This window comes from Macaca thibetana, chromosome 4, assembly GCF_024542745.1.
Source record: "Macaca thibetana thibetana isolate TM-01 chromosome 4, ASM2454274v1, whole genome shotgun sequence".
In the NCBI taxonomy this organism is placed as follows: Eukaryota; Metazoa; Chordata; class Mammalia; order Primates; family Cercopithecidae; genus Macaca; species Macaca thibetana.
Genome location: NC_065581.1, coordinates 68672139 through 68744227, shown reverse-complemented (window position 1 = coordinate 68744227; position 72089 = coordinate 68672139). Strand labels below are relative to the sequence as shown.

At 38.2% G+C, this 72089-nt stretch overlaps 1 protein-coding gene across 3 annotated transcripts; it reads right to left on the bottom strand.

The window, feature by feature from the left end:
- Positions 1-24706: 24706 nt before the first annotated feature.
- OGFRL1 (opioid growth factor receptor like 1) lies at positions 24707-44563 on the bottom strand. Of its 3 annotated transcripts, XM_050788891.1 has the most exons (8): positions 44204-44295; positions 40019-40105; positions 39787-39868; positions 38109-38156; positions 36955-37033; positions 36791-36857; positions 36535-36680; positions 24707-32253 (listed from the first exon to the last, which is right to left on the bottom strand). In XM_050788891.1, the coding sequence occupies exons 4-8, from the start codon at positions 38122-38124 to the stop codon at positions 31590-31592; spliced, it is 972 nt and encodes a 323-aa protein (XP_050644848.1). In that variant the 5' UTR covers positions 38125-38156; positions 39787-39868; positions 40019-40105; positions 44204-44295; the 3' UTR covers positions 24707-31589. The 3 variants fall into 3 exon arrangements, with proteins under 3 accessions (XP_050644848.1, XP_050644845.1, XP_050644847.1); XM_050788888.1 differs by lacking the exon at positions 38109-38156 and having other exon boundaries at positions 44204-44563; XM_050788890.1 differs by lacking the exon at positions 38109-38156 and having other exon boundaries at positions 39787-39865; positions 44204-44563.
- Between the last annotated feature and the right edge of the window lie 27526 nt (positions 44564-72089).

The window sequence follows — 72089 nt, the reverse complement described above, 5'->3', positions numbered from 1 at the left end:
TTGAAGAGGTCCTTCACTTTCCTTGTTAGCTGTATTCCTAGGTATTTTATTCTTTTTGTAGCAATTGTGAATGAGAGTTCTTTCATGATTTGGCTGTCTGACAAGCTCTGTAATATTCTTTTACACATCCCTGTTTTGGTATTTGCTGTCTTCTTTCTGTTCTTTGCTGTTCTTAAAGAAGCAGCTCCAACTTACATCCTACTCTTGGGCAGAATTACTTTGCTCTCATAGTACATATCTTTATTGCAAACCATCCCATTATGCATTGTGTGTCTATATGTGTGCCTATCTGTCCCTCCCATACACTGTGAAGACTCAGTGTTACCTTTGTTAAATGTGAATCACCAGAACAACAGAATCTTTTCATTCACCTGCTAAAAAGACCAGCAGGTATCCAGGACCCACTGAGCACTGTGGCTAGGCAGCATCTCTCAGAATGTCTGCATACTTCAGTTGCCCCTTTTGAGTTGCATAGTAATCAAAAGTCTATTGCATTTGTTCTCACATCTTTATAACAGTTTTACTAGTTATCATAAACAAGTAATCTCATTAAATATTAAACAAACATAAAATGAGCACAGCAAAAATGAAAGTTTTATTTCTGTGAAATGTATTCTGAAAGCTTTGGGAAAACTTGATAAAGGAAATCACAAAACAAACAAAAATATCCTGACAAATTAATTATGGGAAATACCATTATACATAATTGAAGGGAAATTTTTAAACATCCAGATGGATTCTTCACTCAGATATATGGCAAGTATCATTAAATCTTTGCTCCATTTTAAAGAAGTCACAGTTGAAAAGTGTGATGCATGGATGGGTCAGTTTTTATCAAGAAGAACAAGCTAGAGCTCCAAAGAACAGTGTCAGACTAATAATTTTTAAAAAAGGTCCTGGCTTTACATCACAAGATTGGCAAATTAATTAAAGGTATAATAAAAATGTTTAAGAAATATTCTTTTTAACCTTCTTTAATCCATGTTTAAACATGAACTAGCAAATCCTTGATAAAAGGCCTTCTACTGAACTTTGCCCTGATTCCTAACCTTTGCTGCTAAGAGTGAGTAAAAACAATAGAAACTAAAGGAAAGGAGGAAACTCCTCTCTGATGGGGAAACTGAAATGTGACTGACGTGCTACCTGTGGTTATGAGTTACCTTGTGGAGGACTCTGGGGTAAATGAGATATGAGAGATGGAGACAGAAAGCCTGCTGATTTGGGCCCCTTAGAGTTGCTCCCAAGACCAGGCACACACCTTTTGTTCTAGAGTTGACCACACAAACAGCATCTTTTCCTTTGTATTTAAGTTCTTTAAAGCTGGGTGTGTTTCATGTGTAAACAAAAAAGTCTGGGTAATAATAATTTTAAAACCTCTACCTTATATATTAAGGAATTACTAAGGAATCTTTTAATTGACTCAACAATATTACTGGATGTAATATTACTGGACATCTCTTCTGTGCCAGGCTCTGAGAATGGAACAGTGAACAAATTAGACAGTCCAGGTTCTCCTGGAACTTACAGGCTAGTGCTCCAAGGGCTGTAATGGATTGCAAATATAAATTTTGTATTTACATCACACTAATGTTTATATCATAATATTATTGCATTCATTATGTGTTAATAGTTCACAGATCCAACATGGACCTTGAAGAACATGTGAATATTTTCAAGGGTGTAGCCATAAACCTTTAGTTGAATGTCAGTGAAAATAATTACATATTCCAAATCATATTCCTGTGCCATTGTCAAATTCAGATTTTGGTGTTAAAGGAACTGTAAGACTTAACAAGCAAAGCAATTTCTTATGTTCTCATGATATAAATACACAGAGAGTAGCCCCATGTGGGTTGGTTATTGCTGGGTGACAGCACTTATAGAAATTCAGAACTGGAAGATGCCTACAGATAAGGAATGTGAAGCACAGAGGAATTAACTGGTGTATTCATGGTCAGCCAGACTGCAAATGTGGCAGATCCCAGCCAGGTGTTCAGATACTTGGTAGGTCACCATGGCTTGAAAATATGTCACAAACAGTTTGTTACTACTAATAAAAGAGTAACATTTGAAAATTATTACTTTTTTTCAGAAATTAGGTCACATTTTAATTATTCCTGTAACATGCTTATTTGCATTCTTGAGCAGAAGAATGAATCAGCCTATTCCCTGCTTGTGAGCCAGAAATTGCACATTCCCTGGGAAGTTCCTGAGAGAAGATTGTGCAAACAGAGATTACGAGTCATGTTTCTTGTCACTGGACACATAAAGGCTAAGAATCATGTGAGCTGGTAGAAAATCCAGGGCTAGAACCCAGTATCTTGAGTTTTTTAAAGAGTCTTGTTTTTAATCAGCTTATAATAAAGGGTAGGATGGACTCTCAGTCTTTAAATATGGATGAGAAAATTTAACATGTGATTATTAGTGGCCCAAGAGAAATAAACCCACATCAAATGAAGCCTATATCAAATGAAGCTCAGTTTGTGATATCTCTAGAATACTTTCTTTCTCTGTTCCTCAAAGATCTGGTGAGAATTGTGTAACTTCTGCTTGTTGTAGAGGAGGTTAATACTTTGCCCAAACTTGGGCTTCATCACATGGTATTAGAACATGCCACCTAAAGCCCTATTCAAATACCTCAAATAAAACAAAATATCGTTGATTTGGGCCCAATGCTGTAAACTTCAGTTTCCAAAAGCTTTCAGTGTCAATTACCTCCCACAGCAAAGCAGTCCACAAGCCTCTTGATGATGCTCAGAGTCTTATATCATCAATTGCAGGCCTGTTTATACTTCACAATAAAATCTAATTTCTTGTAGTTACTGTTAGAGTTAGGCTGCTTAATGAATCGAATTCCTAAAGAAAATGACGAACTCAGAAGTAAACCTGAACTTATTAAAACAAGCTTGCAATCCAAATTTCCAGCAGCAATGGGACTTCCTAATTCAGTTCATTCAGTACATGCTACTCAGCAGTTTTAAGGATATAGTTTGCAGAATATAGTGAGATCTCTTCCCATTAGAGGTAAAAAGTGAATGGAATGCAATTCATACAATATTAATAACTTGCTCTACTTTACAGCTTAGTAATAAAGTTATTTATGCTCCCAGAGGCGTTTCATGACGTTCACATTAGAAAGATGGCAGTAGACAGGTGGGCCGGGCCTGTGACATTTAGAAATAGCAGAACTGTAACACCTTCCTGCAAGGCTACATAGGACGATGGCTAAGGAGAATTACCCTGGGACAAAATATTTATACGCAGCACACTGAAGAAGAGACATAGACTCTAAATAAACCTCTGTCCTACTTTTTGGAACAAGTTAATAGCAAAAATTGTAATTTAGACGAACATAGTCTGGACATAGATCAACTAGCTACTGCACCACAAATTTATCTTTCCCAGATCAACTATATCTTTTCAAGATTTAAATTACACATTTCGCCTAGCTCCTCATACATTAACATAAGTTATACTCAACCTCCACCATACACATAGATGAAATTTTTGTCTTTAATTATGTACTGTTTTATATTCTTTTATCCATACTATTTTCTATTGTTTCCTATATTCAGTTCCAAGCACCTAGAAAACAATGATCACATCTTATCCAGTGTTCCTCTATCTCCCATAACACCTGCCACAGTAGTAAATAAAAGACCAATGCTGAAGAAGTATTTGTAAATAAAGAAATAAGATGCCAAAGTTTTGTCTGATAATCATTTTCCATGATCAGATGTAGGATATGCAAACAGAAGGAAGTGGTGTCATAAATAATTCATAGTAGCAGATAATTGGAAGGTCATTTCTATTTTACTTTGAAATGCATTAAGGCTGGCCACAACTTTATAGAACAGCCCACTTATAGTCTCATCAGCAAATGATGAGTTATGTGCTGTGGTAAGCTAAAAGATGAAGAGGCATGGAACACAGTTTCCATATTTTGTCTACACAACATTTATCACTCACTTCCTTCTAGCATCCTATTAGCCTTCTAGGTAATTAGCTCCCCTATTATGTTCAATCCTGTTGGGAAAGTGAATCCAGGCATCACTGGATTCACTAATTTCAACTAATTTATCTGTTATTCCCTGTCATAGCTAAGGGCTGGTGCATCACTTGTACTTGGCCAATCAGACCCACTTTTCCAGGGCTTGAACTTCAGGCCATGTTATGCCAAGGCAGAAAGGAAAAAGAATATTCCAGGGCTGGTAACATATATGGGCATCCATCAGATCTTGCTCCTAAGACTTAGTGGAAATTTTTAGGTCCCTAAATTCCAAACAAGTTCTGGTAATCTGAGTTTCTAATGAATTCACTTGTAATAGAATATAATAGACTTATTTTCTATTGTTTGCAACCAAAACACCCTAACTGCCCTATTGGGCCAATGCTTCCCTGAGAAATGTGGAAGTGGAAAACCAGGACACAGACACAGCATAGCACAAGGGTAGAGTCTGAGAGGATATGATGAGTAGAATCAGGGTCAGAGAAGGCACAGAAAGTGCGGGAAGGTTGTCATTGTGCAGTAGTCAAAAGTAGGGAGGTTCAGAGGAGGCTGATGCGTAGGGTAAGGTCAAGAATCATACGAAGAAGCAGATATGCCTGAAGCATAAGACCCTGCAACCTCTAGGTGGCCTGGCTCCTGGTGGCAGTTCAATTCCCAACCCTTTTTCTCAGAAGAGCCCACTGTATATTTCCCTGGATTTTCATTCATTTAATAATCTCCTTTGTACTCTTCCAGGGCTTTCCAAAAGGAACATTTAGTGATTAAGTTGTGAGCTCTAGGGTCCAACTGCCTATGTGAAAATCTCACTCTGCCACTTATTTAAATTTTCCTATCTGTAAATTGAGGCTACTAATAGGTACCTCATACCTCATAGGGTTTTAATGAGGTTTCAGTAAGATAATCCAAGCACACTGCACTCAGCCCAATGCCATTCTGATATATCAGAAACAAATCTCATGCATCTCTTCAAATTATCTCTACTTCACACCTCCTAGACAGCCCACATTTCTGGGAATGCAGGGCCCTCACCCTTGGCAAACCAAGGTAGCTGGGCAAAACACCCTGAGCAGCCACCGAAGCTGCCTTGTGATGCAAGCTAGAAGTGACATGGAGTTGAACCCCTGTTGGAGCAAACGCTGATCAATGGAAAAGGGATGAGAGGGAATCAGGCAGGTATATTCCCCTCCTTCCTGCATCCCTGGACTGCTGCAAGGTACAATTTCTCCCTAAGACTTGTCTGGAGAAGTTCCTGGTAGACCGGCTGAATGACTGGCTATTCTGGACACAGCTCCCAGGAAGCAGGAGCCAAGGTGGTAATGTTTCCCATCCCAGTGATTTCCCATCCGTCTTTGCGTAGTTTCCCTTCTTCCTCATTCTGGCTCCCCTAGTTTTGCACCTGTCATATAAAACTCAGATTTTAAAATCCCTGTTCAATTCAATCTCTACTTTCCAGGTAACCCAGTCCAATATAATATTAATAGTGTTATTATCATCACTTGAACTGGCTGAATTGGGCATCTGTTACTTGAAACCACAGGAGTCAGGACAAAGCAGTGAGGCAGAGTGTGCACTGTCACGCTAAGCTCAATACTGACAAACAGGTGAGCTACTCAGCTACTCAACACTATGACCAGAAAATACTTTTTAGAAGGTATTGAAGGCTTGAAGATAACTTTAAAGACTAAAACTAGATGCTTTTAAAAATAGTTACTAACAAATATAATGATATGCAACAAGATGCTTTATGTTAAAAGCATAGATGTTTCATATATAAATTCTCAGATGAAAACTTTAGAGAAATACTGAATCAAAGAAACAAAGTTTTTTTCTTTTTCTCCCTTATGGAAATATTCTTAAGCCATTTACCAGTTTCTTCCCCATACATTGATGCTCATAGTCTTATTCTCTTGAAAAGAAACATTTGCAGGATGATAGTTTGCATGGAAGATAATATTATGAAGTGTTGAACAATACCGTTATATTATCATAGCTGAGGAGAAAGCTAGTGCAGTTATATGCTATATGTCACAGATGTTTAAAAATATAAAATATGTCTTATGGCTGAAAGGAAATAAAAAGGTTCACAATGGTAGTTGCTGGCTAATAAGCAAAAGATAATCTCAAAATGGTGATTATGACACAGATCCTGGACTCAGGCAGAACAGGCTCTAATCCCTGCTCACTGCATTCTAATTTTGTGTCCTTGGCCAAGTTACCCTATAGTTCTAAGGTTTAGTTTTCCTTTCTGCATTATAGTATGTATATAGGAACAATATAGATATAGGTTAGATATATAGATACAGAATAAAATAGATACAGAAATAGGATGGGATGGGTGCGGTAACAGAACCCAACTTAAAGGGCTGCTGGGAGAAATGGAGTCTTCCTCATCTCAGTAAATATTACCATTAGTCACCTACTTGCTCATCCTTGATTTCATTCTTTCCATAGCTTTCTCTTATCACCCACATCTAATCCATCACAAATTTCTATCAGCTCTCCCTCCAAAATGCATCCTGCATCCATTCTCCTCTCTTCTGCCTTCGATGCTGACATCAAAGCTACCATCATCTCCTGCCCAAGGTACAGAAATAACTTCTAATTGTTCCACTTTTCTCCTTATATAATCCGTTTTCCACACCGCAACCAAGTGATCTTTTATAGCATGAATTGCATCATGTTACTCCCTGCTTAAGACCTCCAGAGGCTTTACACTGCACTGAGACTGAGTGGAGAGAATTACCATTGCCCACAGGCTCTCGTGACCTTGCTCTTGCCTGCCTCTCCTCTCTCCTCCTCTAGTCCTCATCCCCAGCTCATAGCACTGCCCTCAAGCACATATGCTGGCCTTCCTTCTGTTCTTCAAACAGATGCCGTCCATTCCTCCTTCAGGATCTTCATATCTCCCCTTCCTCCTGCTTAGAATACTCTTCTCTCAGGTCTTTGCATGACTTTCTCCTTCTCAGCATTCAGGTTTGTTTTTAAATCCTGCCTTCATAGGTAGACCTAGCCACCTGTCCCTTAGCAGACCCTGCCCCATCACTCTATTCCTTAATGTTGTAATATTTCTTCAAATGACTTCTTGCTATCTATAATTATCTTATTGATTTAGTTATTTAATGCCTATTTACCTAATTTGAATTAAGATCCACTAGAGCAGAGACATTTTCTATCCTGTTTACCACACTGCTCTCAAGGCTGAATAGGTGAATATGTGCAGTGCTTAGTATAGTCTCATTTCCCTGGCACTTCCCAGTGCTGGGATCATGAATTGCTTTTATGATGGAAGAAAATATAAGCTACTTTTTCTTTGACCAGGAAATGATGGGTTTTTGTTTTTGATCTGGAGTCCCGCTCTGTTGCCCAAGCTGGAGTGCAGTGGCACGATCTCGGCTCACTGCAACCTCCACCTCCCGGATTCAAGCAATTCTCCTGCCTCAGCCTCCTCAGTAGCTGGAATTGCAGGCACATGCTGCCACACCCGGCTAATTTTTTTGTATTTTTAATAGAGAGGTTTCACCATGTTGGCCAGACTGGTCTCGAACTCCTGACCTCAGGCAATCCGCCCACCTTGGCCTCCCAAAGTGCTGGGATTATAGGCGTGAGCCACCGCACCTGGCCAAAATGTTGTTTTTTTTTTTAAGTCATCTGTCCTAATTCCAGGTACTTGGAAAATTCTTTCTCTGTTGTCCTTTAGTAGCATCTTGGATTTCACAATAAAACCTAGTTTCCAAAATACCAGGATAACGTGAAGGGTTCCTGGAGTGGAGACAGAATATGTACAGATAACATGGAGGGACAGCTGGCTGGAATAGACAGTCCTTAGGGCAGGTGTCCAGAGGTGTGAAGTCGCAGACAACATTGTCAGGAGCTGCTGTCGAGGAGCTGGCTCACGAGCTGGTGACTATGGAAAATGAAAGCAAGTTCACGCTGACAATGCCCATAAAGAGCTTTGTGAAGCCATGACAGTGCTCTTCAATTTTAACATGAAGAGAGGGCATGTGAGTTAGCAAGACTGGCCAGAGGCCAGAGCCCAGGGCCAGCAAGCCTTTCCCTGCTGTGAGGTGGGCAAGTTAGTTGCTCCAAAAACAAGATAAAGTGATTGAGTTCTTTTCTCAAGAGGGAGTTGGAGTTTATCTGCTCTGAGGTACCCTGCATTTAAATCTTTACTATCTGTTCTTTGAGAAATACCCAACTTCTCAGGTGATTGTAGACCTTTTCAGAGTCATCACTAAGGCCCTTAATGCCTTAGAGAGGGTTTCTGATTTGCCTTCATCAGTGTCTCCTTTGCCAGGGATCTGCATTCCCTTAACCTGATCTCAGGGTCAGGAACTGGGGAAGAAAATGAGTTGGAGGTGGCCATAAGGGCCAATCTCAGAAAACATGGCCAAGGAACCAGTCACTCCTGGCCAAGGCCCTGAAAGAGAATAAGGTTAGTGGAGAACCTGCATTCATTCTCCAAGTAACTGACATAATCCCCAAATCCAAGCCTGGGTAATCTGAAAAAGTCCGTGAAAGTCCTAGAAGCAAAGAAAGCAAACTAGTTAACTTCCAGGAGACACTAAGTCTTCCTCCCAGACATCTTCTGATGTCATACACAGCTGGCCACCTGGCGCAGTGAGCAGTGAGTCCCTATGATACAAACCCCAGCATGGTCTAGATCCTGCCGAAGTAATTAACTTATATCAAAAAAGTAGATTCAAAATTAAAACAAAGGAATTTTAAATGTTAAACTGTAAATGTAAAAGTGCACAGCTGCTTATACTAAGTGGGTAAGCTGCTTTGAAATTGGTTCTGAATTGGCTTTAGGTTCATAATGGGACTTGATTATTTCCACATGGTACTTAGCAGGCACATAAAATTCCACTAATATGAAAGAAATGTATTTTAAATGTTGGTTGATGCAGGAAAGAATACTTTTATATTACTAAAACAAAGACACAATGCAATTCTATGGCAACTGAAGTATATTATCTCAGAATACTGATTTAAAACTTTGAGTAAGATAGAATAACTTAAAATGATCATTTAATATTAATACGTATCAAGTTGATTAGGATAGAACCCTTTTTGGTTTGTAAGAAACTGATTTAGACTTTTAAATAAACTTGAATTATGTTTGAAACCTTCTGGGAAAAATATTTCCCAGAGATTGCCAAGACTCCTTGATCTAGGCGTCATTTGCTGTCTGGATTAATTTCCAACATTTAGGTCCTTCTGCATTTGCACTGTGGCTTGTCCATCCTCATGTTACTCTGTCCTGTTTGGACTTTGGTGACATAAAAATAAACAACCATTACTCAGCACAGTTTAATTGCTAATAGTGTCTTAGCCTCTGGAGTCAGTCTAGCTGGGTTCACATCCTGGCTAGGTCTCTTATTAGCTGTGTGACATTGAGCAAATCACTTGACCTTTTGTGAATTTGTTTTATCCTCTTTAAAATACAATACTTCCTACTTCAAAGATTGGAAACCAAAGAAAAGTAATTCAAAATCCCCTTCAACAGGGTCATCCAACTAAAAAAAACTCTTGAGGATTTGCATTGATATGCAATATCGACATGTCCAAGGCCTTCTTCCAGACCACTAGATTCTAGTAATTTGAACCGGCTTCTCCTCTCCCTCAGATCAGCTCTGCTTAGTACAGTGTTTGGCACAAAGCAAACATTCAATAAATGTTAGCCAACGTTAGCTGCTCATCTGCTTTCCTTAAAAGCAAAGTCATTTCAACAAACCACCCCTGCGGCCCCAAGACACAGAAGAACAGCATCCAGTCCAAGCCCTCTGGCCTAGGTGGGAAACAGCAATCAGACTCTGCCAGACATATTGCCTTGATAAATGTGTGCCTCCCTCCTTGGACCACATAGTTATAGCTTTTAGAATTAAAGATAGCTCCACTTATGTGCCCCTGTATGCCAGGATATACTTGTCATTTATAACACGATCTCATTGAATCTTTGCTTTTAATATTTGCACTGCTGTAGGAGAACACAAATGTTAATCTCTGATGTTAGTATCTTTAAGGAAAACTAACTTCATTTCCCAAGTTCCTCAACTAATGATACTTTTTTTTTGTATCAGGATTTGATAAGTATGCAGTGATTCAGTATTCAATTATAGTCTTGCTCAGTATTTTTATGAGAGAATTATGACCTTCAAAAAAGTTAGTATGTAAAGTGTGGCAAAAATTTTAACTCATTTTTTAGGCTTTACTTTTTATTGAAATGTGATATACATACCAAGAAGTGCACACATAATAACCAAACAATTTGCTATATTTTCACAAACTGAACACAACCATGTAACCGTTATCCAGATAAGAAAACAAAAGATTATCAACATTGCAGAAATACACTTTGTACTCCCTTCCTGTCACCAACCCCTCCCCAAAGGTAACCATCATCCCGACCTCTGACCTCGCTGGCGTGTTTTCCCTGTATTTGTACTCCGTATGTATATAGAATCACAGAGCAGAAACTCTTTTGCATCTGACTTCTTTCACTTAACATTCTGTTTGTGAAAATTGGCCTCATTGCCATGTATAGTTGTAGATGGCTCATGATCATGACTATGTAGAATTCCATCTTTGAATACACCATATTTATGACTTCTGCTATTGATGGGCAGTTTGAAGATGTTATGAATAGTTTACGTCTTTTGGTGCACATATGTACACACTGCAGTTGAGCATCCACCTGGAGCTCATTGCCAGGACACAGGGTATACATATGTTCTGCTTTAGTAGCTACTGATAAATCATTTTCCAAAGTTATACCTGTAACAATTTACAGCCCACTATCAGTGAATGAGCATTCCATCCACTGTTCTTCCACGTTCTAAACAAAACTTGATATTTTTCATTATTAAAAAATTGTTTGCCATTCTAACTAGTATGTATCAGGGCATCTTTGACTTACTCCTAAGTCAAAGTTCTTAAACCTATTTTTTCTCTGTGGCACAAAGTCTGCAAATTCTATCACACTCTCTGGTGGTGATGCAGAAGGACGATGCACGCAGACTACACTGAGCCACCTGGAGCACAATCTCAGCACAGTTTCACAACCTGAAATATACAAATCTTACCCATGCAAAAAAAAAAAAAAAAAAAAAAAAAAAAAAAGCCTGGGAAAGTCACATAGAGCTTCACTCAAAGTCTCTTGAGGAAGAGGTGGTGGGAGAGCTATAGCACACAATACACAGCAGGGTTTCCTAAGGATGCTTTTCCCACTGTCGTGTCAGGTGCCGCCTTCCTCCTCAGGACTCCCTTCTCTTGTTCTCCTCTTTTCCATGCTTGGACTCCTCTCCTCCTTTTATCCCCATTCCTTCCTTTCTTTGATCCTTTATGTCCAACTGTTGACTCCCAGGCTCTCTCCCCGTCATTCCTCATCCTGGACAGCATTCCTCAAGTCTAAGAGGATGGTCTGGCCAAAAAATAGCCCTTTCTCCCTAGAGAGAGAAAGAAAGGCAGATTGTAAACATTTTAACTGAATTCTTCCTCCCGTTAGTACTTGTGCAGCAGAGGTTTTTGAAATACCAGTGTATGCTGCACTCTTAGCTTCACCTGTCTCCCCTGGTAATCCCTTTCCATGGGTATCTTGACCAGGCAGAGAACAAAACAGCCCAAACCCAAAGGACTTTTTCACTCTTTTGTGAAATACTAAATCCTCAAATGGGATTTTGCTGGGAGTCCTGGAAGAGGACGGAAGAACAGTGTATTTAAGAAGCAGAAATGCTGAGAGAAGGAATTTCTTTCTCATGCTGTGGAAGGAAGCACGAGATCTGAGGACTCTGCAAGTAGCAGGAACTTGGGCTGCGCTCTGTGGCAGTGCTAGAAGGTGGTGCTGGCCACATCTACTCTAGGTAAGTCTACATAAGAAGACTCTGTGCCAACTGAAAAGGTCCCCCCTCTAGGCAGATGTAGCCCAACAGGCATACAGCTTGATGAGCAGCAGATAGTACCTTTGTCCAGAGGAAAATGGATCAGCCCATGCCAAGGCACAGGGCCTGGCTGCCTCTAGGCCCCCTCATACCCTCAATCTAGCCCTGTGGACAGTGCACAAAATGCACCTCTGTGTCTCTACAGAAATATAGCCAGACATCAGAGGGAAGCCTCTGTAGTGCACCTAGGGAGGAGAGACCCCAAGTGTTGACAACCTCAGCTTTAGCAAAAGCCCAATACCCCCCTTACTATGGAGCAGAGAGCCACGATACTGTAAGGAACCACAGATGTTGAAGTTTAACTGTGATTTGTCAGCTGGGGTCACAATGATCTAGCAACTAGAGACCTTGGTCTTGATCCCATACCATTCGACTTCCTGGATATTGATACAATTCTGGAAGATCAGGGATCCCGAAAGTAATTGAAATTTGGTTTCCTGGCAGCCTGGTGAGGGGGAGTAAGGGTCTGTTTAATTTGATTTAAAGGCAATAAGAACTGGGATGTTTCTTATATACTTGAGTTGATTTGCTACACCTATCATACCTGAATTACAGTTCCTTTTAAAAAATAAACCATTTTTGTTTAGTGAAACTATGAAATTTAACATGCAAATGACAACAAAATGACTTCTGTTTAGGTCTACATACATAGTTTTTTATTTAGTCCATGTAAACATTAGAATGCATTCTTAACTTCGAATGTAATCCTGTACAATTTTATTGACATTGTTCCTAATAAGAGGTTATAGTGCTCATCATATAAAACATGAGGAATTCAAGATTATAATGGGCAAGGGCCTGACATTTCCAAGTATTCACTTGGGTACTAAAACAGATTACTTTTCAATATTGTCTCCTCGTGGCACTGCTTTTCAGATTATTTTTTTTTTTTTTTTTTTTTTTACCTGAAAAGCAGAAATATCTGAAATGTTACTGCTGTATTTACAGTTACTCTGAACTATTTGCAAGCATCTACAACTGAAATGTTTGCTTTTTTAATACACAGTAGTGATTAGTTTTAATGACACTTAAAAGACTAGTACTTGAACATTATATAGCTTTTGTGACAGCCAAATTAATGATTGAAATTGAAAATTAATTTTATAACTCATTGAGAGGAACAAATATCACAGTCAGAGACATCCAAAAATACTTAATAAAAATTAAATGAATATCATTCTCATTTAACCTAAAATAAAGATGATTTTCGAATAGCTTTTCCTTGTGAAAAAAAAGTCCAGATAATAAAACAAATATTTACTTAAAACATGTGACACCTTTTTTTCTTGTAAACTTTTCACAAAAAGGACTGGAAGAAGAATTATTTTATCTTATTAGAGTGAATAAAATCATAATAGTAAGAATGAAAAAAATCTGATATTCAATTATGCCATAGATCTTTAGGTTCCTTTTCTTTCAAGAGTTCATATTTGAACATGGCTTATCTTCACATAGTCCATTTTCTAGAATGGTAAAAGACAAATATGACCATTCCCAATGCTTAAACAAGAAAACTGGAGCACCAAGTTTTAATAAATTCCTCAAGACCATAGTCAACTATTAAATTCTCCATATAAATGTACACTTTAATGCCTCCATGTTTTTCTTTTACCATGGGATGATTTTTCCTTATTCTCTCTGCTTCAAAGTGCTTTTTATACTCTAAGATCAAACTGGAATATTACCCTCTTACATCAAACCCTCCCTAACCTTCAGGCAGAAATAACTGAATAATCATTTTCACCAATTTCATTAGCTTTAATTATAGAATCTTATCCCTTTGAATTTTGAAGGGGTTTTTTAACTGTGTCCCAGTACACGCCAAAACTGTATAGAAAATACACCAAAATTGTTACCTCTGATTATGGTTGTGAGTTGTACCATGTATAACTTTTCAGTTTTTCTATATTTTCTAAATTTTCTGTAAAGGTCATATAATTTATGATTAGAAAAAGCAAAACAAAACAAATATGACATATTAAGTTTTATGAGCTATAATTTATAGCTGAGAAAAACCAATACTCTAAGACTAAGCCATAAGTAGAGATATCTGAGGATGAATAAAAGGACTTTGGATGAAGGAGGAACAAAAAATCCCCAAAGAAAAATGTTACCACCTTCATATATTATATCTGCATACTATGCCCGTTAGGCAGCTCGGGTTGTCAAATAGACCCTTGGAATACCTCCATCAGTTTCAATAAGGGTAAGATAATAATCCAAATGGACAGATGACTACTGACAAAACTAATCTACCTTCCTTAAATGAAATGAATGGAATAACTTAGAGCCTTCTGGGGAAACATAAGACTCAGTGAAGAGTCAATCTCAAATGGCTGGAGCTCCAGACTAAAGCTTCCTGCTCTCAAATGTGAAGCTGAATCTAAAAACGGCCAACAGTGCCTGCTCATGTGTACTGAGTAGGGGAAAAGCCCAACTGCCACATGAAGAGGCCCCAAAGTACTGTGGCATAAAGAAAAGAAGGCTCCCCTCTCTCTCATAAACTGTCCGGAGGAGAGCGGTCTGGTCTGGGGCAGCTCTGTTCCTTGCAGCCATGTAGGCACCCAGTTTCTTTCCACAGTTTCTTCACCACAAGGCAGGGATTAGAACACTACAGGCCATGGACCAAATCCAGCCTGCCACCTGGGTTTGCACATAACATTTTATCAGAATAAAGCCATGCCCATTTGTTTACATATCATCTTTGGCTGCTTACACACCATACGGTAGAGACTGAATGGTTACAAAGCTGAAAATATTTACTATTTGGCCCTTTACATGAAGAAAAAGTTTGCCCACCCATGTTCTAAAATATGACCATGCTGAGCACGGTTGGAGGCAGATTTAAGTTCCAGCTTGTGAAAAGAGCACCCAGCCAGCATTACTAGGCCCAAGCTCAGACGCAGCACATATCACATCCCTCACACTCTACCACAAAGGTATAGTCACAAGTCTTCACGTAGTTGTAAGAAGGCTGGGGAATGAGTCTCTGGCTGAACAACCATGTGTCCAGCTATATCTTTACAATGGAACAAAGGGAGGGCAGTCAGTAGCCTCCACCACGTTTTGTGTTTTGTCCATCTGCTCCAACTGACATCATTAAAAGTAGCATATATCCACCTGAGTGTCATGTCATAGGCAAGTGGCTATATTTTTGTCCACACCAGAAATGTACTTTTGCTGCAACCAAATCAATATACTTTCTAGTATTGTCTTGGGAGAACATTGAGGTATGATTTGGCACAAGAAGGAGGCAAGTATAAGAGCTATCGAAAGTGCCAAGCCAACCCAAAGACAGATTGTGTTTTCTTGGAACATGCAGTGTCATAAGGAAGCTGGTTTAAAATGGTATCCGCTCTTCTCAAACGACGTCGTGGTGTCAAAGGGTGGCCTGGTGAGTGTGCCACGTTAAATGTATTTGGAAGCTAATGCCTTCAAAAATGTGCTGTCCAAAATTCTATTTTGTAAAAATATTCTTCAAACACACAAAGTTTGAACCCATTTACAAAGAATTGACCACACACAAAATAAACTGTAAGTCTCCAGTCAGGCTCCATTTAAAAAGAAAAAAGAAAGTGTACGTAAAAGGATCCAATGAGTAGTAACAATTTCCATAGGAGACTTTATAGTGCATTTGCTCTACCACCATAAGAGATTAGAAGTAAAAAGGCATCTAAGCTGATCTTTCTGCTAGGACGATTCCCTGCAGCAAGTTTCACTGCCTTCTTTGATTCAGTTTTAAATGTCTGGAGCAGCATGTTCTCCCCATCCTTCTCCAAAGGCAATTCAACGTCCTATGGGAGATTTTTGCAACAGCCATGGTGTAAAAAGTAATAGAATGAGGAATGAAGAGTTAGAGATTCTGGTCCTCACTCTTCTGCTTCTCAACCACATGGACTTGCATGATTCATTCCATGAATTCACTCAAATTGTGTCGAGGCCTCTCTGTGGGAGAAATAAAGATGACAGAAACTAAGCCCAGCCCTTTAACAGTTTATAATCTAATGCAGGAGTAACTGCAAGAGAAAGAGAAAATACTTTGATGGGTGGCTGGAATCACACCTGTTGTGAGTGATGGTTGAGGAGAGGCGGGCAAACTGTTATGGAAGGTGGATGAGACCTGGAATGCAAAGAGGAAGGAAAAGGTGGAGGTAGGAGAGGAATGACTGGTGGCCAATTTCAGCTAGAATATGTATCAATTCACAGGGAAACAGTGGAAAATCAGGAAAGATAGAATGGAACCAGTCCTGGAAAACTAATGAATTTTGTTTTTTAGTAAGCCAAGTGACTGAAGGTTTCTGAGAAGAGGGATGATTTGATTAAGGAATAGCTTTAGTAGGATTATTTACATGGTGATATTCACATGGTGAATGAATTGGGGATAGGGAGACTACTTAGAATCTCATTAGAAAGCCATGATAACAAGACAGATGTGGAAGAGATTATCAGTAAGGAAGAAATTCAAGGAACTATTTTCCCTGTGTTGAGCATTATCCAGTTGCTTATTTTAGAGATGCCACAATCAAAAAAATGATGAAGCAGAAAATACAATACTTAAGATGACAGATAAATACTTGAAATTGATGTGACAGAAAAATAACAGACTAGAAATGCATTTCCTTCTTAATTTAATGTTTATGAGGATTTTAAACTATTTTGTAAGCTATGAAAGGCTGTGAAAATGAAATTCTGGGAAGGATGTAGGAGCAGGTTCCTCTTATTAAGAAGATAGAGTCATAGGGAAGAAATTACTATCCTCTCTAGGCTTTTCACATTTATGCCAAGTTAGATGGGCCTTCTAGGTGCTACTTTGAAAACTTTTAACTAGGAAGACAGTCTGGTTTTTTTTTTCTTTTTTTCATGTCATAGAACTATATTTTGCATGCAATAAAATGTACCTATTTTAAGTATATAGTTCAATGAGCTTTGATGACATATACACCCATATAATCATCCCCATAGTTAACCTATAGAATGCTGCTGTCGGCCTTTTCCTTCTTTCCCCAGGCCCCACCACATTCTCTGATAACTCTGCAATCAAACTCCAGCCCCTTCTCAGGCAACTGCTGACCTGATATCCGTCACTATAGATTAGTTTTGTTTGTTCTATAAACTTCATGTAAATGCTGTCATACAACGGGTATTCTTTTGTGTCTGGCTTTTTTTCTTAGAAGGTTTTTGAGCTTCACCAATGCTATTACATATAAAAGTAGTTTATTCTTTTTTACTGGTATGTTGCATGAATATTCTACAAATTGCTTATCCATTCATCTGTAAATGTATATTAGGGGTGTTTTCAGTTGGGAGCTATTATGAATAAAGCTGCTGTGAACATTAGTGTACCTGTCTTGTTGTGGACATAGGGTTGATTCCTCTTGGACATAGATTTTCATATACTTCCATATGATCTAAAACTGAGTCATATGGAAGTATATGTTTTCCTTTGTAAGAAATTGACAACTGTTTTTCAAAGTATTTATAGTATTTTACATTCCCAGGAGCAGTGTATGAGAGTTCCAGTTGCTCCACATCCTTTCCAACACTTATTTTTGTTAGTCTTTTAAATTTTAGCCATTCTAGCAGGTTTGTAGTAATATCTCATCAGGGAAATTTGCACTTCCCTGATGATTAATGATATGTTCATGTCTTTCTTGGCCACTGCATATGTATTTCTGTGAAGGGTATGTTCCAATCCTTCACTCCCTTTTTAAACTTGTCATTTGTCTTGTTTTTGAGTTGTGAGAGTTCTTTACATATGTTAGTATGTTGAATGTAAGTCTATACACACATCTATATATTGAACATATTTCTGAACTCTTTGTTTACTCTATTCCACTGATCTATCTTTATACCAAGACCAAACTGTCTTGATTATGTAGCTTTGAAGTAAAGCTTGAAATCAGAAAATGGAAATCCTCCAAATTTATTTGTCTTTTAAAGGACTATTTTGACAATTGTAGGTCCTTTTTATTTCCACATATCTATTAGAATCAGCTTGTGGGTTCCTACAGAGAAGTCCTCTGGGAGGACTTGCATTGAATCTAAAGATCAATTTGGGGAAAATTGATTTCTTAACAATATGAATTTTCTAGTTCAAGAATATGATATTTTTCCTTTTTATTCGACTTTTAAATTTTCTCTTAACAATCTTTTGTAGTTTTCAATGTACGCATCTTATACATATGTTGTTATATATTTCCCGAAGTATTTCAGACAGCCTGTCTTAGGAGTTAACTATTGAGGAAAGTAATCTCTTTCATTATTTGTCAGTTTTATTAGTTTAATTACCAGAATAACAATTTCTTCAAATTGGTGGTAGTAGAGGAAGGGTTGTAATGGAGGAGGGGTACTTCTCAATTGGAATGATATATATCTAATTGGAGATATAGATATATATCCAATTGGAGATATAGATACACACACACACACATATACATATATATATAACCAATTAGAAGATAATTTCCTGACATACTAGAAAAAAATCTGTCTAGATGTAGCCTTACTGAACCCCAGTTTGCAAACATGTCAATACATACGCATACAGAGAAGACTATAAATGAACAAGTCTCCCTGGTGTCAACTATGAAGCTACTTACCAAGATAATTAGGTCCAGCTCTTTTATGGATTACTCACTCTACAAATCTACATATAGTTACCACTTAAAAATTATCAGATTTATCACATTAATGGGCACTACGAAAATGTTTTTCTAGGGCTGGATTTTGTTTAGCATAATTCTCATGCTTTAGTTTGAATCAGCAATTGCATTTGTGCAATTACAGAGTGCTTGTAGGAGGCCTAAAAACTAAGAGTAGAGAAAAAATGTTTTATCAGCAAAATTTTTCCTAGATGTACAAAATTCTCTTGAAAACACTTTTGGGAAATCTAACTACCTAACTGATGTTTTTCTTTCCACACAGAAATATTGATGATAAAGAGGAAACTAACGTTCTGAACCATTAAATATGATATCGTTTATCTCACCAAATCCCATGATGGGTATTTTACAGATGGTTCTTAATTTTAAAAGTAGATTACCCAAGATTCCTAGAATGATTATATTATAAATATAATAATAACATTAACTTATATAATGTTTTTTCCATTTATGGTCTCAGTCTTTTCTCATATGAATCAAATTAGATAAAGATTCAGTGTTATTTAATCAGGAAAAAACTCTAAACAAAAGTCAAAGAGCAATCTAAAATATTAAATAGAGATATGGCTCTGTGTCTTTTCTTTCCTTCCTTTCTTTTTTCCCTCCTTACTCTTCTCTTTTTGATTTTGGGCTTTAAAAGAACACTCAAACCACAAATATTCAAGAAATATTAATAACAGTCATATATTATCCAGTCTGTGTCAGGAATAAACATTCCAATTTTATAATCTTCAGGCCTCTGCCAGGTATTATTATTTCCACTTGACAAAGAAACTGAAGATCATAGAGTGTCACTTGCCTTTCCCAAAGTCACATGGCCAAATCTCAAAGAGAAAATTCAAATTACAGGGCCAAATCTCTCTTCGTCATACAATGCCTCCCACATTGCCCATGACTTTCCAGAAGCTTGGAATCTAAATGATGTGGCTGCTGTTAGTAACAACTTCAAGACTGAAGGCTATTGGGCTGTTGGCTCCACCATGGGCACCACTAGGTTTAAACTCAAACAGCCAGATGAGACCACTTGAACCTTGGCAGTTACCAGTTCAGAAAAGCAGCCTAACCCAGCCACTCCACAGTTGCAATTTGAGAGCATCTAGAGAACACCACATACATCTTTTCACCTGGTCTCTTCTGCCACAGATGAAACCTCCTCAATGCCCCCAAGAAGCCATCTTGGGCAGGAAAAAGAGAGGTGGGTATAAAATTTGGATGACTAGTAATTTACCAAAAAAAATAGAGTCATTCCAAAGAGGCTGTTATATTGGCCCTGATTTGAATTTCTAATAGTCTGGATGTTTAAACTAAAAGGAGAAATATAAACACGAAGTGATAGTAGTTCCCACTGGCAAAGGGAAGATGTCCCTAACCGTCCGCAGGGTGAGGCTCTGAGGATCAGATAAACTACTAAGAACAGACGCTGCATTTCTTGACCTATCTGAGTTTGGTGTGAATGATCTTGTGACCTCATTACAGTTTTTATAATTTGAATTCATCACCATAAGCTAAAAGAGGATAAACAAAATGAGGAACCACCCCTTTCACAAAGTCTTTTTAGGTGCAAGTGTTTTCCAGCCTGCAAAACACTCAAGCTCAGGAAGGTTAACGGAATTTGAGTGATCATTTACTTGCATCGACTAGAACATCCCTAGGGTTTCTATTTAAGAAAACCTTCAAATAAGTGAGCTTTTAGTTTCAATTTGGTTGTCAACATGCAGAAAAAAGGAAAGCTGAAATCAAAGTTACAATACAATCTGAAAATTAAACATTAAGGGAAAAGCCATACCTTGAAGAGTAGCCTTTGCTGTCAATCAGAATTTCTGTCTAAATTGTAAAAACGGAGGGGGGAAGAATCAGCTTTGCTGTGAGCTGCCAAGGGAATTGTCTTTACTCTGCCAGATGCTCCAGATGGTTTTCTTACAGAGAGACTTCGTTTCGTGCTCACACTTGTTTATTTCCATGCATCTAACTCTCAGTCAGGCAGTGAAACAGGTACTTCATTGATCCACTAAATATGATTGTAAAATTACTTCATTATTTAAAATTGCAAGCCAAGCAGGAAAAGTGGGACCATGTACTTCCCTTCCTTTCTTTTAACCTCGAATTTGAACCTGCTTTTAAATCAGTTTAAAACTAATTAATGATCCTTGTTGCTAAGTGACTCGAGAAACCAGGAAGGAACTATGATCTGACTTTGTAAAACAAAACATTAAATACTTATGAAACCTTTCCATATAAATCTCTGTACTACCACACAAATAATTCACTTTGGAGGCTATTTGTCTTGAAGAAATCTTATCTCAAAAAGGGGTCATAAGTAGCTGCCTGTAGACTTATATATCTGCTCGTATATTTATAAGCAGCTGTATATTTATTTCAAGATATTACTTGTTTTAAGATATTACTGCTGAACATTTTTTTTTAATTCAGTGACTGTTTATTGAGTGTTTATTATGGACCCTGTTAGGCACCTAAGATACAAAGAAACACCATGGCATTTTGTGAAGGCTGCATGCTTTCTGGTGGCAGAGGGAAGAATTTGGAGTTTCTTGCAATAGATAAACATCTGTGAAGGCACTGGAGGTGATGATGAAGTGAGGATTGGAGACAAATTCAAGGAATAGCATTGACAGAATTTGTATCAAATTACATGTATTGATGAATGAAAAGCCAGGAATAGCTCCCTGGCTCTCAGTTTGGGGAACAGGCTATGTCATTCAATGAGATTAGAAATGTCAGGGTTACAGCAGTACAGCAGGCTCCACATTATCCCAGAGATGAGATCTGGAAGAGCTACTATGTACAGTAAGGCATGCTGTCAGACATGATTATATCCAAAGACCAGTTTTCAGAGACCCAGTAAGGTTTGTTTCCCAAATGGAAGCATTTGGACCTACTTCAGAACCTACCAAACATAAGCACTGGCCAGGTAGCAAACACGTTAAGTGGTGAGTAAGCCTCTTTCATGAAGAGGACTCTGGTCTTAGGTTAGTACCACAGCACAGGTCAGCCCACTGTCTGGGCTGATGCTCTTGAATGCATTCTATTAAGAGGTGTTCACTGAGTTAAAAAGAACCACACATAGCAAAGCCACTGAAAAGAGTCACATAGCTTGGGTTCCCTCAAACTCTTGCATCTACAGCTTTTAGAGGAGCAGAGTTATGACACCTGTCCATCCCTCACCTTCATTATCTGCAAAATTAGGATCCACACTCACTGCCAACTATACAAGTCTATAATTTCCCTTCTCATTTCTGGACATCGAAACAGATAAAATGAGGAGAAATTAGTTGAATGCCATATATATATATATATATTTTTTTTTTTTTTTTTTTTTTTTGACGGAGTCTCTCTCTGTCACCCAGGCTTGAGTACAATGGCACGATCTTGGCTCACTGCGACCTCTGCCTCCCAGGCTCAAGCGATTTTCCTGCCTCCGCCTCCCGAGTGGCTGGGATTACAGGCGCACGCCACCATGCCCAGCTAACTTTTGTATTTTTAGTAGAGACGGAGTTTCCCCATGTTGACCAGGCTTGTCTCAAACTCCTGACCTCAGGTGATCCACCCACCTCAGCCCTACCAAAGTGCTGGGATTACAGGCGTGAGCCACCATACCCGGCCTAGATTTTTGTTTTTCAAAGAAAATAAAAATGTTCAATTTCTATTGAAAACAATGAGAATTTCATTTCTTCTGTATAGTACAGGGGTGGTGCTTTGAGGGGATAAACAGCTGAACAAGACAATGACCCAAGACTTCCAGTGGCCTCATTTTAATGTCACAGTACGAAAATATCTATAATTTTGAATTTTGAAAGACGAATGTTTCTTTAGCACAAAATTCTTCATTCTTCTAACTCCAGTTGTAAGAAAATAATGGCAATTAGGCCACCATGTTCATAGAATTAATTGCATACACATTTTTAAATAGTGTTAACTTTAAGTGGCCTCCCAATAAGATATGAATTACATATCTATTTGGAGGATTGGAAATTAAAGTTTCCAGCTTTCAATAAGAATCAAACTGATAGTGTACTAAAAATAAACTAAGGTCATCTGATTGAAAGGCTTCACGTCTGTCTCACACTCCAGCTCTTTCCTTGGATGAGAAGAAACCATTTCAAAAAATTATTAAGGGAGCAACAAAGGGCTGTTGTACATTCATTACATTCACAGTGAGGGAAATTTTCTGTCCTGTCAATATCAGTGTGTCTAATATAAAATCATTAATTCCATACCTGCTAGCTTTTTTAGAAAAACTATATTAAAATTAAAAGTAAAACTTACAGTATTTGTTTCGACCTATAATCCTGGTTAACATCCATTTGATTAGACTGATTTTCATTAAAATAAATGCTACACAAGACCTGTCATAACTAAGCATCTTGTTGTTGTTTGTTTGTTTGTTTGTTTTGTTTTTCTAGAGCCCCAGCAGCTACTATTAACGAGTGTCTGGAATATGTTCCTGGCATTTCACCTACACTCTCTCCAGTCCTTCCAAGAAATTCACAAAGCAGGTATTCTTACCAACAAGAGACCAGACACCCTGAGAATTTACACTCCTTCCCCAAGACCACACAGTCAATTATAATTGATGATGTTGCCACTTGTACCAAAGTCCATCTGGCTTCAAAGCCTGCTCTCTCCCCATTCAACAAAATGTCTCTCTGCCCTTACTTTTTTTCCCTTCAGGGCTTTTTCTTGAACTTCTCTTCCTCACAACAGTTAAATCATTCATTTAAAGATGTCAGACAACCTCAGTGTTCTAAGGTGAGTTGTCAGATCTCATTTGGTTCACCTTGTCTACCATTTATCCTTTGTTTATTCATTCTTCTTGTAACCTCTTTCTTTTCCAAAGCTGAGAGCAGACAAAACTAGATATTTCAATAATAACAAAAATATATACCGTTTGAGGAGAAAATATTTGTATATTCTTTGGTAGTGAATACGCAATAGTTGTAAAAACAGAAGAATGTTAATTACTGTAGCAAAATTAATAAACCCAGTTTTCCTGAATAGTTGAATCCATGCTTACTCTCAAATCTGTCTCTTTAGTGTCCTATTTTAAAATGCTCTTCCAATTAATCCTACATATTCATGGAGATAATTCCAAGGGCAGGGTAATCTTTACTTGTTCCCCATATTAGTCTGACAACTCATTCAGTCAAGTTGCCAAAGCCTAAAATCACCCACAACAAGCCAAACTGCCTGTCATCATTTTTATCCAGGCTGGGATTTCCCCTCATGCCGGAAATACCAGCTTGTCTGTTTTGCATCCACTTTAGGATTAAAATAAGGAAAATGTTATGAATCTTTTCCCAGAATCTCTCCCGTATTAAAATTTACATTCTTGCAGAAGTGCAGGCTCAGTCCTGCATTTATTACTATCCTGAGAATCTTCGTTTTCTTTCACTTTTTCAATACCTTCAGACATTCAATCTGTGGGGAAAAGAAAATCGTATTTTCTGTTACCAGAATGTATTCATTCTTCCCTTATGAAAATGACTGCATGTGTGCACTTCTCTCTCTACTAAACCACTCATACAAAAGGCTGAAGTTAAAATCATGCTCATTCACCACTGAGGCTATTATTTGCTATCAGTTTCTCAGTTATGCACAATCTAACTTCACTCTCTTACTACAACTTATTCTTAGTTCTTTCATCCTCTCTCCCTGCTTATATAGAATGCAGCCAAGCTCAAATGTTATGCTTCTCCTCATTTTTGTCTACATTGTCCTGTGAGTCTTAGAGTAACCTCTTCACTTTCATCTTGCAATTTCAATTTTTCTTAATCAAAACTTGACTACTTAAATATTAGCCCACCTAAGTGAAAAACATCTTTCACCTTCATTAGCTATTCATATTCCTTCATCTGTAAGAAAAATATTTTTAAAACTGCATTACACAAAGAGATAACAATCAATATCCAAGTATTTATATATGTGATCTATTCTGTAGAATCTGACAATAAAAATAACTTCATATATACATATGATTCACCCTTCACAATATTTATTTTTTAGAATAAAAGAAAATAATGTTAGTCTTATATGTTAATCATAAAAAATACATGTTTAATGACAGGAAAACAGCAAGTCACTTTTTCTAGTTCTTTAAAAATATTTTAATCGTGCAAAATCACCATAATGTACTCTAGCACAATGCTAAAATGTTAACTAAGATGTAGTGGCTTTTATTAGTTTTACAGGATGTATATTTGGCAATAGTTATTAAAAATAATTACTCAAAAGGAACTCTAACTCTATTATTTTAGAAACAATATTTTAAAATACAGCAGTAAGCAACAGAAACTATTGCTCTTTATACATTTTTGGCATAACACTGCCATACGGTTACAGAATTATAAAATAAGTATTTTATAGTACCATACAGATCCAGAAACTGGTTACAACTTCTACCACATACACATGGTATTGGTACTAACAAACATGCACGGCATTCTGTAATTCATACTGCAGTTGAATACAGAGCACAGAGAAGGCCCAGTGGCCACTGGAGAATCAGAGCTTATAAGTAAAACACACGTCTATGTAACAATCGTAGCCATTTTCCTGAAATATTTAAAACACAAGAGACATGATAGTTTCCAAAATGACATAATCTGCCATCCTTCTTCTTAGATAATACTAAAAAAGAAAGATTACCTTACTTAGGAAACAACTTAAAGCCCTTTTTAAAAACAGGAGGAAAATGCTTGTCAAAGGACCTAACATTTTGCTCTCATTTGTTTCTCACAATTATAATGCCACACAATACGCTGTCAACTCTTGACAGTGTGGGAGTTACTTCACTCACAAACCACCTACCACTAGTCTTTCTCTTATCTGCAGCCAGTCCATCAATTTAACTTGTAAAATTACCAACTGTTGCTACACACAGGCAAAGGAATTAAACTTGGAGCTGATCATTTAATTACATCTATCAGTCTACTGGAGGGCTTCAAAGCAGAGTAGGTGGAATTCATGGTTCAAATCAGAGTATTAATGGGATCTGTTTGCACACCAATACCTGATCTCCTTGGCACAAATACAGAGCTGATTCTTAAAGCATGTCCCCACAATAAAGCTTTTCTTAATCATTCGTCACCTGCTTCCAATAATTCTGGCACTTACACAAACTTATCAAGGGTTATGTCTTTATTTCTGTAGTGAGTTTCCTGTTGCTGTTTCTAGACTTTTATTTCATTTGTGTTTTATTTTTCTTCACATGAAACAAAATCTGTTAGCACTGGAAAAAAATGTTCATTTGACTAATGAGTGCAGAACGTAAATGTTTCTTAGTACCAAAACTTACAATCTATCTAATTTCTCTAGTTAATGTAAATTGTTACACAAACTATAATTTAAAAAGTAAAACTATGACAAACCCTAAAGCTTAAATATTTTTAGAAAAAAAGGTATTTTAGCACAGTAAGTGACCATTACTGCCTTTTCTCTGAATCATTTTATAAGATTTTATATTAATATACACCTATGAATGAACAACTTCCCTCATTTTTTAAATTAAATAAATAAGGGTGACGGAAAAAACTCATATTTCAATGTTTCCCAAGATCGTTAAGATATAACTACAATTTACTAGTGCCCAACTGCTCACAATTTTCTAAATAACTACAAAATAAATGATAGCAGGTATTTTATGAGAACTGATATCCACCAAAATTGTGTATGGAGTCCATGATGGCCCATCCTCCCCAGAAGTCAGAGCTCACAGTGCCCAACACCCTCATTATCCAGGGCAGAATCTGAGGACCCATCCTGCCAGTGGAGAAGGGTGGAGCCCAGCACTGGCATCACTTTCCTGAGACACCCACACTGATTCTTGTCCCTTCTCCCTCTCTGAACTCTACTTCCAGCCAGTTTGGGTCATAACACAAAACATTTCATTGTATTCTCTACATGAAAACTTTAATTCAGGAAAATAAACATATTAAGAGGTTATTTCCCTCAAATAACTGAAACAATAAACTTCAAAACAGAATAAGAAAAATGACAAAGAACACTCTCTGTAATCTAGGAAAAATGCAAAAACAGTGCTTTTTACATGATTCTAATGAGACTACAGCATAAAAGTTTTTCAAATTAGTTTCAGATTTCTCCAACTGCCTACTGGAATTAAACTTTTAATAATTTCTCTAATATAATTCTATTTCTGCATCTGTCTACATCTAAGAAGAAGCAAAACATAAATATTACTTTAGTAACTAAGGAATGTTTAAAATGAAAATTGGGCTAAGTAGCTAAACTACCAAAAGCATAAATAAATGTAACAGACAGTATAGTTAGTCTTTCTTACTCTAAACACTTTTTGTCAAATATAACACATTGTTGAATATCATGATGAGGACACTTCTTTATGAACCGATGCTATCATCCCAAACAGCAACTTCTCCAAAATGATAAAGCACCAACTAAATTTCATTAAAAGAACTGATATTCATGGTTTAGAAAGTTCCCAATGATGAGATTTTATAATGGAGTAAAAATGTAAACTTCTGAATGAATACCATTTACATTTGTTAAGGCACATCTGGATACCTCCAGACAGTTGTATTTATAGCTATATTACTATTAATTTCAATAGTAAGGGATATCTAAAAACACATTCTGTCCCTGAACACAATCTGCTGGGTGGGTTGGATAACTAGTACTCACTGTCACCCAAGAGATTACCCACACAAATCTTTTCCCGTAATAAACAGTACAAAACTAAAAGAGAAGCCAGCAAATGTACACTCCTAATTTTCTAGATCCTACATTGACCCAGGCCATTTTTCTCTACAACTTCACCTACATTTAATGATTCTAGCGTGTCTAAATACAGTCTACCTTATACTCAACACATATACCCCAAATGAGAGAGGGGAATTTCCTAAGTGGAAAACAAAATAGAAATCTTCAAAAACATTCCTACAACAGAAGATCGCCACTCACCCCAAACAGACATTAAAGACGTGTAGATGTAGTTACAATCAAGCAAGATCAAGAATATCCTTTATATCTTAGATTAGAAAACAAAGCTTTAGAAGAGCCTCAATTATAGTTTTAAAAATGCTTGATTACTCAGTATGGATGAATACTCAGCCATAACTCTATTATAAACTTGAAAATGTAATATTCAAACAATTACCCAAATATTCTCCCCTGACTTGGTTAAACCAATTTTTGACCACTCAATGTTGAGGTTCATTTACTACTCTGATTTTTCAAAGACTAACTCAGATGTAACACTGTACTGTTTTTCCTTTCCACCACATCATACTTTCACTCAGATTAAAGTATAAAAGCTAGAAGCAGGATAGGTAATTTTATATGACAAAATATGAAACAATGACTATGACAGGCATTATGGCATTTTCATATGTTTATATTTTTAATACTTAGCAAAAAAATACTTAGAACTTCTCTAGTAACTCCTGAGTTATAGATTTTATTTTCTCATTGACGCTGGAAAAAAAGTAGTCCCAAAACTAAATTCAAAATAAAACTATACAACATAATTTTTGAGTTGACAACCAGACTTGATTTAGAGAAAGTAAACATATTTTCAACTCTATCATTAATCTTTTGAATTTCTCATGAGATCGAGCATGAAAATGTATAATGGTACAATTATAAACTCATGTTATAAACTCTTTCTCTACTGTACAGAAATATATCTTATAACTATATGTCACTTTACAGTATTTCAAAATAGTTTCACATAATCTCCTTTGATATATGAAAGCACAAAATATTAGAAATGTTCTAGACTAATCAAGCGATATAACATCTATTTGCCATGAAATGCAAGTTAGTATTTTATCAATAGCCAATATTTAGTATCCTTGTACTCCACAGTACAACAACAATAAAGACTATAGATTTGTAAAGATCTAGTAATATTTTTAGCTATTTGGTCATGCTTCACTGCATTTTTTGTAACAACTTCTCAATGAATTTCTGCAAGCATGTCGTAGTTTTTAAAAATACAAAACATAGGAGTCAAACCCAGAGAACTGTTTCATATATAAGACACACATAAATACATATCTATAGATCTTATTTAAAAAACTAATATACAAAGCATTAATAGAAAAAATTCTAGACACTCAATGTTTTTCTCCAAAAGGAATGATATCCTTTTACTTGTTCTCCACTGAATGATTATCTAAGTTATTTAGGGATTAAATGTAAGAAACATACTATTCTATGTGAATATGCATTTAAAAACACCATAGTGGGAAAAGGCCACTATTTAAGATGGATGCCAGGAAGTTTTCCCCTTGAGACTAAATATTCTCAAATTTAATGGTACAATCTAATCAAAATCCCTAAGTAGGAATAGTACTCTAAAAATTAAATTGCTAAATGAAATGTTTTTACTCATAAGGGCTCTAATATACTATAATTTCTAAGTAATTCAGATTATATTCATTGATTTTAGTATCTGGTAACTTTATTAATATCATAATATCTGGTCACAGTATTTTAATATTATGCATTTAGAAAGTGGTCTGAACACTTTATCATATATATAAAATTGGTAAGTTATTTTGAATTAAATTGTGTTTCTACAATTCAGCCTAATTTGACAATCGCTTCTCATCCTCTAAACCCTGTAGAACTATTTACTGAGCTCTATGGAAACATAGCTACAAGCACCACATAAGAGTGTCCATGTTTTTCTTGCATGTAAAATAGAAATTGAAATGCAAAAGCTGACTGCCAAATCCTAATACTCACAGAACACTAGGAAAACAAAAACTGGCATATTATGGGAACTAAAAATGAGAAAGTGTTCCATACTATACTTATTGGAATAGAACGTACAACAAAGGTGCTACTGAGATTCATATAAAAAATTAGAGGTAAGCAACTGGCATGTTTCATGTAAACTTCAAAGCAGTAAAATCATATTTCTAGAGGCATACTGTAAGTGTGATTATTTTCAAGGTATCCATTGCGGAAAATGTAGATCAATAGAGGCAACAGAAGATGACATGTGATATGAAGTAGGACATATTACAAATTCCCTGGGGGAATAAAATGAATAGAACTTTTCTTAAAAGCCTAACAAAAAAGTTAATTCATTCCTAAATGAAATAAAGTATAAATGTTTCATCTATTCATTGCTTTAACCATATTTGTATGTATGCTTTGAAGTTCTTATCACAGTGTCTTTTGATTTATAATAATAATTAGTAATAATATAGAAAACAAAACCGTTCTTAACCAGTGCTATGTAACATAATAAGTGCTTACTAGAGTTGCATATATGAACTTTTAAATTTGTTCTCAATTTTGAAGTTTGATAACTTAGAGATGCACAAAACTATACTTTTTTAAAAAGACACATTTGGGCTAAACAACATTACTAATTTCATAATCCACAGAACACTGACATATTCATGGTTTAAGGGACTACTGTCCTGTTCACAGTGCAAGAGGCATGCCTTTTAAAAATGAATAATTTCTTATTTTTTAATTATTCAGTCATTTACATTCAGAATCAACCATCAAATTTATATGGAACAGCCACAGAGAGCAAAGTTCTTATCTTGAACTTTTCAATCAACATGTGTTTTTAAGCACTTAATACTGAAAACAGTGTTATTAATTTAAACAAAGCAAAATCTTGAAGTCATACAATTAAAAGTCCCACTCTGTTCCATGTAGATTTCAATATAGATCATCCTAATGTACACAGTGGTCCCTTGATATCTGTAGGGGGTTGGTTCCAGGACCCTCTGCAGTTACCAAAATCTAGAAATGCTCATGTCCCTTATGTAAAATACTTTAAATCATCTCTAGATTACTTACAATACCTAATACATACGATATAAATGCTATGTCAATAGTTGTTATACTGTATTGTTTAGGGAATAATGACAAATAAAAGGACTGCACATATTTAGTAGAGATGTAACCATCCATTTTTTCCAACAAATATTTTCAATCTGCGGTTGGTTGAATCCACAGACGCTGGACCCCTGAATATGGAGGGCCAACTACACTAGAAACACACATGCTAGCTGAGAAAGATGGTGGCTTAAGGGCATGGAAAGAGGCAAGGAGGTGAGGACAGCAGGACTGACAGATAAGCTGGGGAGGTCACAGTTCCACAAGGACATCCATTTCACTTACCAGAATCTACAAATAAACACGTTGAGGTTGAGGTACTGGAATCAAAGAATCCAAATTAGTTTCTGAATACATTGGAAAAGATCAAACACTTACAGTAAAAAAAAAAAAAAAAATCAGCCGGGCGTGGTGGCTCATGCCTGTAATCCCAGCACTTTGGGAGGCTGAGGCGGGCAGATCACAAGGTCAGGAGTTCGAGACCAGCCTGACCAACATGGTGAAACCCCATCTCTACTTAAAAATACAAAAATTAGCCGGGCGTGGTACCACATAACTGTAATCCCAGCTACTTAGGAGGCTGAGGCAAGAGAATCGTTTGAACCCGGGAAGCAGAGGTTGCAGTGAGCCAAGATCATGCCACTGCACTCCAGCCTGGGCAACAGAGCGAGACTCCGTCTCAAAATAAAATAAAATAAAATAAAGTAAAATAAATCCATAAATCAGGTAAAGGTATAGCAATCCAATGAAATTATCCTCTTTATTTCCTTCATGTAGACTATAATGTCTCAAAAGAATGTATTTTGCATACCAAATACTACATGGTAATTTCTAGATACTCTGCAAATATTTTCAAAGTAATTATTATACACAAAATTTGAAAATTCACATCCTAAAAGCATTGCAGAATACATTCATTTATGGGGTCTTATCTTAAATCTCCTTATTAGTTATTCACTTCATTGTCATCCAAAATAAAAAAACAAACAACAAAATGCTTATGACAGAAATCACAAACAGATGGCTAAAATTTGAAATTGACCTCATCTCTTTTCTTTAGGATAAATGATACAGTAGTTTTTTCCTCTCTAACCTAAACTGGCCTATGGGTTTTCTGATAATTCACTGTGCTAGTACAACATCATGGCAATTTGTATTTCCAGGATTTTCACTGTCTTGGTTATGATTTTCACCGTCTTCATTATTTTCAGGAGATACACTCTCCTTTTTTTCTGTGGGATTAGTACCTGTTTTCTCGGATTGAGAATTCACATTCTCAGCATTACTGTCCTTCTCTGTATTTCTTGGCTTGGCAGCTTCATTGCTGGGCTCTGGGCTGGGCCTGTCTGTCTCTTCCACAGGCTCTTTTGGTGCCACTTTTTTTTCTTCAGCTGTTTTGCTATTTAAATGAACAGCTGAGGAGGAATTTTTGGAGTCCTTGGCTTTTTTGTGCATAGAAGTTTGACTGTTATGACTGGAGGCGAGAGGGGAAGACATTTTCTGGGCTTTGCTTCCCTCCGACTGTTCTTTTCGAGGCGGTCCCCAGATAAAGTTCTCTGAAGGCGTGTAGTGTTTCTGGGCGAACCGCAGGAGCTTTCTCCTTTCTCTTCTGTCTCTAATTGTATAAACAAAATACTCTAGAGCACTCTGCTTAATATTGGGAATAGTATTCTCCACAAGAGCTTCATGAAGAATAAATTTTACAAGAGGAGATTTAAAACTTTCATATCCAAGCTCACCAAGGCTTTTAAGAATACGAGTGATTCTTAAATAGTTGTGCTGGGACCTGGAAGAGAGGATTGAACAAAATGAGTGGGGGAAATCAGGTGCAGGAAGGCAGGAGAATGAAAACTATTGGGAAAATATTTTTTATGGAAATGTAAGCCGTGGAAATATGCCGTGTAATGACTTTTTAACTCTATATTTGATACCATTAAGAATAATCCAGAGGGTATTAAATCCTTAGGCCACAATGTAATGTCAATCTATGTGAAAGTCAAATTTATAAAATAAACTTCCCTTGTCTGTTGAGTTCTTCACATTAGAAAAATATTTAGATTTAAATGTATTACCACTGTTGAATTGTTTATTACTGAAAATACACTGAAGATGAATTTTCTAACAGAGCATTTATTTGCACCAACATCAATGTACTGTACTCATCACAGGTAACCGTTGCTAAACATAAACACATTAGCTAACAGCTGACTGGTGCAATTTATAGTGCCAGCTGATCAGCAAAATCCACCACATAAGCCAACTCGTAAGGATGGTGGCAAAAACCACTCTGCTTTGCTAGAACAGTTCTGACAAAGGATACAAAACTGACTTATTTAGCAGAGCACAGTTTAACAGTTAAGAGCATGGGCTTTGGAGTCAGACCTGAGTTCACACCCTGGCTCTGTAACTTACCAGCTAAGTGCAACTATGTTTCTCTATGTCTCAATATCCTTATCTGTAAAATGGGGAAAAGTGCCCACTACTTACTGGACTGTTGTAAGAATCAAATGAGATGATACACATGCTCGGTACATAGAACTCAGTAAGTACTAGATACTATTTAAAACTATTAGTATTATAATTTAAAGATATGAGATTAAGGACCACAATATTTGTACCTATCCCAACTTAACCTAATTTTCTTCAATCTCTGGTCAGTCTCTCCTCTTTCCCTATCTGATGATTTTAAATCTTATTTCTAATGGCCTTGATTCCAAGGGTACATTTTCCCCCAGATTACACTAACATCTTTCCTCTCTATCACAAAACTAATGCCATTACTGGATGAATGTTTGCCAAATCTATTTTGTCACAATTCATAATGTAACTCCCCAAACTCACTCAGCTCAATCTTTGCTTTATTACACATGCCTTGTCAAATTCTAAAAGAATCATCAGCCACATGTATTAATCATAGGTGTTGTCAACAGCCCAGGTATTTATTTACCCAATATTGCCACATAACCATAGCCATCACTTATTTCTAACTTCCTAAAGCCTGTTTTATACCTCATACACGGAACTTTCTGCAAACATTATATATACCTGTCCTAGCTTCCAAAAATGCTTAAAGATTTTATTTTGAAATAATTAGCAAATTACTTGGGAAGCAGGGATAAAGATGTTGATGAATTAAGGGATGGCAGGGTATGGTTCCATGGCCTTATGTTTCAATGAGAACATTTCTTTGCACGAAACAAAAACCTTAATGTTTCAGACTAACCAAACACTGGAAAAGCTCAGCCCAACAGTTGATCATCTTCATCTTTCTGGATGTTTACTAAAAAATTATTGTCTTAACATTCAACTCTGAAGCCCAGAGGGTAAAATGCAGCACAGATGTCTCAGTTTTATCCATCTGTATTTTTAAATAGGAAGTAACACACTTGAGACAATACAAATTTGGGTACAGTTAAGACAATGTGTCACTAACAGCAGGAGCAACTTAGTTGTTACATTCCTGTGGAGTTTGCATACTCTAAATACTTAGTGACAAAACCTTGGGCAATTCTGCTTCATATGTCTGTGAGAAAAAGATGTATAGAAAGGTGGAAGAATTTGTTTTTTAAAAAAGAGGAACTCTATGACTAAAGAAAATTTACTATATTTGCAACCAGCTCAATTTTATATAGCCAATCCTAGATGAATGCTGAAGTTAAAATTTCTGTACACATTTACTATATCTATATATTCTCCAATTAAAAATATTTATATAAAAGTATAAAAGGACAAAAACTTGGGTTAAAAAATGATGAGGATCCTAGAACAAAACTACAAAATATAGCAGTTGGGTGTTTCAGTATGACTTGTAATAAATGTCATAGTGAAAGACTAAATGGTATAGAAGAGACTGGCTAAAATCCTTATAGTGTATAAACCATCTTAGGATTACACAATAGGCAAAAGAAAGAAGCTGAGGTTCCAGACAGAGGTTAAGGGTAGCAAATAGTGTTGAAATTGCAGAAAGACTAGGGAGGTAAAGAGAGAAGACATACAAGGTGAGAACTAGGAAACAGAAAATAAAAGTTAAAAGGCACCCCAGAGTCTAAATATGACTCAGTAATCCAAGTTGATTACAAACAAAATTGAAAACACAGTCTAGTGGTTGGTCCATATATTTGTACTCTCATGTTTGAAAATATTTTGCCTCTTTTAAGGTCAGTTGTTCACTCAATGTTATTTCATTTCACCTTGATTCAATATTTTCCTCTGCTTAGCTACTATAAATATATTGAGTTCCCTGCCTACTCTACTCAAGATGCTATACACATTAAAATACAAATAAGTTATGACATTTAACAATAAGTCAGAAAAGGACCCAATTGAAGAAGAAAATAGAATAGACGTTTTCATAGAATCCTCTATCATTTGTTCAAATCTAGTCAGTAAAGATGTTTTGCAACTAAACTAGAGAAGAAACAGCATGTTTTCTGGCAGATTCTCAGTTAATTCACAGCTTGAAAAGCTCTATGCTGACAATAGGTGGCAGAAAGAAAGGATGGGGCACAGGAGTGAGAAGTGACTTAGCTCAGGCTCCCTTCCCCTGCCTCAACCCTGGAAATTGTTTAATTAAAGCCTTAAAAAGAGACTCTGTTTCCACGTATAAATCAGAGGATATGACAACAAAACTCCAAGGAGGATTTAAGCTGAAGACCATATTTTATTCATCATTTATTCATTCAATAAAAATTGACTAAGCAAGATTGCTATTCCAACCAAAAATAACAAGTTTGAGGTGAGTCTCTAAAATGGTAGTCATTGTGTACATGAAAAATGAGGTACTATCAAATCCTTTCAAAAGATTTACTTTTACTTTTGCTGTCTTTCATGTCAATAGGCTGCTTGCATGTAGTTCTTTCACAGTGTAACATAAGTATTTAGAAACTTTGTCCAGAGCTAGCCACCTGCATTGCTTAGGTACAGGTATATATACTTATGCTTTAAGTGCCCTATATAAGTCAAATTTAACTTCAGTTATAAGTTAATGGGTCTTCTAGTCAGGAACATAAAGCTTTATGTCCATATCTTTAGTGTTTTAGTACAAACTACCATTTTAATATCATTGATTATAAGTAATAAAGTAAAAAGAAGGCTTAACATTAATATTTATACCCATCTTACCAAAGCAAGATGAAAGTTCTATAAAAACACACAAAAAATAGTTAACTGGTGCACAAAACTCAGACTGCTGTGGCCAAAGGAAAATTGCTTAGGTTAGTTTTAACTTTTTTGCTCTTAGTACTTGCTCAGTTTAGCTAATTATAATATGCTTAGAAGTACTTTAAAGCTGGTGGCTGTATAGGCCAGCATTCATAAATAATTCAACTATGATTAGTTTAAATGTAACTATAATTTGTTAAAATTTAACTATAATTAAAAAAGAAAAAAGTTTGCATATGAAGAAATATTAAGAAAAATACACTTTGGTTATGAGTATTAACAAAAGTTATAAACATCCAACCAAATGAATACAGCAAAACAATTCCAAATAAACTATGTTAAAATGTTCTTCATAAGTTTTGGGACTTATTACCCAAAAATGAGGTTTTGTTTTTTACCTTAATAGTGAAGACAAGTGTAATTTTCTCTCTGTTTTAGTAAAAAGTATGGACCCATCTCATTCTTATAAAATGATTTTTATCCATCATAGGCTTAATTCATGAATTTAAGAAGGCATCATGCTTAGAAACAGATTATGCCCCAAGAAGCTTACAGCCTACAAGAAGGGATACACAGAATTGTACACGAGCAGTAACAATAAACTCCGAGAAATGTGGCATACGGAGGAGGGGAAAGGCAACATTTGGCTGTGGGCAATAGGAAGGTTTCAGGGAGAAACAGATCTGAAGCTGAATAACTGTGTTTCTACCTAGAATTTTGTTCCTTTTTGTTGTTGTTTTGTTCTGTTTTAGAATGTGATACAGGAATGTAATGCATTTCAGACTAGCTTTTGAATCCAAATTCCTGGTCCCATCTCATCTGCTGTTGTTTCTGTGTTTCACAGAGAACTCTGACCAAGGGAAAATAACTATGCTGGCCCCTGATTTATCACAGGGGCTTTACTTACTCATTCAGGTGCTGAAATCTTTCCTGCCAGTTAACAGCCCGAGCAACATTTCCAGTTTTATCAGTCAGTTTTATTCCAAAAAATTCTAGCATCATTTTATAAGCCAGGAGGAATCTTCTAATCGCTTCTTTTGTTTTTTTGAATTCCTAATATAAAAAGTGAAAAAAGTCAACTGAAATGATTCAGGAGCTACAAGGACAGTCAAATAGCAATATTATTTGGCCACCCTGTATAAAATGAAATGAGTTTGCATTACCTCAATTTCATACGTAGTTAGTTCTTTAGCATAGAAGTTCAAGCCTTGTTCTCTCAGGGGGAAAAGCCTATTTTTAAAAAAAATAAAATTTTTCTATGAACATTGTCTGGGAAACATACATGATTAAATAGGACATGGTTCAAGATAGATAGTATGTAACTGACCATTGAATGTAAGTGTGGTTGTGCTCCAGTTTTTCATAATCTCCTTTCCATTTATTTAGAACTTCTTCAATGTAAACACCTAAATAGTGAATATTTAAAAATGAATCAGACATTTAAAACATTGTGAAGGCATTTTAAGACTCGAATCACTTGAGTTTTATATTAAAACTTGTTTAAATTTAATAATGGCACACAAGAATAATGCTTTTAAAAAGATGAATACCCTATGCCCATATATTCAGTTATGTGATAAATCTAATTTAAAAAAAAATAGCACCTCAAATTGCAGAAGGTTTTGTTGGGCAATGTACTCTAAAGCAGAGCTGGGCAAACTGTGGCCTGCCAGCTGTTTTGTAAGTAAACTTTTAATGGAATATAGCCATGCACATTCATTTATGTACTGTCTATGGTGGTTTTTGTACTACAATAGCAGAGCTGTGTAGTTGCAATACAGACCCACTGTCCCCCAAAGCCTAAAATATTAACTCTTTACCCCTGTACAGAAAAAGTTTGCCAATCCCTGCCCTAGGAGTTATATAGTTCTTTAAATACTAGATTGGTTCAAAATGAAATGCATCCTAGGGAAAAAGAAAGAAAGGGGAGTAGAAAGGGAAGAAAAGAAATGAGAAGGAGAAAACAAAGGGGAAGGAAAGGGAGAAAAGAAAAATGTAGGAAAAAGTTGTAAGTGCTTACCCAATGCTGTGCCCATATTACATAGAGTGCACATTATCTAGCTTAGTCTTTACAGAACGCTCCCAGTGTTATGATCCTCATTTTAATAATGAAGAAACTGGACGAGTTGTTCAAAGTTACACACTAGTAAAAAAAGTAAATCTTGGAGTGCAACATAGATCTTTCTGGTTCCAACAAGTAAGCCCTTTTTACCCCAACCATTTTTCCCCTACAAGAACTCACAAAAACAAAATCCTCCCGGTTCCTATGTCTGTCAAGGTCCTTACAATTCACTAGCCATTCAGTCAGTCTTGTAGGAAAAAAAACCCACAGCAATATAATATTTCTCCAAACATAACTCATCTCATTCTTGTTTCCTCCAGAGATCACCAGTTTACAGTAGAGGCCCATTCTCGGAAGGCTTGGTAAAAAGTTGCTTTGAATCATATTGTTGGCTTTATTGGCATGTTGAAACCATTTACCTCTGTAATTTTCCATTTGTTTTCCTTTCCAATTACCACTCCTCCTGCCTGATAAGTGAAACATACTATTGCAAGATTATGCTTACTGGCAAGTAGTGTGTGTGTGTGCATATGTGCATGGGTGTGTATACTAGGGAGGAAGGTGAGTTAATATAATTTATATAATAAACTAGGATAACATTTTATGTGACTTTAGCTAAAACTTCTGACCCCCACCAATCATAAGATTTCAAAATAAACTTTGTAATAAAGATGAACAAAAATTCAATATATTGCTTGAAATTACTTTTTAAATTAATATTTACAAAATAAATTCCTTAGTAGAAAAAAATAGAGTTAAGTACTATCATAGCTTTATGTTCAATATTTTTAATACATGAAGGCATTCCTTTAGGAAAATTGTATGAAATTCAAATCAGACTCAAATTAACAATCTATCATTGCATTTCTTCAAAAGATTTTTCTACCCCAAGTCCTAACAAAATGAATAATTTAGCCAATATTTTTCCATTAGTAAATAAAGCAGCACATTTCTATCATTAGTAAATATAACTGTGCAATTTTATCCAGAGGTTTCCTTCTACATCACAGCAGACTTTTGGGATACCAGAAAGCTAAAGACAAGTAGATCTGGCCACGTCAACAATGTTCTCAAATATTAACTTACACTGGCAAGTCTGTCGGTATACAATACTGGGACTCCCTCCTCCCAAACTCCATCCAGGCTTTAGACCTCTTGCCTCGAGTTAGTTCACCAAAGAATGCAAGGTCCTGCCACTTGAAAGCCTTGCAATCTATCACCTTCATTCCATGACTCACAGTGCTGTGGAACTGGCTCAGTTTCCACTGAGAGCAAATAGCAGAAGCCAGGGCAGTCTGACCACCTCACACAGAAAAGGGCTCTTGGGAGAGAAGCCAGCTTTGCTAGGGTGACCTAGATAAAATTAGGATGACCACCATGAACCACAGCATGATGCCTCAATGAAATATGCAATGTTGTGGTCATATTACCATAGCAGCTGCATCTTCTCACTATGGGTTTGGAAAATATCCTAGGAGAGCAATTGCAGAGTTGGGAAGGACACAAGTGTATTTGGCAGGGTTGGATGGAGATCTACTGTATCTGCAGTTCCCTTCCCAGAATATTGGAACTCCAAACAGGAATTGCTGTAGATTCCTGATACCTGAATCTGAAAACTGACAGGAAAGATAATTCTAAATACAAACAGCACTTTTCAATCACATGCTAAATAATTTTCAGCTATGGTACAATGGAAAGAACAGTGGACTCTAGAACCTGCAATTGAGTGACCTAAGCTTTAAGTCCTAGTGACCTAATCTTTGACATCAGAAAGCTGTATTTGATCTTCTCTACTGTTCCTTAATAACCTAAAATTCTGTGGTTCTATACATCTCCTCTCTCTTCCTCTCACAAAAATTGTCCCTACTATCTTTCAGATAATAGTGATGTAAAAAAGGAAGATACCATTAATCCATAGCTCTTCCTCCAGAATTTACCAAGTGCATGCTCACAAACCTATGGTCTAGGATGTGGGGGACACATTAGACTGCATAGCAAAGTAAATCCAATCAGTGAAACAAACCACAAAATAAACAAAGAATAACCAAGAGTATGTGATTGTTTAAAGTGCAATTTATCAAGTAGTACGTTACTCACCATCTGGCTTGAATGGAATTTTATTCTTATAAAAACGAAGATTGCTCAAGTCATTTTGATATCGGATATCTTTGAAGTTCTGCTAAAGGAAAAAATAAATCAATCTCCAGCACATAGAAATACAGTAAAGGTACAAGGACCCTTCATGCATGTTTTCTCAGTGGCACCATAAAAATTTAAAAACAGAAGGAAAACAGTTTACATTTGAGAACATAACATTCTATACTCTTACTGGGTACTGGTGTCGGTACTTGTACAAATCCCTCGCAGCATAAAAACTTCTCTTTGGTTTGGCAGTTGCTTCAGTGGAATCACCACCCTGAAATAAAAAGTGAAACTCTGTTTACATGTTGACGCAAGATAATTTCACAAAGAAATTTCCAGAACAAACTTATAAGGAAGAGCCATAAAGAAACCCTGAAAATTGTCAATCTGTTCAGATTAATGAAAATATTATAAATGTTCCTTTAATAACGCTTACTAGCAATATTTCTTAGCGTCCTGTTTTTCTTATTTGAACCAATAATATTTGTCCTAAGATATATTACTGAAAAAAACACTTTATTATTAACCAAAAACCGAAAGAGGCCAATGTTATGGATCAATATCCATCAGAAATAGAACTCAAAAAGGAATTCAATACATTTATTTACTAGATGATTATGCAAGTGATTCAATGATAAAACTTACTTCAGAATATTTTACATAATACTAAGAATATGTTAAGATACTAAATCAATTCTGCAAAGAAAATTTTCATTAAATTTGCAACATTTAGCTGTATTTAGAAGTCAAGTAATATTTATGAAAAGAAAAGATTTTAAAACAAACTATCTTTCTAAACTCCATCCTTTATAACACCATGACAGGTACACAAAGGCATGAATAATCATCTATTCACTGAATAATACAATGTGATATAAATATTTAAAATATATGCACACAAAGCAATAAAATGCTCTTAAATGGAATGATGTCCGATTGAAATAACTTATATGTAGAAGTTTACTCATACTATTTAAACTCTAAGCAAAATTCCTATCACCATGAACTGATTTTTAAAGTATAAGATGTGGGTTAATATAATCGATTTGCATTCCCTATATGTACTATTATAATGTAGGAGAAAGTGCTGATGACAATGATGAAAAAGAAAAACTTTAGACCTTTAAGAGTCATTAAAAGCTTTGCCCCAAATTCTTTTCTCCTCAACCCCTGTCCTCCATCTGTGTTGACAGATTGGCATCCTCTAAGTAATTTTCACACATTTTTGAAGAAGCGTGATTCTCACTATTACTACAAGTACCGAGTTACTTCAACACCAAATCTTCGGATGCTTAACATTAGTTACTCTGTCATGTTACATAATCAAGAAAAAGCTTCAATTCTGGTCCTTGCCACAAGTTTCAAAATAGCTCTGCCTAGCAAGTTTCTGAATCTATTTAGCCTGAGCTACAACCATATGAATCATCATCCTACATTTGTATAGAAAGCACTCTCCATTTACAAAGCACTTACATATATAGTGGAATAGACAACAAACAGGGTTGACAGTCAAAAGGCATTATTTCATTTGATTCTTAAAACACACCTGACTGACAGTTAATTAGTATTTCCATCTTAGAAACAAGGTATCAGGAGCTTAGACAAGTTGCACACCATCCAGAGTCCAGTGACAGTGCAAGAACAAGAATCCCAGGCTCTGGGTTCAAGTCCAGGTCTGAATCAATCTCAGTCACACTAAAAAATGAAGGATATATGGAAACCTTGGTGTAGTATCAGTAGCCCAAGACTTGGAGTCAGAAGACTAGGAATCTTAACGCTGCTACTTGGTATTTGTGAGGCCTTAAGCAAATCATTTAGCTGAATCTTAGTTTTATCATCTCTGAAATAAAGATAATGACTCATGCCCTACCTATTTCTCAGGATTATCATAAGAATGACTGTGTCCTGCCAGCATCTGCTCCTGCTCTTCCAACCCCTATTCCCTTTGGACTCTACCCAGACCCCTTTCACCTGCTCAGACAAGGATTCTGTTGTTCAATATTGTTCCTCTTTCCTGGATCATCAAAATTTCCCTCTCTTCTGGATCTCAAACAAACATGCTGCAATATCTTTAATATTAAAATAATAAATATACAAAACATCCTTGACCCAAGCCTACCATCAATTACAGATCCATATATCTACTCCTTTTTTATAGTAGATCACCACCAAAGAATTGCCCATACTTTCTGTCTCCTTCTCTTCTTTCCCCATTTTCCCCTGACCCACCTCAATCAGGCTTTTGTCCTCACCACTCCAAAAAAATAGTTCTTGTGAACTTCACCAATAAATCTCCATCTTGCCAAACCATTTCTTAATGTTCACCTCAGGTGACTTCCCAACAGTACTGGGCCAATTAAAGCATCCCTCCTTCCTGAAACTGTCAGTATTTGGCTTACAGGATACTACACTTTCTTAGTTTACTTTCTATCTCATTGGGCACCCCTTGTCAGCCTTCTTTTTTGGCTCCTCCTCCTCTTCACACCCTCTAAATGGAGGGGTGCCTAGGGTCCTCATTCGTCATCACTCCTTGATAACCCCTTATCTTCCTATGCCTTTAAATATCATTGATCTCAGATGCTGAGGACTCTAGTCCTGGACTAAGTCTCCATTCATAGATGTAATTTAACTACCCAACAAATAATTAACTACCCAACAACTCTACTTGGATGTCTAATAGGATATGAAACTCAAGAGAATCTTTGATTTAACCTCCACAGCTGCATTCTCCCTAGACTTCCCTGTCGTGGTTAATGTCACCATCATTTGTCCAATATTCAGAGGGACTAGGACGATGCAATGGAAGTGGTGTGAAGGAGTCAGTCTGGGATACGCTTTAAAAGTAGCCCCAGTATTACCTGCAAGTGGATTGGCTCTGAGAAACAGACAACAAACAGGGTTGTCAGTCAAAAGGCAAAATTGAAAAGCAGATTTTTTGGGGAAGTCAGATGGTGATACTAACAAGAAAAATTAATCATTAAAAGGGAATAGGGAGGGCTGGTGTAGTCTACTAGTTACTGGGGTTGTGACTAACTGACTGAACATTATTAAAATGTTTTATATAGATGGACCTGGTAAGTTGGCTTGAATCTTAGCTGGTATTTTTTGATATTCCAAATTTCTGTAGGAGGTTACTTAATTGGGAGACAAACGGAAGGGAAAAACATGAGAATGCAGCATCTAATAATTTAATAAGATTGAATTAGCAATGCAAAACAACAGCAGCAAACCAGACACAGGGGCAGATGGAAATTCAGAATTCCACAGGTCCAAGGCGCTGGTATCAGTGATAGACAGACTTGGGTTTGCATCATCCTCTCCTTCAATGATCTTGGGCAAGTTTTCCTTTCTCTCTAAGCCTCAGTATTCTCTAAAATGGAGACCACACAGCAAACCCCCACCCCAAAATTGTAGGTCACTTAAATAACACGTTTAGCACAGAGCCTGCACTAAGACTTTATGATTTCCTCCTCACCTAAATAGAGTTGATCATCAAGATGGTTGAGGCAGTGTTAGCTGTAATATTTAGGTTATGATTCCCCCAAAACCCTGTGGTCACATTGGACTTTGGGCTCCGTTTTCCCAATCTCCATTGCCCCTAGCTGATAAAGAGAAGGGCCTAATGCGGAGCTCAAACCTGAACCACCTCTAGGATGCACACTTTTTCAGGGAGCCGACTACATATTTCCTCCTTTTTAAAGTTCCTGATTATTTTCAGTGCATCAGAGGTTAAGGGGGTTACGTATCTCTTGCCTAACCTCTCCTCCAAGCTGTATTAGTCAAACGGTTCAAACACAGTTGGATCAACAAGTCTTCTGGTGAAATGAGATTCGTGAATACCCTGAATCCTAGGTTGAAAGGCCTGAGTTGGGCAGAACAGTGACGTATGAACTTCAGATGAGGGCCTACACTTACGACGGTTTAGACCCCACTGTAGGGGAGAGCGCTGGCTGCCTGCACTTGTAGCCCCACCTTATTCTGAGTAATTTTGTTGTTGTTGTTGTTGCCAATAACACGGACTAGAGGGGTTGTCACAAACCTCTATTTTTAGACAGGTTCCTCCCACCGCACCTTCGCATAACCCAGCTGCGCTGCAGAGGCAAAGAAAACACCCATTCAAGTTGGGTTCTGCCTTGAACCGTGCCCTCGGCCAGGCCCCAGGCCGGCAGTGGGAGGGTTCGGCGCTTTGGGCTCCTGCAGGCCCCCGGGCTCCACTGGGAGACAGGTCAGCCGCGGCGCAGAGGGATCGGGTCGCAGGGGCGAGCAGCCACCTGGCGCCCCTGCCCTCCCCGCGCGAGGGCGGTTTGGCACTTGCCCCTCTGGGGCGCCGGGGCGCCCTGGCCCGACCCGAAGCCACCGCTGGGCCGCGTACCTGCTCGGCGCCCGCCGCCTCGGCGTCCTCGTCCGGCGCGGGGCTGGAGTGGGACCGCCCGCCGGCTCGCTCCGGGGGCTGCGCGGGCTGCTCGGGCTCCTGCCCCGGGCCCTCGCTGCCGCCGCCCGGCCCTGGCTCCTCGGGCTCGGGCTCCGAGTCGGTCTGCCAGGTGGAGTCGCAGTCCTCCACGGTGGTGGGCTCGCGAAAGCTGACCCCGCCGAGCAGGTTGCCCATTGAAGAGGCGGCGGCGGGCGCGAGGCTGCGGGGCTGCGGGGCGCGGGCTGCGGCAGGCGCTCTACGGCCCGGGCATGGCCGCGGTGAGGGCGCTGGGCGGCAGCCTAGGCGCGCCCGCCCCGCACTGCCTCAGCGCGGCGAGCGGCGGACAGGCACCCTCGCGGGGAGGAGCTGGCGGCCCCGGGACCGCCGCCGCGCGCGCCTGAACCCGCCCATCCGGCTCCTTCTCCTCCCCACAAGCGGGAGAGGCCGCCTGCCCAGAGTTCTCGGGGGAGCCAACTGCGGCCCCCAGCCGAGCGCCGCCGGCCCCTGACCGCGCCTTACTTCCTCGTTTCTCCCCGGAACACCTGCCTTCACGCGGCCCCCGGCTATCCCCGGAGTGGATCGGGGTCGGCTGCTACCCTCGCAGCCCGGAGCCGGGGGACGCCCTCCCGGGGCATCTCCCAGCTGAGCGGGAAGAGGGATCCCGCGCAGCTCCGGGAGCTGAGGACTGGCGTGGACATGATGTCGAGGAGGTGTCACCGTCAGCAGGCGGGTCCTGTCCGCACCCCCTCCCCCTCTCCCTGGTCCAGGAGGAAGACACTTTAGCTGCAGCAGAAGACAAAAGCTGATGGTGCTGGGCACCATATAAACAGGAAATCCCAGCTGCCGCGACTGTACTTAGGGCAGCCACCTAGAGTGCGTGTGGTCTTAAAAAAGTCAGAGCTATCAGTCACCTCATCTAATGAGCGAACGTCTCGTGAAACAAAAGGAACAGTAACAACTGGACGATCACATTGATTTGTGGGTAACCTTACACCCACTCCAAACTGGTGCCCTGGATAGGCAAAAATCTCGGAATCGTAGAACATATGGCTGTTTCTAAGGGAAGAAGCCTTGGCCCTTTGGTCTCTTCTGCAAATGAAACAAGGAGGGAGAACTGTGTTATAGAAGTACTTTTTTCTTCTTCTTTCTTCCTTTTTGAGACAGAGTCTCCCTCTGTTGCCCAGGCTGGAGTGCAGAGGCGCGATTTCGGCTCACTGCAACCTCCGCCTCCTGGTTTCAAGCGATTTTCCTGCCTCAGCTTCCCGAGTAGCTGGGATTACAGGCGTGAGCCACCGCACCCAGCCTGTAGAAGTACTTCAAGATAAGGTAGCATTATCAAATACTACCTTAGGAAGTGACCCAGAGGAAAGTGACTGTTGTAAAATGTGTATTCTGACTTTCTAACTAGAAGGGAAGCCTCTTTGCAGGCAGCCCGCGTCTCAAAGTGTGTCTGTATTTATAGTGCTGTCAGCTTGGTGGGTGCTCAGTAAACATTTGTTAAATATGGACCGAGAAAAACGAGCTAGATACTTGAAGATTAAACTGTTGAACTTGGAATGAATAGTTTCTTTTTAAATGTTTCATGAAGAAGTAGGAAGCCAAATCATGTTAGATGGACTGTTTCTAAGGGAAGAATCAGGTAAACTGTCTGCCTATTCCATGGATAAATCAGGATTACCTAAGCTCTTCATGCATTGCAACAAGACATCGAGGCTGTGGCTCTGTCACTAATCAGTTTCTGACTTTAAGTAGGTCACATGAACCTAAACTTCCTCGTCTGTAAAATGAGACCAGATCTCTGGAATCCCTTCCAGCTCTGACCTTGTGTGATCCTATGACTAGGAAAAGCTCTGAAGCTAATAAGAAATAGACACGGGATGCACAAAAAGACTTTTGGGGCCGGGTGCAGTGGCTCACGCCTGTAATCCCAGCACTTTGGGAGGCCGAGGCAGGCAGATCACCTGAGGTCAGAAGTTCAAGACCAGCCTGGCCAACATCTGATGAAACCCCATCTCCACAAAAAAATACAAAAATTAGCCTGGCTTTGTGGCGGGCGCCTGTAATCCCAGCTACTTGGGAGGCTGACGCCCGAGAATCGCTTCAACCTGGGAGGTGGAGGTTGCAGTGAGCTGAGATCGGGCCACTGCACTCCAGCCTGGGTGACAGAATGAAACTCCATCCCCCCAACCCCCCGCCAAAAAAAAAGACTTTTTGGTTATAATGGCTTAGCAGAAGAAGATGTGGGGCAGCCACATACCACAGGAATCCAACTGCTCAAAGCTGGGAATTTGATTTTCCATTGGTAGAAGACCAGAACACATTGCAGAAGTAAATCTTGTCCATCCAGCCTTAAGTGTTCCAAGATTGTTGATGTAGAAAGTCTAAGAATAGTTGTTGAGTCCCAGGCGCTCCATCGGTTGGTCTAGGTGTATGTAGATTAAAGTTGGCCACATGTTCTTTGCTCTCTTCCCATTGAGAAGTACTCTTGTTCCTTACTCTTGAAGGAGTTGGCCTCAGTGGCTTGCTTAACTATAGAATATGGAAGAAGTGATAGTCTAGGATTTTCTAAGTTGAGCCATAAGAAACCGTGCATTTTCCACTGGGGTCTCTTGGAATATTATCTCTGCTAGCCCCATGCTGCCATATAAAAAGTTCAGCTAACTTCAGACTGCCATACTAGAAAGGCCACTTGTGTGTGGCCTCTGGTCATCCTCTGGTCATGGTACCAGCTGAGCCCTACCTTCCAGTATTCCCTGTTGGATTCCACTGTTTTGTTTTGTTTTAATTGAATCCTCCAGACCAACCCATCCACCATGTGAATCCCTTTCAGTGACCTCCGTCGACCCTACTTGGAATAAAGGGACTACCCAGCAAAGCCCTGCTCAGATTTCTGACCCACAGAGGAATGAAATGCAATAAAATGGCTGTTGCTTTAGGTCACTAAATTTTGTAGTAGTTTATTATACATCAGTAGGTGATGGAATGGTGAGAAGTATCTGTGTAACCCTATCTGTGTTTGTGCATATAAACATTTAAGTAACAGCTGCAATTAAATCCTTCCCTTTTACACCACCTTTTGAAAAATGTATCAGTTTTTATAGGACCACAGATGATATGCCAGATTGTGCAATATATTTTCTAAAGAACATAATTTTACATGAAGCATAACACCAACCTTATATAATATTTAATCAATTTTAAGTCTACAGCAATAAGCATGACCACATTGTGCCCAATCTATGTATTATTTTAAAAAATTAATTCTGAAGGTCTGTCATCCCAAGGTTCTATGCACAGGAATTATGCTTCTCGAATACCTCAACTTTTTAAAATTATCCCTACCTTTCAGAGTATTTAACATTCCTGCATCAACAGTAAAGAAGCGTACCTTTGCTTCATATAAAAATTATCACTTAGCTCAGTGCCAGGCATCTATTAATTTATCAATATATGTTAGCTGTAATGATGATTCATCCAATATGTCTTTAAAAAACATATAATTCAACAGTAATATAAACATGTATGGAACAAGGAGAAACTATTATCACGATGGTCTATAATATAGTTTCTGACTCCCTGTAGATAGAATCTGCTCTAAATCAAGCAGATACTATAGCCATGCTTCAGTATAACTCGGTTTTCAACTTTGTTATGAAATCCTTTAAGGGTGAGGCCATCTTACAAAGGACAAAGGAACTGGTGCAGGAACTAAACTTTTTTGGATGAAACCCAAATGTATCTGGCATATCTTGAATTGTCTTTTATAGTCAATCCTGTTTTAAGGACATTAACAAAAGTTTATTATTACATAATTTGAGAGTCTCTCAAATAAAAGGAAAGGGCAGATCAAGGGTCATTTTCCCCAACCTCAGGAGTTAACTCCTCAATACCTCCCAAGAACCTGAAATCTATGGAGGAAAAAAAATAGTGTTATTTTTAAAATTAAAAATAATAAAGATGGCTCTGTAAAGAAACATTTGAAATTAGTAATAACATGCTGTAATATTGTTTTCTATTGACCATAGCCAAGGACCTCTGCTGGCACCCATGGGAACTTTGTGTTCTTGAGAATAAGACACCCTTCCTCCAGGGCTTAGTGAGCAGGACCTGGACTGGAGTTCCCTCCCACCACCTTAACTGAACATTTTCATACAGGACATAGCATGTACAACCTCACATAGAGTTCCTGACCAGACAAGACTTGCTGGAGATTTCCCAGGATCTTCCTTCCTTAAGGCAGGAATTTATAATAGGTTATAATTTATGAAAACAAAATATTTTTTTCCTCCTTCCTCCCTGCAAATGTTCTATACTTTTTGTATGATTCTGAGATATCTTCTCCTGTATCCTCGTCAACCACTAACATCGCCATCGCCCCCTTACCAAATCTTTCTTTCTTTTTGGACAATGCAATTGCGCAATTCAATGTTTTTCTGCATGTTTCTTTTATCTTTATAAGGCTTGTTGCAAAAATATCTCTGCTCTCCATTACCTCTTCCTTAAAATTCTTTCTTCTTAGTCTTCTCAAAGAAATGACCAGCAATTAAAGCAATTCCTGTATACCAAAACCAAAGCTTTCAAAGTTGTTTTAAATGAGATACAGAAATAAACACACATATGTCTAATTTCAACTAAATTGAACTTGTAGTAGCAAAGAGATTTCTGCAGTTTTCTTGTTTTTTTTTTTTTTTCTTTTGAGACGGAGTCTCGCTCTGTCGCCCAGGCTGGAGTACAATGGCTCAATCTCAGCTCACTGCAACCTCCGCCTCCTGGGTTCAAGTGATTCTCCTGCCTCAGCCTCCCACATATTTGAGACTACAGGCATGCACCACCATGCCTGGCTAATTTTAGCAGAGACAGGGTTTCGCCATGTTGGCCAGACTGGTCTCGAACCCCTGACCTCAGGTGATCCGCACACTTCGGCCTCCCAAAGTGCTGGGATTACAGGCATGAGCCGCTGTGCCCGGCCTGCATTTTTTATTATAGATATAAAGTGTCAAATATTTTACTATCAAATATTGGTAACAAATGAATTGAATTCCCTCACTGGCACCTAAACTGCTGCCAAGACTCTTCGGAACCTGGGTGGTCTTCCAAATCTTATACATCAAATTTATCAAAAAGTAGCAGGATATGTTATGTGTGTACTGCTGGGATTGTTTATTTGTTCGTTCATTCATTTTTGTTATTCTCACTTAATTTCTTTCATCAACATCCATCATGGGAAGCCAGCTTGCCCTAGGGAGAGCTCCTGACCTAGGGTGTTTAGAATATATTAAGGAAAACAGCAATTAACAAATTCAAAAATACTAATAATTACAAGTTGTAAGTACAATGCAGGCAAAGCGAGATCATGGGGTTTTGACTTTACTCTGGGAGTCAGGGAATTTCTCTGGGGAAGTGACATATAGGGGAAGAAATGAAGGACAGGAGAGAAATTAGCCTGACAAAGAGCAGAGAGAAGAGCATTCCTGGCAAAGATATTGGCATGGACAAAGGCCCCAGGCAAGAACAAGATTAGCCCCTACGGCCAGAGTGGCCAGAGAGCAGGTGTGTGAGGTGTGTAAGGGACAAAGCAAGCCGGGGTGTTTGATTTCAGGTTTTTGGGTATTGGTTCGTTTTTCAAAAACCAATCTTTAGCCTCTTTCATCAAAAGCAACGCTGTTTCCATTTTTTTCTGGTAGTTCTTTTTGTTGGTTTTATTATTTCTTGGTAAAGTAACAGATAGGAAGTAGATGACTGACCTGGTTGCATATGTCAGGCACATTTGTAGCCTTTTCCAGGCCACTGGAGCATTGGCTAATACACCAAAGCAATAATGTACTGCATTTCATGGAACCTAAGAATCATTTATTCTCAGGTGCATGTTATTTCAGATATATTTAAATGTAAAAAATTGTACTTTCTAGAATTCATGTAATATGGTTTGCTAAAAGAGAATGTTTAACATTTTTACAGAACTAATTTATTCCTAAGAAATAGTTTACGATTCAAAGGCCAACTCTAGATTCATAACTGATACTGAGTATTTTCAAAGCTTAAGGACTTTTGTTTACCAATCGCACTAAAGTTAGCAAAGGTAAAAGGTCCATAGAATTTATGAGTGTTGAATTAGTGCATAATAACGTATCAGTGGAGCTAAGTTGAAATTAAGATAAGAATTTGGTAAGTCATCATTTGCATAAATTCAGCCTGTAGACGAAAATAGAGCCATATTTAAATTTTAAAAATAATGACATGTTCAAATATAATGTTTAGAGTTACTTGGATAATTCAGCAGCATTTAGGCCATATTTTGATTTAAAAAATAGTGTCAATACTATGAGATATAGAAATATTTGACTTCAAAAAAAGAAAAGAATTTTGCCCCTACCCTCCAAAATTATTGCTTTTCCTGAATAAAAATAGATACGTATTCCACAATCATTTTTCCCAATTATTACATTGAGTATGCATTGTTATTTTATTTACTTTTTATTCTCGATCCTTGACATTTATCTGTTCTGAAGCATTACAAGTAACAGAATAAAAAATGGATGAGTAAACACACTGGACTCTCCCGTGGCTCAGAAGGGCACTTGTCATTAAATCGGTGGCCAAGGAATGTGTGATTCTTAATGGGTTTCCTCCAGCCTTCCTTGGAGTTTCTGCCTTCTCTTTATCTTATAAAAGGACCCCAGGGGCAGTTGGCAGGCATGGGTTTCCTCCAGGCTCCTCTGAGTGCAGATGATTTTGAGCATACATCAAAACCAGAAGTCCTGCTGTCACTGGCCCTTGGAACATGCCAAAGGGATGCAGGTAGATGCATTTGGCACTTTATCCTAAAACCTAATTGCAGCCTCAGTGCACCAGATGAACCAAATCTTGTTCCTGCCCAAAGAAAAGTCCAGGCTGCTTAAGCCTATACCAACCCCAGACTCTGGTCTGGCCTTCTATGAGATGGGTGCGCTGTTTTGGGGATGGGTAAAGACATTCCTTATAGACTGTCAACAACTTCATCAGGAGAGAACTGAGGTATGGCTGTAGGTGTCAGGGAGAAATACAATTAATCCAGATGCCCATCTCTTCAAAGACAGGGGGCAGCCTATCAAGCAACAATTGTTTCTTCCAGGCTTCATAGCTTACAATTACCTTTAAAAGTGTGCCTGGAGAATAGATTTGCCTTAATTCAAAACTTTTCTTTCATGGCCAATCATCTGTTGTACCCAGTTTCCAAGTCAGCCCTAATGATCTTCACTTCCTGATATTCAGTCCTCTGCGGGTCCTGTGTGACCAGTAAAATGTGGTAGATGTAATGGCATGTGACTTCTAAGGCTAGCTCATAAAAGACATCACAGCTTCCACCTTGGGATTACTTACTCTGGGGGAAGCCAGTTGCCATATCATGAGGACACTCAAGCAGGCCTATGGAGAGGCCCACAAGGAGAGGGACAGGGCTCCCCTGCCAACAGACAGCACTAACTTGCTGACAGTGAGAGTAAGTCACTTTGGAAGGGGATCCTCCAGCCCCAGTCAGTCTTCAGATTCCTGCAGCTCTAACTGACATCTGACTGCAGCCACATCTATGGGCCTTCCCTTCCATCTCTTAAGCAATGTGAGCTACCCAGCCTAGCTCTTCCTAGATTCCTGACCAACAGATAAAGTGAGAGAAAATAAATGATTATTGTTTTAACCCACTATATTAGTCTGTTTTCATGCTGCTGATAAAGACATACCCGAGACTGGGTAATTTATAAAGAAAAAGAGGTTTAGTGGACTCAAAGTTCTATGTGGCTGGTGAGGCTTCACAATCATGGTGGAGGGCAAAAGGCACATCTTACATGGCAGCCGACCAAGAGAGAATGAGATCTAAGTGAAAGGGGAAACGCCTTATAAAACCATAAGATCTCATGAGACTTATTCACTACCATGAGAACAGTATGGGGAAACCACTCCCTGATTCAATTATCTCCCACCAGATCCCTCACAAAACACTTAGGAATTGTGGGAGCTACAATTCAAGATGAGATTTGGGTGGGAACACAGCCCGAGCATATCAGCCACTATATTTTGAAATGATTTATTACAAATCATTGGAGTAACTAGAATATCATCATTGTGTCATTAGTCACCAATTTTATTTATTCCACAAACTTTTATCGAACACCTGTTATATGTCAGGCCCTTTGTTAGGCTGGGATACAAAGAACTACAACACACAGTTGTTGCTCTCAATCCTTGGGAACACAGATGAGTAAATATGAATGACAGTACAAGATCCCATGAACAAAATGCTGTAAGAACACAACAAAAGGGGAATGGTTTTCTTTCCTTTGTCAATAAAAGAAGTTATTTATGTTTTCAATAACAATGTATTTAGTGCTTTCTAGGAGCCAATCGCTGTGATCTGTGATACAAGCTGATAAAAATAGGGTGAATGAGACACAAACCTTTTCCCAAGGTCAATGTCAAAAGCTGAGGAGATACCATTTAGAAAAAAGCTAAAATGAGGCCATCAAATTTTGCATATTGTGACCTTAGTGAAAGCAATTTCTGTAAAATGGTGAAAATAGATAAAAAATTCAAATAGGAAAAGGAGGAAGAGGCTGCTGGTGTAGAACATATTATTTTTTCAAGAATGTTAGTGACAAAAAGGAGAAAAGAGAAAGGTCAAGAAGTTGGTTCTTCTGCTCACCTTCCATAAGGTCAGCTGATTTCATCACCAGTGACTTATTTCCCTTCTTTACTGAAGCTGGAGATACAGGTGACACAACACTCACCTAAAATAGGATCAGGGCACTGGTAGGACCCTGAGAGTGAATGCCTCCTTAAATTTCGCACCCTAACCATCTTACTCACTTCACCCTAGTCCCAGCCCTGCAGGTAAGGGATTGCTTCTTGATGTTAAAATGAGGCTTAGAGAAGATAGAAACAACTGTTACAAGCTTCATCGCTGCTTAAAGACAATGACATGATGTATTAATGCAGAAAACTAACATTCAGTAACTACTAATGATAGCAGACGTTCCCAAGGATAAGCTGTATAAGCAGAGAGGGGTCACTGGAGAGACTGGCTGGCTCATCCCACCTCTAACTGGGTGGCATTCCCCACGAGGAATTGAGCAGGGTAGAGAGGCTGCCTTCAGACTTGAGGATGCTCACTCATACTAACCTATTCTTGGGCTGAGCTCTCAAGAGACTAGCCTGTAAAACCAGAATACCAATCTTAATTCACAATGGCAACTGTAACTGGTAAGCCTAGGGCATGCCAGTGTCTGCCCACCCAGCTTGGTGAGCCTGAAATCAGAACAGGGGATGCTATGGGATTTAAATGTTGAAAGATCTTAAGGTCCCAAACTCTGCAGCCTCCTTTTGTGTATGATGGGGGGCATAGCAGTGTACCCTCTAATCCAGAAAATGTTCTATTGGGCACACTGTGCCTCTTAGATGCTGCCTTTTCTGAGGATACATAAATGATTAAACTTCTTGAGTGGATGACTCAGGGAGGATATTCTAACTGTATAACAACCCATACGTCATGGTCTCCAGTCAAGCAGAATGCCAGCAGGAGGCGGCACTGCTGGAGGCTCCCCGTTCTGTCAACTGCTGGATTGTGGGGAGTTCCAGAGTGTCTGGGAGAGGGAAAGAGTTCTGGGGGTTTGAGTGTCATGACTATTTATAAACCCACTCTAAGTGTTTTGATTTTTGATGATTGGCAGTCTGATTTTCAGTCTTCTTCTTGTATGTGAATATCGTGATCAGGGCACAGGCTGCCTTGGAAGCCTTGCAGCTACTCTTGCCATGGTAACTTCTCTTTTTAACCTGAATTCATTTAATGCTGAATCAAATTTTAGTTCTCAGAGGAAAACCATATTTCCCAGTTCTTAAAGACACCCCATTGTTACCTCAACTACTATCTCTAATAAAAATTAGCAAATTGCAATGGCATTGATATTTTTCTTTCTTAGAACCTTTTATAAGAAGTGGTATATATTAGATACTTCTTAAATTCTTTCTAATAAATAGATGAATGAACAAACAATGAGTATTCTAATTACAATTTGCGTTTCCGTAAATGGCTAATAATAATGGAACATCTTTTCATATCGTTATCTATTTGTCCATCTGTATATTTCCCCCGGTAAATATGTTGCTTCACATCTTTTGTTCGTTTTGAAAATTGCATTGTTTCCTTATTGTTCAATGTTGAGAGTTCTTGATGTATTCTATATACAAGTCTTTTTTTGGGGGGATACATGATTTGCTAATATTTTCTCCCAACCTATAATGTGTCTTTTCATTCTCTCAATAGTATTATTTTCAGAGCAAAAGTTTTAAATTTTGATATAAAATAAATTTATGACCTTTCAAAAATTGTATGGATGACGTGTTGTTTTCACATCTAAGAACTCTTTGCCTAATACAGATGTCCATGAGAAGACCAGCCTACTGAGAAGAGGCCTTCATAAACTTGAATGAGAGGTAAAGACAGACCCCAAAGCCAAGCTCCCATCTTAACAAGAGGTGTGGTCTTCTCAGTACTCCTCTCTCTCTCTCAGCTGTAGTTTAGGGCCCTGTAGATATTCTAGTGCCTCACCCAGGATTAGGTGACCAAGTCCTCCTAGCTTGTCAGGGACTCTTCCAGTTTTAGCTCTGAAAGTCCCATGTCAGTCTTGGACAAACTGAAACTAGGAGTAGAGAGTGTTTTCTGTTCCTCAGCTGCAATGGGTTTTCCCCAGAGTCCTAAGGGTGGCAGCGCTGACTACCCTCCTCTTAGGTGAAGGCTTTTGTTCCACAGAAGAGATGAAGGAGAAGGTCCTGGTCAGGGGTTCTTGCTCCTTTCAGCAGAGGCTGCTATTCTGCTTTCTCAGTGTGCTCCTGGTGGGGCTCCTGGAGAAGAGCTTGGAAAAGGGTGTAAACTTTCCTGTACCTGAAACTCCCAAGGGTTCTACATTCTCCTACCAGCCCACATGCAGCCTCTACCAATTCATTAACTATTCTGGCTGGGTTCTTTCTACCAGTGTCTGACTGTGTCTGCCCTAGTTCAGCAAGCTGTCTTATCTCTCCCTGCAGACACTTTTCATTCCTTAGATTTTGGGCTAGTGGGTTGTCCTGCAACCTGTTTTCTGATGAGTTTAAGGAAAGTGATAAACTTGCAGTCTGTCTGGCAGTGGATTATCACACACAATAATGAAGTGAGGTTCTTTCAATCTCTGTACATCTCTGAGTCAAACATTTGATTTTTAACATGAGTAACTAATAAAAAACTCAACTGCACACACACAATACATACACATGCACATACACACACACCCCACTATATTTTCAACTCATAGCTGCCATAGGTTGATGAGTATACTCATAATTGGCTTGTATTCGTCACATGTTCAGATAAGAGCAGGCAGGTTTTCAGCGAACTATCCTGAAGAAGTATCATTTCCATTTCTCTTTTACATGCAATCTAGAAATGTTGTGGAAGTTTCTTTTGCATTTAGAATGTCAGCCACCATATTGACATTCTGTCTCTCTGCACATTTGGCCCTCTCTTTCCTTTACAAATTGGATTTTTAAAGGACATTTACTTAGATTTATTCTTATTGCAGTCTATTAATTTAATAAATATATATTGGGTGTTTACAGAGAGTAAAGTATATTAGAGATGCAAAGTACATGTTGGAGTCTTTTTTTTTTTTTTTTTTTTTTTTTGTACATGTTGGATTCTTATGGAAAGTCCCAATATTTTAAAAGTTTGGGGCACAAGCGTATCTTGTAAGTTGATGTCTTGTTATTTTCAACTCTGTAGATGTCTCTGTGTTAGGAAAACTTGGATAAGCAGGTCCACAGAGATTCCTCTGCTAGCCCTGCCACCTGGCGTTTCTACATAATGGCATATCCTCAGGTAGGTACAGATTCTCTTTACAATCTATGTGTTCACTGAGTGATTAACAGAAAATTTTATACTAACTATTTGATGGTCATTATACTTATACTTGCTCTATTAATTAATAGCTATTATAACCACTATGGTAATTAGTATCTCTTTTATTACCTAGTACTATGTAATGGTTACTTCTGTCTCATAACTATCTTTAACTCATAAATGTTACAAAGATCATTTGTTACACTTCTGTAGATACTCAAAAAATGTTTATTGAATTATATTGAGTTTTGCATCCCTTACCTTAATATCAATATATTTTCAAAGAAAACCTCTGTTAAAAAGGGAACTATAACACTTTTAACTGCTATAATTTTTATTAAATACATTCATTAACATTAGCTAATGTTTAATGTTTGTTTTTAATAGCAAAACATTATAAGTAACCTACGTCATAATATGAAACTTTTTTGCCACTCAAGTCAAGTTTTTGTCATTTTAAACCCTGTTCAAAAAATTTTTTAGTTGAAATACCATAAAAATAATGTATTGGTATACAATTCTATGTGTTTTAGCACATGTATAGATTCATGGAACCACTGATACAATCAGGATACAGAACAGTTCCAGCATCACCAAAATTACCCTAATACTATTTCTTTTTAATCATCACTGCTCCCACTCCTAACCCCTGTAAGCCGCTGATCTGTTCCCCTCATAGCTTTACTTTTTCCAGAGTGTCATTTACATGGAGTCTTGCAATATATAACATTTTATGACTTTCTTCTTTCAGTCAGTATACTGCCTTCAAAATCCATTTATGTTATTTGTATATCAATCATTAGTTCCTTTTTATTCCTGAGCAGTAGAATACTGTATGGACTAAATCTTGCTTATTTATTCACCTATTGACATTGGGATAGTTTCCAAATCTTAGTGACTGTGAATGAAGATGCTATAATCATTTGTATCTAGGTTTTCATCTGTGAACATATATTTTTATTTCTCTAGGCTAAATGGGATTGCTGGGTAATACGGCAAGTGTATGTTTAACTTTATGAGAATCTGCCGGGCACAGCAGCTCACTCCTGTAATTCCAGCTACTCAGGAGGCTGAGTCAGGAGGATCTCAGGAGTTTGAGGCTGCAGTGAGCTGATTGCATCACTGCACTCCAGCCTGGGCACTACAGTGAGACCCTGTCTTTAAACTAAATAAACAAACAAATAAATAAATAAATAAATAAATAAATAAATATCAAAAATGAAATTAAAAACCTGCCAAACTGCTCCAGAATGTCTGTACCATTTTGGATTTCCACTGGCAATATATGACAGTTGCACTTGCTCTTCATCATTGTTAGCACTTGATATTGTCAGTTGGTTTTGTTGTTGTTGTTTCAGGTTATTTTTTGCCATTTTCCTAGTATGAAATGGTATGCAGTGGTATCTGGGGCAGACACAGTCAGACACTGGTAGAAAGAACCCAGCCAGAATAGTTAATGAATTGGTAGAGGCTGCATGTGGGCTGGTAGGAGAATGTAGAACCCTTGGGAGTTTCAGGTACAGGAAAGTTTACACCCTCTTGCAAGCTCTTCTCCAGGAGCCCCACCAGGCACACTGAGAAAGCAGAATAGCAGCCTCTGCTAAAAGGAGCAAGAATCCCCGACCAGGACCTTCTCCTTCATCTCTTCTGTGGAACAAAAGCCTTCACCTAAGAGGAGGGTAGTCAGCGCTGCCAACCTCAAAATGCTTGGGAAAACCCATTGCAGTTGAGGAACAGAAAACACTCTCTACTCCTAGTTTCAGTTTGTCCAGGACTGACATGGGACTTTCAGAGCTAAAACTGGAAGAGTCCCTGACAAGCGAGGAGGACTTGGTCACCCCATCCTGGGTGAGGCACTAGAATATCTACAGGGCCCTAAACGACAGCTAAGGGAGAGAGAGGAGTACTGAGAAGACCACACCTCCATACACAGTGCTGCCTAAGATAGGGCTTAATAGGACAGAGAGCTCCTCCTCCCCATCACCAGGCTCACAAGTAGAGTAGCAAGTCACAGTGGGATGTTACTGGAAGAGGCCCAAGAGTGTGGGCACAGACTGTTTCTGAGGTACCGTGCAAAGGGAAGATCTAAAGCTGAAGGCGGAGCAGAATTGAAAAAAACTACAGGCAAACCAGCTCCCAACTGAACCACAAAGTGTCACCAAAGGAATTTGATGCTTGTGGTGCCCTAAGGGTAACCACTGCAGTGGAGGAAGAGAATTAAACTCAGCCCAACTCCTAATTCAGACTCACACTCTAGAATCCTAGCAGAAGGACAGACAGGTGTATGCATTTTCAGGCATGAAATCTATTTTCCTCATCTCTGCCATCCTTAACAAGGTGTCTGGCTTTCAACAAAAAATTACAAGTCATACAAAAAGGTGATAAAGAAAACAACAACACATTGTCAAAAATAAAGCAGTCAACAGAACCAGACCCAAGATATGACAGAGATGTTGGAACTATCTGACAGGAAATTGAAAATAACTATGAGTAATATGATATAGCTCCAGTGGAAAAGAAGAACAACATGCCAGATCAGACGGGTGATTTCAGGAGAAATGGAAACTATAAGGATCAATCAAAGTGCAATGTACAAAGTGAAAATCACAGCAACAGAAGTGAAGAATGCCTTCAATGGGCACATCAGAAGATGTAACAAAGAATCAATGAACTTGAGCATCAGTTTATAGCAATCACGCAAACTGAAACACAAAGAGGGAAAAAAATTCAAAGTCTCCTACGTATTCATCCAAGAGAATTGAAAACTTATGTTCACACAAAAGCCTGTACATGAGTGTTTATCATAGCCTTATTCATAATCACCCCAAACCGTGTGGCCCAGATGTATTTCAACCAGTGAACAGATAAACAAACATGATACAGCCACACAATGGAATGCTAGTCTGCAGTAAAAAGAAATGAACTATTGATGCTTGCAATCATATCGATTAATCTCAAATATATTTTGCCAAATGAAAGTAGACAGACCCATATTATTCCGTGTATATACCTTCCTGGAAAGGACGAAAATTGCGACAGAATACGGATGAGTGGTTGCCGAAGATTGCAGGTGTGGGTAGTGGTTGTCTACAAAGGAGCAGCACTGGGGAACTTTTGGGGTGAGAGAACTGCTTTGTGTCATGACTGTGGAAGTGGATACATGGTCCTAAGCATTTGTCAAAACGTGAGGAATTATACAACTCAATGAGTGGATTTTACTCTATATAAACTAAATGAAAATATACTAAGATGTGGAGATATCCCAAAATGGAATACAAACTATCAAATGTTACTAGTCTAACCTATGAGTGACATTACCATACTGACACAGGCAGAGAACAGAACTAACCTAAGTAACTTTTAGAAGTCAGTATTTTGATTGGATTCTATTAAAACTAAAGAAAAAACTATTATATCTAGTTGCTATATGCTAGTTAATAAATGCGTTTCTCACAGGTGTATGAGTTAGCAATTCTGAAACTACTTGTGTATACCAACATTGAATGAAAAAGCAATTTTATTTTAGAGTGTGAGAGCCAGTTGTACATTAGAAAAAGAATAAGACTGTGTTGCTGAACTAGAATTGGATTGGAACTCTGAACTCATAAATATATATACACAGACTAATGTAGATATAGACATAAATATGCATGTGTGCTGCATGGGGCAAATATATATATTATTTATTTATACACACACTCACATATGTATATATACATGTGATCTCTTTTTTATTAAGATTCACGCACCTCTTTCAAGACCAACTCAATGCTAACCTTCTCCATAAAGTCTTCCAATTTGACTTCTGTAGTTTCCCATTTTGCTTTATAATTCTCTTATAGCATCTGTCAGATTTGACTTGCACTTTTGTACATATCTTAGATTTGTGTATGTATTTCCAGATATCAAGCTCTTAAAGTTTGCTTGTTTGGATTTTATCTTTTACAATACCTTCCATGGTCTCTTAAATTGTATAGACACTCAGTAAATGTACTGAATGGGATTTTATATTAGAGATATCTAGGCACAAATCTGAACATGTAGGAATTACAACATGTCCTTTAGGTAATCAGTTATCTTCAAGCTAGACTCCTACTTAGGGCCATAGAAGGCCAAAGATACTCTTCAGGGTTCAGTCCTGGGCCCTCAACATTTTCCCTTTTACTGTATCTTCTATATTATCTAGTCCCCATGGCTATGAAAACTAAGTGCTGATCATCCTTGACGATATATATCTAGCCTTAACTTCTCCTCTGGGAAACTTGGGCATCTTCCTGATCCCCTTGCCACTTCCCTCTCCTCATTTGCCTCCAACCCACAAGGGAGGTGTGTGCCAGCTCTCTTCCAATTCTCTCCCAGTTAACCCATCACTGTAATAGTCTAAGCCAGCATCATCTCCCACCAAACTTCTGAAGGCTTCTGAACTGATCAATTGTTTTACATAGTTTATTTCAACTCATTCTTCATCAAGTAGTTAGAATGATTGTTTTTAACATCTATATTATATCATGTGTCAGTTTAAATTTTTGAAAATTCTTCAGTGACTCCCCATTGTACAGAATAAAATCCAGTCACTTTATATTTTTGTCCTCAAAAATCTGCACACAACTGTGCTCCCAGTCATGAGCCTACAGTCAGTTCCTAAACTCAGCAGTCTCTTTCCTTCTTTAGGGCTTTTGCAACTGCATTTTACCTCTACCAGAACAGAGTTTCTCAAACTCTCTGTGGGGAAGGATCAAATCTTTTTCCTCCCAGTCTATCAGAGAATTATATGTAAAAAAATCAACTATTAGAAAAAAATTTTTAAATGTTTTATTTTTAGATTTAACGGACATAAAGTTAGTCTTATCAAATTGCTATAAATGTTACAAATGCTTCTTCTCAGTTTCCATACAGATCTCATTAGGGTCCAGGAACAGTTTTCTACTGAGTAACCCAATGTTAGAATACTGTGTGTGACTGATTTCATCTGATTCTTAAGATCTCAGCCTGTCACTTTCTCCAAGAGTCTGTCCTCACCATGCTGTCTGATGAGTTCATTCCCCTTTGTGATAGTGTATTTTCCATCACTGCACCCTATTTGTTTCATCCATAACACATATGTAAATTATACGCATGACACACATACACACATTTCTCTGCTTACTTTATTCTCTGCCTCTCCCCCAGAAATTCCAGGTATCAGGGACTACGACCGTTTTGTTCACTAAAGTATATAGATTACAAAGTCAAACAATGTCAAATATGATTTGAGACTAATGGATTTCTCAGAGCCTTTACTGTGCTAATAAGAAGTGTGAAATTCCAAGAGACAGGTATAAAGTACAGAGTTTCCCAAGTTCATTTGACCTTTAACCATTTCGTCAGGATGTATTATATAGAATGCATTGTAGGTAGTGCTTATCTAAAGAAACACCTGGAAAGTTTGAATATGTTAAAACTGTTTTTACCAGGTTGTAAATGTTAAGGTATACTGATATGAAAACTTAACCTTTTATGATTATTTTGTTATTGGAGAAGAAAATAGAGTACTGGAATTATGCCAAATATTTTGTGGGATAAGTGTGTGTGATGCTTATTTGCCAGTTTTTCTTTCAGTTTCCTTTCTTCCCTTTCATTACAGAAAATTAAATTTCCCAAATTTCTCAGCCGAGTAATTTTTGGATGGGTTATTCTAAAAAGAAGCACTGGCAGGAGATTGGAAAAATGAAAGAAAAGAAAATATTTATTTTGTTTATTTATTTGTAATTCTAACTGCTTCTGACAGCAATAGTAGCCTTCTGTTGTTCCAGGACCTGTCCACAGTTCCAGCAGCAGCAAAGCAGCAGTAAAGCCAGCAGGCTGCGCCCTCTATGGTTTTTGGCAGCTGCAGCACAGTGACAGTCAGACTGCTAGCAACGTGGTTTCAGGCCTCCAGCCATGTCTGCTGGGAGCCGCCCAGCAACCCCCATTCCCGCCGCGGGATCTTCCCTGCCCCTGGGTTCCTCCAGCCAAGCCAGGGCTGGTAGCGACTTTCTGTAGTCACTGGCTCTGTGTTGCACACCTTTGGTCTTTTGCTCCTTCAGGCCTTCCAACACTTTTGAAACCAGTGCCTTGTATGAAATCCCTTCTGTTCGAAATACCTAGAGTGGCCTTTGTTTTTTTCTGACTGGACATTGGTTGATTATGGCGCCAAGATAGGAAAAGGTGACACTGTCTCTCAAACAGATTGCATGAGAGTAGAAAAATGCCCTCTCCTCTGTCTGATGTCAATAGGAGTCAAGAGCAAGAGAAAGACCCAGAGCAAAATGAAATAAAAAATAATGGGAACAATACCATGAAGAAAATAAGAGCCAAAGATTCTAATTTCCATCATTCATTTTTTTGTGCATTATTTCACTGTTCTATACCTGTTCTTCCACTTCTTTCCTCACTTGATGGTTTCCAACACCAAAGGGCAGTTCCACTGATGACCTCTCTCCAGCCACCCAAAACTACCCTCAAATAAGCACCCTGAGTAAGGGCAGTGCATTTGTTCTGCCCATGCAGCTTCAGGACAAGTCTTCCAGTTTCCAACTGGACCATCACCCCAAATTCTAAGTAAAATCTGGAGTTGCCACTATTCAACAGTTGTTTATTAAATATTACTCTTGGGAGGCACTGGGCAGAGGAAATACAAGTCCACATAATGATGTGTGTGAGACAAGCAATATGTACAAAGAGCAGAAAATCTTTCAGGGAAACAAGAGCTATCATAGAGGTGCAAATTAAGGCAATAAGAACTGGGAGGAGGGAACAATGAATTCTGTGGGATTCTTCAAAAGGCTTCCCAGTTGGTGCATGTAGTTGGGTAGAGAGTTCATGGGGTGGAGTGAAAATCGTGGAGACCAGAAAGATATAGTGGAATCAGATTCAGTGGGACCTTCAGAGCCCAGACCTGTTACTATTCTTGATGGCATTAGGGACCCCAGTAGGCTTTTAAATTAAGAAGAGATGTGAAGATATTTTAAAACTTGCAATATATAAATACAGGATACAGTTGTTGAGGAATAAGGTTGAAGAAGGAAACATTGAACGTTTATATTATTTTTATACAACTGTTACACTTAGGGTATTTATATATGAATATGAATATATATATGAATATATATAGATATATATATGAATGATGTCAGTGGGGTGCTCAAGACATAATAAGCAAAAGGAATTGCCCTAACAAATTGTCATAATAATAACATAGCCCAGACAACTGAAAAGTGGAAAAAAATAATTATGTTGAAACACTAAAAATGAAGTTGCAAGAAAGAATTTAATATCTCTTTGAACAATCTAGAGTGAAAATATTTTTTAAGTTTCCAGATATTACTGATTTGAATGGATACTAGGAAATAAGAATTTTGTTTATAGGTATAAAGAAGCTGGAAATGTGATTCAATATTGCATATAAGAAACAAATTACAGAAATATATTCTGAACTCATTTAATTCCTACATAATCCTTGATCAGTGAAGAAACAGTAATGGCATAGATATTTTTGAATACCATTACATGGGAAATTAGTTATGAATTTTCGAAGCTAAATGACAGAAATACCAATAAAGTCAGCACTATTCTGAGCTACATATAAATGAGGAATTTTAATCCCGATCAGAAAATTTTAATGCTCTCAACCAACCTTAGGATAAATTGTGCCTGAAATATCTCATTTGCTTTGATTAGCACTATATCAAAAGATGGAGACAAATTGAATGGAAAAATAAGAAAAGCAGTTCAGTATTGAGGAAATTGATGTATGAAAAAACATTATAGGAATAAAATATGTGCAATTCTGTGAAGAGATGACTAAGGAATGATGATAGCCTATAAATATTTGAAAGGTATAAACATCCAGTAGGAGGAGGAATTATTTAGCATGTTATAAAGAGCTATAATTACCGTTTATGGGATGAAATTAGACAACCAAGGTTTAAAATAGTCAAAACCACTTTTCTGGGAATAATGGAAGCCTTGTATTTGAAAACATAAATAATGTTATCTTTGGGACACCTGAATGCTTGTGACTATTTTTTTTTCAATTTATATCTTTTTAGAAAATATAATTAATTCAGTGAAAAGAGATAGACTTAAATCTTTTAAATACAATAAATATTTGATTGTTTTATATATTCTGCACATTTCTTTGTTTTAAGAGATTCTCAAGTGGCTCACTCAATCTTTTGGCAATAGAAAGAAGACAAACAAAATCCATAAATACTTTCCCAATCTAATGCTAATCTTCTTTTCCACTAGACCTACTTACTAGCAGTGAGCAAAACTCATTAATTGGAATTTTGCCTAAACATTACTAAAGGATTGTAACTTATTGATACAGAGTAATTGGAATTACGTACCTAACTGAGGTAAAGACAAATGTTGGCTGCTTTTACACTGAAAAGAATCAAGATTTTATTTGCACTTGACACTAATTACTACCTCTTTCTTCAATTGCTTCCTTCTCTCTAAAAGATCTAAATTTCCAGCCACAACCACTTTCCTGTGCCCATGTTCCATATCTCATACTGGATGTCCTGTTTCCTCAAACTCAATGGACTCCAAATCAAATTTGCTTGACAAATGAAATAAAATGTGCTGCACATTTTGTGTATGCCAGGCCCTGTGCTGTCAAGCTAGAGATAAAATCATGTATATAAAAGGAATCCTACAGGAAGAAGTTCCCAGATCTCCTCTTCCTAACATTAGCTATTTCCCAAGTTTTAAACCACCTCATTCTGTTATAAACACTAAGTCTGCATTCCCAAGAAGTGCTTAATTTATTGAGACCCTGGTGTGCATGATTTATTGAGAGAGGGCTCTCAGGTGAAAGGAGGAAGCATAAGCAGGATAGGGCAGGGGAAGGAGCTAAATTAGGCTGTAGTTCCAGCTGGAGTCCAGCTTCAGCCTGATCCCTTGGGCAGCTCTGGAGCATAAATCGTGCCACTGAATTGATCCCACCTTGACGCAAGAAGAATTGCCTCTTATATCTACGTCCACTAATTATTGATTGTGGATGGCTATCTCCCCAGAGGGTACCATAAAGGGGGCAACTGTGAGCCATTATCAGTTAACTCTCAAGGCAGCTGGGGATGTATGCACCATCTGGTAAAGGACATCTGACTCTCTGCCAATCATGCTTGCTATCAACACCATCACTCCCCTGACCACTTAGGGTCATAACTACTGTTCCAGTCGAGCCATGCCTGAGATTTGTCACTAAATCTTGAAAATTCTTGCTTTATACTCTCTCTGTGTGTCCCTTCCTTCTCATTTATTCCCAGTCACCACTTGGAGTAGTCTAATTCCTTATTAATTCACACTTAATCTACAATCATGTTCAATTAACCAGTCTCAATATTTCCAGAGGCAAAAAAAAAAAAAAAAAAAGGCATCATAGATGGGCAAAGCCATTAGGTGGGAACTGGGGTATACCAGAAAGTTCATGCTTGGTTAGAAAGGGCCAACCTCTACTTAGCTCCAAATGTGCGAATCTGTATCCAGTGTTGCAGATCTTCTAATATTTTAAGAGAAGCCAGAATCATTTTTATCTATAGACTTCTAAATTTCATAAGCGGTAACTAATTCTAGTTTTTTTAAGTTCTGAGGGAGAACAAAAAACACATCTACATATCAAATGCATTCACCACAGCCATTTTGCAAATTCTGGCCAAAAGCCTAAGACAAAAGATGATATGTAAATAAATAACTATAGGTCAACGTGAAGGAAGATAAAAATCTCAAGGGAGATGCAGATAAAGTGCTTCACCAGTTTAGAAACAAAGTGAGTAGACCCTGAGCCTTCATGACTAAGGCCCTTGTCTTTATTAAAATTTTCCTCTCTGGTATCTAGCACAGTGCGTGGCACATACGAATACTAGACAAATGTTCAAATCAACAAAAAAACAAACAAAGGAACCGTTTGTTGTTGGGCTTGCAAAAGAGCAAGGGCAGAGTACATAATGAAGCAATTATCCTAGTAGCTGAGAAGCAAAGCTGAAGCTGTCACACGCTATCCACTGGGATTCTGTCAGCCCAAGTCGCTCAGAGTCCCCACTTTCTCTCTCTCAGCTTCTAGCACAAAAAGCATGTGTCAGCGTATCATTAAATGCTGTTCCTGAGCTTGCAGGCAACAACAGCAAACAAAGAGAAGAGGACAGACCTAGTCTCTAACAGTAAATAGATTTCGGTCAAGTCTATTTTATGGGGTGTTTGGCAGTAGTGTGGTGTATGGTCACTACACATCACAATCTCCTTTGGAAGTGCCCTGTATCCCCTAATATACCCAGTATGGGTAGCTCTTTCTTTTCACGCCACAGACTACTGACTGCCAGACCTTTTTAAGGGACCTGAGTCAGAAACAGCTCTTGGAGTCATTGCAAAATGGTAGTGACTTTGGACCACATTTGGCCATCACCTGGCAGGGCTCTCTTCCTGAGCCAGCGCCAGCATCAAGGTTCCACTGTGCCTCTAGGAGAAACCTGAGCCACCGAGCAGAGCTGAGGCTAGGGAGGCACATTGTCCAACTGGCTGACTCCAGGGATCTCAAGGTTTTTATTCCAGAATAATCCACATGCTCATGCCCCTTCCCATCACCATGGAATCATGTCATGGCAGTTTGTAATCACATGTTTCTCAGTCCTCAGTGGCATCTAAACATGAGGTGCTTTCACCAAGTGTTTGATGTCTGGGCTGATTTCTCTAGGATGCTTCTCTACTGTCCACTGTGACTGAGTTTGGGGAGGAAATCATCCCTACATCCTGGAACTCTCAATTGCCTCAGATTTAGCAGGGGGCATTCGGAATTCTCCTCTAGCCTGCCTTAGGTTCATAAATCTCGAATATAAACATTATCTGTGTGGTACTTGTTTGAACTCTACCACACAATCCTCTTGGCTGCTTTGCATTTTTTTTAAAAAGTTTGTTTATTACGTAACGGAAATTATTTTCACTATATACAGAAGTAGCCTTTGACGAATTAGCCTTTTGCTGAGTGGCCCATCTCTGCCTTCCCCTTCTTGTACTCCTAGAAATACCTATTCAACTTTTGCCTGCACCTTCGCAAAAACCCAATCTTGGATGAATCCAGCTCTCTGCCTGCCTTGCCTCTGCCCTGCTGAATGCTGCAAAAATATTACACAACAAACAAAGTCCTAGTCCACTTATTTGTTCTCTTTCTGCAGACACAGGCTTCTTCCTTAATAGAAAGAAAGAGCTTTCAGGCAGGAACTTCTAAATTCCTGGTGGCCGCACATCTAACTGTAACTACAGCACTGCCACTCCTTCTGCCTGCTGCAGATGCGGCTGTGTCCTCTGCAGGGAACACCTCTGATGGTGTCTGGAGCCAGCCCGCTCACCTCCTCTGGTCTTCAACCTCTCCCTCCCTCCTGCAGCCTTGGAGATGCTAAGGACATCCTCTTCTGGTTTCCTTGTCACACTTTCCCGTTTTACTCCAACCTTCCTTTTTGTACCTTTTCCGTGATTTTACTGCCTCATCTTTCTTTCCATTTTGAAATGCCTTGGGAGGCTATCCTAGGTATCCCTCTTCACTGCACTGTATCTCAAAGGATTTCAGTCCATCCTTGTGGCTTAACTTGCCATCTATCAATATATGCTGATAGCTTGTTAAATAATTTTGTATTTATGTCTATAAAAATGAAACATGGTCATGTAACAAATCAAAATATTCAGAAAGTTTATGAGAAAAATTCTGTGCCCTCTTCCTTACTCATACATAGCCCCACATGCCGGAAGTGCCCTCTTTTGGCCATTGCTGTCCTTCATTCTGTTACCTCCAGAGCTCTAGGTAGTATGCTTATGCTTCCATTTCAAGATGTTTCACATTAGACAATGTCCGCTGACTTTGAAATGTGAGAGTGTAGCTCACGAAACACCACTCATTCCCTTCTTTCCCTCTTTCCCTTTTGGTATTTATAATTTATATCATTTTTCTGTCAGTTATCCTTGTAACTTTAAATAATAAAAACCAAATCTCTGGGTTTTTTCCCATCAACTTTCGAAAGTATTTAATTCCTCATCCTGTGTCTTGACTGGCAGAAAGCAGTGAACAGTCTTGTCTTCCTTGCCCTTCCATCTCCTATCTTATGTCAGCTACACTTGTGATACATAATATTTTGTGATCCGAAATGTCCAAAATGGAGTCACTTATGACAAGTAACTCAGCTCACTTGTGAAATTGCTGACCCCTCAAAGTGATAAGCATGGGTATGGTGGACTGAGGTGATAAGATAGTACCTGCTGTGGCCAGGCACCCAGAGACCCTACAAAAAAGTGAAGCCAAGAGGTGGCTGAGGTAATGACCATCACACTCCGGCAGAGGGTCATAAAAACAGCAAAGAAACTGACTACGGCTAAGACATCTGTAGAAGCTCTGCCCACGAGAACTCTGAGGGCTTCTTTCCATTTGCAGTGACCTCTGGAAGCTCGGCCAGAAAAGCAGCAAACCAGCCCACCCCTAACCCCACCCCTATCCCTGTTGGTTGCATATCCAGGGAAATCTGGACCTGCCTGGTTCATCAGTCAGCTGCTCATCATGGTTCATTCCTGTCTCTCTTATGACTGCCTGTGTGTGTTGAACATATTTGCATGATTGTTGGTGTGTGAAAGTCTTGCCATAATCCAAAAGCATTTAATTGGCTATTGAGTCATTGTGAAGAACCCCCCAACCCCCACCCCAATCAGAGTCAGCACAACTAGGCTGATTCGAACCTGACACTGTAACTTGGGCGTTGCAGTTACTTTTACCCTTCTACTATAACCAAATCTCTTTTGCTTAATGTAGAAATTCATGGTAAAAGACAGAAACCAACAAAGAGCATCACTTTTACTATTAAATATAAGCCGTGTTTATATTGCTATTATGTTGTAAGCACCATTTATTGTTGAGCCAAATAATGGACTGGAACTACACTTCCTTATCTTATTTCATGACTCCTAGGCCACTGTTGGACAATTCCAAGCATCAAGATCAAATGGATTACCTTCTTTTATACTCCCCAATTATTTAAAGTTATGCACCATTATCATTTCATCATTTTTAAATAATGACTTTCTTACATATTTTTTCCTGAAATCTCTAGTCGCTTTTCTCTAGTTCTTGCATCATTTGCCCTGATAATCTTCATATTTTCAGACTCTATGTCATAGTATTCCATGAAGTTCCCTTTCTCCACAGCCCTCTATTTTCTTGGCCAATCTGATAGGCTTTGTCTTTAGTCTTCTGCATATCTGTTATCCAGGAAGTTCCCTTTTAGGTTGAAATCCCTATTGGATATGCCCTTGTTTTCCTGGAGTACACTCAGGTAATTTCTTAGAAAAGGATATGTATGGGACAAATGATCTGATGCTCCGCATGTCTGAATTTGTTCTGTTTTGTTTTGCTTTCACCTTTGGCTGTGAGTTTAGCTGATTATAAACGTTGAAGGTCCTGCTCCCCTGTCTTCTAGCCTTCACGGTTGCTGATTCCAGACTGATTCTTATTCCTTTGTCATTAATATATTATTTTTCAGTGTTGAAACGCTTATCATCTTTTCTTTATTGGTGCTTTGAAACTTCATGCTGCTTTGTCTATGGAATGATCTTTTCATTCATTTTCCAGGTACCTGGTGGATCCTTCTCATCTGAAGACTGTTGTCTTAGGCTAGGTGTCCTAGCAAGCAGCACCTGAGATAAAAAATTATTATTGAGAAGTTTAATGACCAAGAAGCAGGAATGAGAGAAAATCAGAGTGAGTCACTGAAAGAGCGAGAAAAATACCGAGGCCACAGCTTTATGAAAAGCTGACGACTGCTGGGTGGACAGGGCAGCTTCAGAAAGGAAGTTTAAAGATATGCTTCTCCACACAGTCCTTCTAAAAAGAAGAAAGTGTGATTTGCCCACTCCCATCTCCTTCTGGGCAAAGATTGCACCATGGAATAATTCCTACACACTTGCAGGTTGCATAGTTATTGGTGTCAAGAGAGTCCTCAGCAACAATGAGTCCCCAGGGTAGAAAGCAAAAGATCCTGCCGGGGCAGGAGGAAAGATGCTGTCAGGTCGTGTCCTTAGGTGACATGAGGGACAAAAGGCAGCTGCCACAGCAGGCCCCTTTCAGCAGCAGCAGCAGAAGCAGTGACCTGACTTCATCACCATGGGAACAGCAGCTGTCACTGCTAGATTCAGTCACTGCGGATCTGGGGTGGTTCATAAACTGAATCTCATGCAACTACTATTTTGGCAGATCTGGAAAATTGTCCTCTGGAACTTCAATTGTTTTATTTTGCTCATTCCCATTTTTAAGCTCCAAGAGCTCTTTCTTGATCTCTGTTTATTCCTTTCTTTAGCATCCTATTCTTGATTTAAGGTCATGATACTTTCTGAAATATCCATGAGAACATTAGTTAGATTTTAAAAGCTTTCTTCTATTAGGAGGCAGCCTGCATAGTGATTAAAAGGATGGACTCTAAAGCCAGACAGGCTGGATTTGATTCTCAGCTCTGCTATGGCTTTATGACCTTAGGGAACTTGTCTGTGCCTTAGTTTTGATGGAGTTCAGGACACAATACTCCGAAAGATGACATCTTGGCATAATGATTAGGAAAATGGCAGGAGCAGCAGAAAGGTCTCTCTGACCTGGAAGGAATTTTCTGACCTTCTCCTGAAGCAGGTCCTAAAACTCTCATGTGAGAGGTACCGTCCCTATACCCGGGGGAAAGGAACATCCTGTCTTCAAAGATGAACACAGTGGTATCTGAACAAACAGGCCTTGCCAAGTTTCCCCCAGTTTACAACACTTACCTCATACTCTGCCTTATGGTATTTCTGCACAACTGTCCTCACTTCTTCAAACCTACTGTAAAAAACACTCCCATTTCACATTTGAACCCTTTCTTCAGGTCTTCATTTCCTAATGAAGGTTCCTGTGTTACATAAAACTTATATCAAATAAGTGTATATGCTCTTCTCTTGTTAATCTGTCTTTTGTTACAGGGGCCCAACCAATAAACCTAAGATGGGTAGAAGGAAAACTTATTTTTCTCCCCTACAGTTTCTTTTCTTTTTTGTTTTTATTCTGTTTTTTGTTTGTTTGTTTCAAACAGATATATAAGGTAACTACTACACAAAAATTTAAAACTTCCAATTTGTTAAACTTAGAAAAGATACTGATTTGTAACTAAAAAAAAAAAAAAAAAAAAAAAACCTTTACATTTTTATTTCTCAAGCTAGCTTACCTCTACTTTCTAAAAGTTGTAAAATTTTTGGTTTAAAAATTGTCACTCTATGATTGTCACAATTTTTCTATGCCATGACAGAAACAAAATACTTTCAAATGTTCTGTGCATTTAAATGAACTAATGTATGTACATAAACTTATTTAAATAACTTTTATATTAGTAAGAAACCAACACATACATTAAATACCTCTTCAGTGTAAACAGGAAATACTGATGATGATGCCAGCATGGAACTGTCAATTCATATTACAGCACAATTAATAATCAATCTGACTAAGTTAGTGATGTTTAAAGAACACAATTAGTCACTATATCTGCCAGAATAATTGAATATGTTAACATTCTCATCACGTAAATACCAGTTTCATTATCTCATATCTTTCTCTTTACTCGTCTCCAGGTAGCAATAGCCCTCCCTGTGTGGGGCGTGTAGAATAGGCCCAGAACTTGTTGGTCTAATATTTTCGGTCTAATTCTTTCCAACCTTTGGTAAACTTAGAAAGCCTACAGAGATCTCATATTGACTGTTTTCGATCTTTTAATTGTGACAGTCTTTTTGTTATTCTGTCTTTTCACCTTCCTTTGCCTGTCCATCTATAATTTCAATTCAAGTTTATGTCAATCTCTTTCTTGAAACCTGGAAATTTCATCAGCTGCAGATTTCTTTTTTTTTTTTTTTTTTTTTTTGCCTTTTCGTTTATCTCCT

Bases quoted from the DNA above. Each gene is read 5' to 3' on its own strand.
- OGFRL1 (XM_050788888.1), bottom strand. From the start codon at position 44,437: ATGGGCAACCTGCTCGGCGGGGTCAGCTTTCGCGAGCCCACCACCGTG. The intron at 40,106-44,203 runs GTACGCGGCCCA...TTTTTATTTCAG, and splicing joins AGGCGGCGGGCGCCGAGCAG to GGTGGTGATTCCACTGAAGC. The intron at 32,254-36,534 runs GTAAGTAAAGCC...CCTCTCTTCCAG, and splicing joins AGATTTCAGCACCTGAATGA to GTCCCAGCACAACTATTTAA.